The sequence below is a fragment of the Nelumbo lutea genome, chromosome 4 (genome assembly GCF_056320005.1).
Source record: "Nelumbo lutea isolate HS-2025 chromosome 4, American lotus-T2T, whole genome shotgun sequence".
Classification (NCBI taxonomy): Eukaryota; Viridiplantae; Streptophyta; class Magnoliopsida; order Proteales; family Nelumbonaceae; genus Nelumbo; species Nelumbo lutea.
Genome location: NC_142687.1, coordinates 38,000,135 through 38,072,223, shown reverse-complemented (window position 1 = coordinate 38,072,223; position 72,089 = coordinate 38,000,135). Strand labels below are relative to the sequence as shown.

Genomic DNA, 72,089 nt, shown 5'->3' with positions numbered 1-72,089 from the left:
TTAAAATATAAATAAATAACAAATATAGAAAAACTTGGCGCATCTCTAATGCTATATATATATATATATATATAGCTCATATTAAAGAAAAATAAGTGTGATAAACAATAGTTATTCGTATTGATGTTGAAATGAAATATAAATTTAAAACCAATCAAAAATTGAAAATTATTTTATTTTTGTGGTGACGAGTCAACAATTCAACCTTTTGAGTCAAATGTGTCAACCATTAATGTCGGGATTAAATAAAAAATATAAAATATAAAAACACAAAAACATTATGCAATAATACAAAAATTTTGTAAATAACATTTAGGCACCTATCTAATATTTTACATTAATCATATTAAAGAAAAATAAGTATGATAAAAAATAGTTTCTTTATTGGTGTTCGAAACAAAATAGATGGAATCCTCTCCCTTTCATCCCCATGCCCTTCTTAGTGAGTTAGTTTTCATTTGTTTGTATGATGTTGGGGGTCGAGCTACAGTTACCCCCCCCCCCCCATCTTGTGTAGCTCCTCCTATTATTACCAATAAAAGAAATAAAATATAATTTAAAACCAACCAAAAAATGAAATTGTTTTTCGAGTAGAAGGTCAACACTTCAACCTTTCAAGTCATATGCACCAACCATTGATTTCATAATTAAATAATAAAAATACAAAAAAATATGAAAAAGATAGAAACTCTATAGAAAACATTTGGACATATCTCTAATATTTTATGTTAATTATATTAAAAATTAGACACGATAAACAAGAACTATTTATTAAGTTTTTAATTGATAATATAAATAAAATACAAAATTCAAAATTAACCCAGAGGTGAAACCATTTTCGTGTTAGGTGGTAGATCAATTCAGCATTTCAGGCAAAATGTTTCAACTCGTTAAAGTCTAATTAAATAATAAAATTTTAAAAAGATAAAAACATGTAAATATACAAAAAATAGATAAATTATGCAGAAAACATTTCATATCTTTATATTAATGAACCATAACAAGCGTGACAAATAATAATAATTTTTATAGACATGAAAATCTAAAAAATAATTGTAGAAAATTTTGGAAACAAATTATATGCCATCATCATCACAACAATTTGCGAAAAAGCACATATACACATACTAGTGAAATACAAGAAAACATCACATTAATTATTTTTTTACTCAAACACTACTGTGTTCCTATTTTATTGACCATGGCTCCAAATTTGGAACAATGGAAAATGTGAAACTCCAGCTCTCTCTCTCTCTCTTTCTCTCATATGTTTTTCATTTCTTTAATGAAACCTGAAACCATATTATCATTTATGGGGTTGGAAAAGGTGTGGCTTATCCCAAAACACACCACACCAACATAATGCGTTCCAAAACCATGGTTTTAAAATGCACCGTGCATTCTAAAGGCTGTAGTGTGGTGTGTTCAGAATGAGCCATTGTGTTTTAGAGTGTGGTGTGTTATTAATGGAACATGTTAATGTGTGACAAATTTACATCATAAATTGATATCAATATCATTAATCAAATATCAATGCATATTTATATTGTGTATATTAGTCATGGGAAAATCTATGATATGAGACTCTGAATTAGTATTTATTAATTAGTTGGTTGGATGGGACAATTATTATTTATTAATTGGTTGGATGGGACTAAGGATTAAGGTATTGATATGATACTCCCGATACGGGGCGTATTGTTTCCGTATCCATGATCATAGATACAAGATACACTATGACTAGATATATATCCTATAAGTCATGAGTTTCATTACGATACGTCTCTATATTGGGCTATATCGCACTGTATTGATGGATATGGTCTGATATTCACCGATATAGAGGTGTATCCATGTCTAGTTTGACAAAATTGTACATTGAGTACTTTTGGATTGTTTTTCATCTTTAATACAAGTTAAAAAATAGTATTATGAAAACTAAAATAAATAATTTAAGATTTAATTTTCCCAAAAAATTAATACAAACTAAAAATTATAAAAATAATATATTTCATCTACCTTAGATGATTTACATATTTTATTTTATACATAATTATATGTTAAAAATGAAAACATAGTTATTATTTGAAAAAATAGAGTTGTTATATAAATATACTAAATAAATAAATTTTCCAAACAAAACTAATGAAAAACAGAAAATTATAATTATAAAAACTGAAACGAATAATTTAAGATTTATTTTTCTCAAAAAATTAATAAAAACTGAAAATTAAATATAATTTATTTTATCTACCTTAAATGATTTATTTGTTTTATTTTACAATTATGTGTAAAATAAAAACATTATATGTTAAAAATGAAAACATATTTATTATTTAAAAATAGTTGTAGTTTAAATAAAATACTAAATTAATAAATATTCCCAAAACTAATAAAAATTAAAAATTATAATTATAAAATTGAAAGAATGATAATTATTTTACAATGTTTGAATGTTCTAGAGTCCCTGTATTGTTTATTATAATATTTCTCTTCATATAACCTATTGAATTATGAATTTTTCATGTGTTTATATCTTATTCATAGATAATTCAGGTTTTGGTTTAGTATGATTAATGTATTTATGTGATTTGTATGCATTTCACTAGTGTATCCAAGTGTTTCTATATCTTCCGTTCGTACCCATGTGTTTCTAAAATGTATTCGTATCTGTATCTATATATGTATCCGAGTTATCCAATACAATACCCGATGGTCTGATACCGATACTTTGATCATTGGATGGGACAATTAAGCCTAAAAAACGGAAAAGTCCATAATATGAGAAAGACGGTATCAAAAGAGTTTTGACCGATCAAAACCCACCCTTAAATTTTGATAAATAAAATATGATTGGCAAAGATTTCATATATTTACTCGGGAGTGTGGCCTTCACCATGAGCCCCTGCATACAACGTAATTAAAGCCCGACTCAGCCCAACAAACGAAAAACGTACAAGGGGACATCAACCTTGTTTCCATGATGAGAAACAATAACATAATATATACATTGGGAAATTATGATTCGAATTAGAAATTCCCTGATCCAATATTATGGATTAGGGTGAATTCATATTTCATCCGATTGAAAACAGATTGAATTTGCGCTGTCTTAATTAGGGGTACAACTTGGGGCTTGGGTTGAGAATTTGTCAAAATTTAAATGGGTCTGGCCCAAAAGCCATGGCTTGTACTCCTCAAACGGGGTGCATGACTCGCACCCCTAGCCTTAATCAATCTGGATCAGATTCATGTTTGAATTTAATTGAAACAGTAAAGTCAAATTCACTGGTTTAAAAATTCTCAATGTCATAGTGGATACAGTCTATTTTGAAATAAATCTTAAGGGGGCATTCTTTTTCTGGATTTTGAGAGGGAGAAAGTTGATTAATCTAATTTTGATTTTCATTGACCAAGAAATCCATGTTCTTTTTTAGATTTATGTGGGGATTAAGGAAAATTTATTTTTTTGAGTGGGGATTAAGGAAAGTTTATTTTCCTAGGTACCACTTACCCAGGTAAGTGATACCTATCTCCTAGGTGGGTAAATAAGTTTCTCACTTGGAGGGAAAGTTGTCAATACTAAATGAGACAAAAAAGCCCCATTTAATACTTGATTTTTATGGCTAAAATGATCATTGCCTTATTTACATGAAAAATAAAAGAAGATAGGTAAATGCTTTTATCAAGATAAATAACTTACCAAAAAACAAACGGAGCCTAAAGATAAATTACAAATTATCCACCCTATCGATTTTCATCATTTTTAAACGTCATTCTTTCTTCCATATGAATCTCGATAAGGAATTTTAGTAAATTAATTTCTTTGTCAATCCTGTAAACAGGGAGAAAGCAAAGTATTAAAATTTGAAAGTACAAGATAGTAATCAATTTTCTGAAAATTCCACACTGTTGGTTCACATGTTTTGTGGAAAATAATTGCGAATACGGTCTTGAGAAAACCTAAATTCTAATTCCATGGATTATATATTAGTAGTGTATTTTAATTATAAAAGCAGGTATATTTTGTTCTTTATGGTCCCCATTGAAGAGGTTGGCCTTTTTCAGCTAGTCGATTTTGAGGAGCTACATCCATTGAAGGTCCTCATCAAGTAAACCTGGATTGTGAACTCATCAATGTTGATTTGATTCATTTGAATACGACTGTATCAGATCAAACTGTGGTTGTGATCCTACGGTCTCACACCAACATTATCAAACTGAAAAACTGTGGTGGCAGGACCACATTAGGATGGGTTACATGGAAAAGCCCACTTTGATCTGATCCTATCGGATCAGGTGTCGGGTTTGGTGGTCCTGACCCGTATAGAGTTTCATTGATGTAAATTATGAGTCCAAGTGGGGTGGGCTGGGCCAGGTTTTAGCTCAACCTAGGTTCAGCCCTAAGGCCCATATCTGATGTCAACTTTCAATTATTCAATTGGAGCTCAGTCTGTACTAAAAATTAATATATGCAAATATGTATATATGTATGGTTTATTAAAAAACTTATGTAAATATCCATATATACATATAATTGGACTAGGCTTGGGTTATTGAGAAAAGGTTGGATTGGGTTCGGACTACCTAAGGGTTAGACCTGAGCCCAGCCCAAAACTTTAAAAAAATCTAAATTCTGGGCCAGGCCCAGCCCAAGGACCAAAAATGTAAGTGCAGCCTATGTAAAATTGTGGGCTGAACTGATTTGGGCTTAGATTGGATCCGCCTAAGTTCATTCTTAAGGCAAACCCACACTTAGGGGTGCAAATGGATCGGATATCCAATCCAATCCAATCCGGGATCCGATCCTATTTGGCCGGATTCAGATCACCCCTATCCGATCCGATACATTATATATTTATAAATATATATAATACACACACACACACACACACACACATATATATATATATATGCTAATTTATTTATTTATAAATACATTTTTATAAAATTGTTATATTATTTATATTTTTATAAAAAATATGTATATATATGATGGAAATAATTAAAAAATACCTGTATTTTTTGTTTTTACTTTATTTAATTTAGTATATTTTATTTTTCTTTTAATAATTTATTAATTTTTAAAGAAAATAAGTCAGATCGGATCAGATCCTATGATCCGACTCACCGATATGATTCAAATTCAAGTCAAATCTCATTAGATCCTATTGAATCTTTGGATCCAACATGAATAATATTAAATCAAATTTGAATATATCCTGATTCAAATCCAATCCATTTCCATCCTTACCTACATTAAACACCTTCTTTCTATTCTAATCCAATCCATTTCCATCCTTACCTACATTAAACACCCTTCTTTCTTTCCTAGGGGTGCAAGTTGGCACTTGATTTAAAGAAATTACATTATATGAGACTCAGGCTCTAGGCCAGAAGGTAGGGCCCATTCAAATTGTAATAAATTTAACCCGAGCCCATTCAAGTTGTGCTGATGTTTGGCTTAAGGAAGTTCACATCTGCTGATTGCTGCAGTTTCTGTCTTTCCGATCCAAATTTGAGCTCCGTGAAATGCAAAAACGACACCAGCTTTTGAAAGAAAAGATTTTTTATTCAAACGCTGTTTTATTGACCAGCTCCAAATTTGGAGCAACAGCGGTCACAGGCCACAGCAAATGTAAAACTTTATCTCTTATATATATGTTTTTCTTTTCTTTAAGGGAAACCTGAAACCATATTATCATAGATCTTAATGGATGCACAAACTGAAAGTTGGATAGTCCGATTTGAAAGATTTCAATTATTTCGGGTTCGGGTTACAGATACCCACCAAACATAATAACAGGTGACATGATGTGTGACGTGTCAGTTCAGAATCGGTTGTGAGTTGTGACCTTATACGATTAGGTCGGGTTGAAATTGAACCAAACCTGTAAAAAAACCCGACCCACTGGCATCCCTACAAGGTCTAAAAGCGAGGTCCAACAGGCCCCACAGTATGAGATGATACAAACTTTCAATTTATTCCACTTCAAAATTCCATTCAACAGTCCTCAAGAGTTTACTCAAAGTGTGAACGGGGTCATTCCCCTACTTGGGGAATGTATGGAATTGACTCAAAAGGAACGCGTTAATGCACATCCACCTTGTCCTTACGTTACGTTAGGGTTCAAGTTTTATCCGTTTTTGAAAATTAGTATGTTATTCGAGAACAATTTAAGAAGGGATATGATACTGAATATATGGAATCGTGAACAAGATTTATGTAGTCGACCCATATAGTTGAGATAAGATTTGATTAACGATGTTTATATGAGTGGTTGGTTTGTTTTTTGCAATATATTAGACCGGATCTAGTAGGCACAACATAAATAAAAACGTTAAGTGAACATTTGATAAGTATTTGCCTAGATAAATGCACTTATCTCCATAGAATTATCTTCATGAAAAATGAATGGTCCCTTTGCACTGTATCCTTGTTTAATACGGTAAAATAAGAACCACTAAATAAAGCAATAGAAAAGGCTTTGAGTGCATTCACACTGGTTGTTTAGGTATGTTGACCAATTCAAAGTTCAAACTCTATAGGAGATATCTCTCTAGCTTGCTCTTTGCTTTAACATGTAGAACTGTTCCAACTTCCTTAATTAAGTGAGATCAGCATCATTGGACCTTTGCCACCAGACCATGTGCTTCTTGAGTAGGTATGTGAGATTCTTGTGTCACACTTTTCCATTTTTCTTTTTCTCATGTTTGGTGAGGAAGTCCAGTTTCATGACATTTATGAGACATGCAGTCAAGTCTTGAACAATATAATTCAATTCAACCATTTAGTCTGGCTGCGACTGGTTTGATAGAAAATAAGAGAGAAACAGAGTTGAGGGAAAATTATTAACAAATTTAATTTTGTGAAATTCCTGGAGAATTTCCCCCAACTTTCTATTTCTATGTTATTTTCTATCAAATCAAACATTACCTGAGGGAGAGTTACAGCACGACTATGACAAACAGAAGACAATACTCAATTGTGTGGAAATCTTTTGTTGGAGAGAGACACTATGAATGCGTGGATTCATCTTTTCTTTTTCAGCAGTTAATTATGATTAGAAAAATAAATTTAGTAAAAGCTACCTCCAACGTAACGTAGGGTACATCCCATATCACAGGACAAGGGTTGAAAATTAATTCACAATATTTTGAAAATTAATTCCAAGAAGTGGGGAGTTAATTGTTGATGAGAAAGCCATAGATTTGAAGTTCTGGAACTACAAACTAATACAGGAGAATCCTTTTACTGGTTTTTGTGTTCTAGAATTAACCAGTTGAAAACACAAACACCCCATAATGTAAACCAACTTTTTATAACTGAAAAATGACTTTATATATATATATATATATATATATATATATATATATATATATATATAAATGGCACCCTTCTTGCAAATCCATTTTAAACAATTGATCTCATTTCTCTTGATCTTGCTTTAAATTTTAAATTATGAGGGATAGTAGTCACATTACAAGATTGTGATGTTGAGATTGGGGGAATGCAGAGGGTTCACTATCCAATCTCATTTCTTTCCTCATAACTTGACTTCATCTGTAGGACAATTTGAAGGAATTTAGAAAAGATCAACAATTTAAACTCTGCACGAAAATAGTCAAACCAATCAAAGCCACTTGATGTCATTCATGTGTGCACGGTCCTTCAAACTGCCTCAGATTGGCATCATGTCATTTATCATACAAAGGGGTCTGTCTCATTAGAGTCATTAATAAAATTGATTTTGAGGGAGACATGTGCTGTGCTATATATAAAATGGAAGGAAGATGATACGCACAAGGTATCTTGATGACTTGGGTGTTGTGTGATTGATTGGCGCCATTTTTCTTTTTCCCTAATAATCGTTAAGGAAGGAATACGATCAGATAAGGATATTATTATTAGTACCCTTGGGTCTAGTCTTACTTTAGTACTTGAATTTTAAAACGTGTTCATATTAGTATTTGAACTTTCAAAATGTTCCAGTTTAATATAAAATCGTAAACCTTAATTAAGTGGCATGTAAAAGGATGTAAATATCCTTTGGGTATCATCTAATTTTCTTTATCAATCATTCAAACGCTCAAATTCAAATGTCTTTTAAGTTGTTCATCATTACTTTGATTCAATCTTGATTTTTGAGGAAGGATATGATAATTAAACAGTATATTATTTTGAAAGATAATTTTGATATTTTTAAAGTTTTAAGTCATACATATCATCATGTGATACAAATAACTGCAAGCTGCTAACGACAGGAACTAAACTAGGATGTTTTAGAAGTTCATATGCTAAATTGACATATTTTAATATTCGAATATCAAAATGAGACTACACCCAAAAGTACTGGGTACTAATCTGAACTTTACCCTTATTTTAATATCAAATAATGAGTGTAGTTTGCAAGTTTTTATCATATAAAGTTCCATCAATTTGACCAGAGATGGATGTACTTATATATAATTTTGTTTAGTAATCATGGTTAAAATTAAGCTGCAAAGAAATGTAGATTATAACCCAAAACTCACGGTTAATTAATTAATACTGCTATGTATTGTTACTGGATTTCAAGCTAATACAGGGTGGGGTATGGGTGACAATTGCTTTTCAACACACCCATATCATAACACTATCTTTGCTTGCATTTAATTTATATAGGTGGGCAAAGATTCATGTCACATAAGGATTCTTTTGTCATACACATGGATTATAATAACAATAATGTAGTAGTATTTTACAAAGGGGACTGATTTGACTATTTGAGTGCATCCCATTTTTTTTTTTATAAACTGGCTAGTGAAAAGACAAAAGAAGCCCTTATAATGATAAAAGTAAAAACATGAAGATATTCGTTTATTCATTTATGTTAAACATGATATATGATATAGCACTATCACCATCTATGATAAAACTTAATTAATAAAGCTTTTGGATTTCTTCAAACAAACAGTAATGCTACATAGAGAAAGGAGTCGTTGCATGTCAAGATGTAAAATCTTCTACCAGTCACAAAGGGGGGTTTATGTGGTCTATCCCATGGTTTTTAAAACCGGATCGGATCGTACCGTCAGATCGGAAAAATCGGGAATTGGTTATTTGACCGATTCCGTTTTTCTCTAAATCCGCTTTTCCCCCAAAATCATTAATTTTAGTCAAAAAACTGTTGAATCGGTCGGTTAATCGTTTGAACGATTTTGACTGTTTTTCAAAATTTTAAATTTTTTTATTTTTATTTTTTGTCAGAATGGGCCGACCGTTCGAACAGGTAACTGGACCCCTGACCGGTTCGGTTTTAAAAACCATGGTCTATCCCATGGTTTCCAAAACTGGACCGGACCGGATGGTCGGGCCGAAAAAACCGGGAATTGATCACCTGATCGGTTTCGTTTTTCCCCAAACCCACTTTTTCCCCCAAAATCGTTGATTTTGGTCAGCAAACTGCTGAACCGGCCAGTTAACCGTTCGAATGGTTTTGGTCGTTTTTCAAATTTTTTATTTTTTTTATCTTTTGTCAAAACAGGCCAGCCGTTTGGATTGACCGATCGGACCGTTCGAACTGGTAACCAGACCCCGACCGATTCAGTTTTAAAAACCATGGTCTATCCTGAAGTTAGTGGTGTCCTTGATGACATTGAACAATACTCTTTTAGGCTGTGTTTGGTTTGAAAGAAAAGTAGGAAAAGGATCACATCATTTATTAGTAGGGTCTAACTGGTCCAACCATTGTACTCTTGCAAATTAAAGCCAAGGCCATTCTAAAACTGATAGGCCTTAAAAGTTAGTATATAATAATGAAGAATGTGATCTCGTGTCTAAGTACTAGAAAAGAAGGGGCTTTAGGGTAAGGGTGTCAATGGACCGATTTTGAACTGGACCCCAATCCAGTTCAAAATTAATTTGGACGGATTGGGTTGGATTAAGCCAATATCTAATCCATTAATATAAGATAAAAAAATATATGTGTTTGACTTAAAACCAATCTAAACCAAAATGAATTTGATCAGATTGGATAGTTTAGACATTGAATTGAATCGATGCAAAACATTCATTGAATTGGATTGTACCTGATTCACGTATAATAAAATTATATTAAATTAGATTGGATTGAACCAAATCCAGTGCAATTGACACCCCTAATATAGGGTAATCTCCATAGGGGAACCTCCATTGCAGGCCAATAAGAGAGTATTTCAGTAACCACATTCAATTTGGCAATAGAGAAAAAGTGTGGTGCATTAATGCCTAACCTCATATTTTCACCAACACAACCTTGGCAACAGTTTTCTCAAGATTCTAGGTAGAGCTGAACCTAGAATTGAAGCAGCTAAATTGATTTCGTACTTCAATAATCAATATAGTATTGACATTATTAATTTTTTTGGTTTCTTTTGAGATTATTAAAAGAGAAATACACATTATTGTTGAATATTGTTTTACAAGGTTATATTGGTAGCACTTGGAGCCGTATATCTGGAATATTTACTTGTTTATTTACATTCATCTGAGATATTTCCAATACACGACTGTAATATGCTGTGAAATTAGTGTGTGGCATGGTTTATGAAAAACAAACCCGTGGGTCTGTTGACCTTACCAAAAGAATACATACTTGTGCTGGTCATAAATTTCTAAAAATTAATAATAATGTTTTGAGAATTATACAAATATGAACTGAATAATCTGTCAAAAAAATCTAGATGACTTAATTATCATGTGGCAGTTGGGTATCAAATTCAAAAGCAGTTGACATATTCCTTGTTTCACCAGCTAAATATTGAAACAAGCATCAGCCCAACTCCTTGCTCAGCGGGCAAAGAAAGCCTTATTTCTATGATTGTTTTAATTAATTAAAGCCAAACTTTTCAAAAGTTAATCAGATTTCATGTTTAGTTTGGTAGAAAATAAGAGAGAAACATAAAACGTGAGGAATGTTCTTTAAGAAAGTTGTGAAATTCTTTTCAATTTGTTTTTTTTATTTCTCTCTTGTTTTTTATCAAAGTAAACAGAGCCTTGGAAAAAACGTTTCCACGGTGTAGAAAAGTGAACATAGATAATATATTCAGAGTTTTATTTTGGAAAAATAGTTCAATCATTCTAACAGTTATAGAAAAAAAATAGCAGAATCATCCAATGGACAGGAGACCCTTAATTTGAATTTGCCGCCGGAGCTCACCATTCCATGCGCTCGTCTGACCAGCCTTATAATATTCAAAATTTCACCGAGTGGTAACAGTCATCCAAAGCTTTTAGTCTTCAACATCAAAAACCTCCCAAACAGTACTTGTTCAAGATAGATGAAAGGGTTTAATTATGAACTTATTAAATAATCCTTATTAAAAGAGGTGGCAAGAAGACATATTTCCGTGTGAAAGATTTCGTAGTTGATATTCTTAAAATAATAACAATAACCAGCGGAGGGGCCCTTAGGGACTGGAATGGAATTGTTGGAATTGCTATATGCTTATTGTTGATATGTAAATTTTGGGCCCAATATGAAATAGAATTGAATAATGAAATTTGGGCTTAAGAAAGATTTGGATGGGACCCAATGTGAATTATAATTACAAAATGGGCCCTCTAATGTATTCCCACAAAAAGAATTGAGTGGAGAAATACCATTAAATCCAAATCCAAGAGTGTATTAGGTAGGACCCACAAATTGAATAAGAGCAATAAATATCTATCACCAAGAGGCTTGAATTTTGAGACAAAGCCCATCATTAATGGCAATTAGAAAGACTTACTTAAATAGATCTCAAATCAATTAGAGAGATTTTCTCTAATCAATTTTAATGGGGCCCAATTGATCGACAACCATTAACAATTTGGTTAAAATGAAAATTTTGTTGGCTGATTCGAGGAGGATTAGCTTAATTCAATTAATGGATTTCCTTCCTTATGTGGTCCCTAATTTCTTGACGAGTGGCAAACTTCTTCCAATCAACCTTGTTTATACAAAGATCACCAATTTGGTAATTGGAGATCTCAAACCAGCAAACTTTCCAAAATAATACAAATTATAATTAAGAGAATCCCAATTAAATGGCAATCAAACTTAAATGAAAATCTATAAAAAAAGTAAGATGGTTGGCCATAGATATGAAGAGGGATAGCTTGACCGAACTAATAAAATCTTGGGGTTAAACTCTTCCTAATTAGCTATTTCAGCAAGTTTCGCCAATCAATCTTGATTGGATTACACCAAAATTGGTGGAGGAAATCTTGCCAACAGCTATTTAAAGCTTATCTTGTGGGTTCCCCCCAAATTAAACGCTTGATTCAAATCTGAATTGGGTGGATTTTTCACTATAAAAGAGGATGGGGTGTAAACACCAAATTTTTGCTCGGTCCCCATTCTAACCCACTTCTCATACTCCAAATGCCCAATCTCTTTAGAACATGCCAAAACCCTATGAAGCCAAATTTTAATTCAAATACCATTAAATCAATCCATAAGATTCCCTTTCAATGGTCCTAATTATGCCACATAATCATACCCGTTACCCGATCAGACCCCATCACATGAAATAAAACATTCAAATAACCAATCACACCAAATTTCAGCCATAAATTCTTTGATCTCACCATTCATCCATCAGAGATTCCATTCTAACACATTTCAAACTAAGGTACTTCTTGAACAAAAAACCTATGACCCACACATCTTTGACATGACCAAACCCTCTCCACAACCTTGTAATTCAAATCCATGCCACTCCACCAATTGAAAACCTAAAACTTCCTCATTTACCCATCCATCAAGCCAAGATTCTATTTTGAACCCCCTTATCAGCCGAAAGACCCATGACATAAATTCCCAAAATTCCAACACCATTAAAATTATCAGACACTCTCGTTAGACCCCAAATACCCTAAGATACCCACCACCCAAATTTCAGATCCAAAAGTTATATTTTGCCATTCGTACGTAAATATTTCAAATCAACCATTCTCATTGTGCATTACTCTCAAAATCTTAGATATCCCTCACGAAAGCTCCCCCAAGACGCTCAAATCTTCCTAAAACCTCTATCAGACCTCTGATTGACCACCTGCCAAATTTCAAACCTTAAAATAACCATTTTGCCCTTCATCCAAAAAGACTCCAAACTGACGATCCTCATTGGCTACACTCTCAAAGTTTCAGATCTCTATCATAACAACTCCCCCGATACACACAAATCTTCATAAACCTCCATCAGACCCCTAATCAATCATCTGCCAACTTTCAAGCCTTAACAGACCATTTGCCCTTCATAAAAAAGATTCCCAAAACCTCCATCAACTTCTTGATCAACCATCCATCCAACTTTAGACCTCAGAATGTCTATTTTGCCTTTTATCCAAAAAGATTCCAAACCGACGATCCTCATTGGCTACCACACTTAAAATTCTAAATCTCCATCACAACAGTTCTCCCCGAGACACACAAGTCTTCTTAAAACCTCCACCAAACCCTGATCGACCATCCATCCAATTTCATACTTCAAAATACCCATTTTTCCCTTTATACACAAAGATTCCAAATCAACGATCCTCATTAGCCACCACTCTCCTAATCCAAGATCTTCATTGAGATACTTCATCCAAGACCCTGAGACCTCCACCAACTTCCCGATCAACCATCCACCCAACATCAGTCATCAAAATACCCATTTTGCCCTCCATCTAGAAAGATTCCTAATCGACGATCCTCATTGGTCTTCATTCTCCAAATCTAAGATCTTCATTGAGACACATCATCTCGGACCTTCAAAACCTGCCAAACCCCATCAAAGCCTCTTGATTCATGATCCATCATATTTCAGACCCTAAAATAACCATTTTACCCTTGGCTTAAAAAGATTCTAAATGAACCATCCTCATCGCTCGATACGCCCCAAATTTAAGCTCCATCATCACATATCATCTAACACCTCTAAACCCCATCAAAACCTCCCAATTGATGATCCATCACATTTTAGACCCTAAAATGACCATTTTACCCTTGGTTTAACAAGATTCCAAATGAACCATCCTCATCGCCCCGTACGCCCCAAATTCAAGATCCATCACAATACATCATTTGACACCTCTAAACCTCACCAAAGCCTCTTGATCGATGATCCATCACATTTTAGACCCTAAAATAACCATTTTACCCTTAACTTAAAAAGATTCCAAATGGACCCATCCTCTTCGCCTAATACGCCCCAAATTCAAGATCCATCATCACACATCATCTAACACCTCCAAGCTCCATCAAAACCTCTCGATCATTGATCCATTAAACATAAGCCTTAAAATTACCATTTTACCCCTCATCTATAAAGATTCCAAATCGAGGGCTCTCATTGGCAATTACTCTCCTATTTGAAGATTGGCATTCCGGTACACCCTCTGATACACCTAGATCACATCATCAGCTTCCTAGGCACCTGGATAAACCCTCCTTCATCATTAGACATGGAATTACCATTTTACCCTTCTAATAAAAAAAAATCATGATTTGACAGCCCATATTGCTCGATACACTCCAAATTATGATTTCTCACTCTGACACACCCCTTGAGGCCATTAAACCCCATCATTTCCCTTTTTAGACACCTTAAAACCCCCTTCGAAAAACTTGCCCTCTCATTGTAAAAACCCCTTTTTTTGTTTTTTCACTCAAGTCCCTTCACATTTCTGGAAATCACCCCAAAGCCCTCACTAAACCTAGAATCAATCCTACCCTTAAATTTGAGCCCCCGTTGCTTCTCCACCATAGGATCGGCCTAACCATCATTTAGCACCTCAAAACCTTAGCCATCATCCTTAAAAATTCGGCTAAGCCATTTTCAATTCAAAAATTGAATTTAAATTTGAAAACTCCCTCCATTCTAAGCATTTAAGGGAAGGAGACAAGGAGGAGAAAATCAAGGGAAGTTGTCTCATTGCCTTAAATTCGATCAAAAGGCAAGAGATTAATAAAGAACAAATTTAGGAAGCCACCATCCCTTGTATTGGGATCGAACCATCCTAACCTTCCATCTCTTTTGAAAATCAAGCTCGAAACCCTAATCTTTCACACTTAAACCCTAACCAAAACTCTCCAAATTCAGTCCAAGTTTAACCAAACCCTAAACTAAACCCAATTCAGTTCTAGTGGAACTAAACCACCCCCCAAACCAAACTACCAAAGAAAACAAAAAAAAAATCAAAGAAAAAGAGGCCATAAGACCCAAACACCCAACAACCAAAAACCCCAACCTCCTCCTTTCTCTCCACCACAAAACTGATCACCATCCTCTATCTTCACCCAAGAAACAAGAGAAGAGGAAGAAAGAGCACCACCATTTAGTCACACAGCCAAGGGAGAAGAAGAAGAAGAGGGAACAAGGAAGAAGTAAGAGGAAGAAGACAGAACCCCCTCCCATTTGGCCAAAGGAAGCAAGGAAGATGAAGAAGGCAGGAAGAGAAAGCCCTAATCCATTTCGGCCAAGTCAAGGAAGAAAGGAAAAAACAAATCCCCTATTACATCCAATCAAATTTGGACTGTCATTGTTTTAGCATTTTAGCACCATCAATTTCAGCTCATCCCATCCATCACTAATTATTTGTCAAAAGGCCACAAAGAGGTGAGCTTCTCATCTCATTCTTTTTTTTTTTTACATTTTTTTTTGAACTTTGTTGGTGTCCTAGGCATTCTCTAATTTTAGCATGTAACCCTTTTCATCTAAGTGACATTATGTAATTATTTTGAAAAGTTTTCGTGGTGGTTAGATGTAGGAATCATTAAAACATTTTGTCAATCACTCTAAACGAATATGCCTTGTCTTATAGTGTTTATTTTGGGCTGAATTTGAATTTGTTTCAATGCTAAAACCTATTCTCTTTCATGGCTTTTCGATTTGATTTAGTCTAGGTTAATTTTTTCTTCTTGAACTTTTTTATATTGGGAATAACAATTGGAAGGGATTTTCATAGGGGATTGAATCACTTGTGGCTTTCTCTTTCCCATTTGCTTTGTAGGAGTGAGGGAAACCTTGGATAAAGAAGGAGAGTGGCATGTAGTTGCCAACTCCTTTGCTCCTTTAAGGGTTTCCCATACCCGAATTAAGAATGGAATGGTTAAGTCATTTGAGAGAAGAATCCTCTATGATAATCCCCATCTTTCATGCATAAAATTATTAGCATTTTGTAGATTTAATTCTTTCTAGATTATTTATTTATTTTTTTTCTTTTCACTAAATTAGGGGAATTGTATTACTTATCAATTGTGGGAGAGGGGTGCCTAATACCTTCCCTCTCTCCCCTAAAAAGTACCTAAATTAGCTTTATTTTTTGGTGTGAGTCATTTCTTGTTGTTTTCTTGAACATGGGAGCCTCATCACTTCTATGTTCTTTGCTTTGATGGGTGGCAGCTCCAATCCATTTTCAGCCATGAATTGAACTTCAAACTCAATATGGATGTTCATAGGGGGCTTTCTTGTTCAGATGGTCTTCTTCCAATTTGGCTCCCCCCTTTCAACCACCACTTCCGTTCGTCTCCGTCCGTCTTCGACCGCTTCCTTTGCTTTTGAAAAAGAAGGAGAAGAAATGGGCTGCACTAAGATCAAGGAAGAAAGAAGAAAGGCTCCAACTCTTCAACTGTCGAAGCACCGATGTTGCTACAACATCAACTCGTGAAGTTCCGATCTTCAAACTCCCGTGATCCAAAAGACTTCCGTCAATTCTACAAGCGAGGACATTGCTTTTAGCTGTTCACGTTCTAATCATTGATTGAGTGTGAGTAAATCTTCGTTAACACAAGGTTAGGCATTACTTGCTTCTCATAATTGCAAGTTCTAGTCGCGATTTCGGATTTTGTCCAAGACAAGAGAATCAGAGGGTTTGCTTTGCAAAAAAAAGGAGTTTGTATCCTACTTAAATTTCTGCCAAAATAAAATAAAATTCCTTTGAATTTGTCTGCATTAATTTTCGTGCTCCAAATTTAGCACGAAATTTGTATTGACACTTACATTAAAAAAGATAATGGTTTTTTAATAAGAAATTTGCAATTATAAGTATTTAAGTCTTGAAACTCATATAAAGACTTAAAAGCGATCATCATGTGCTTGTTTTTTAAATATTACTTCAGCAAAACATCTCATATAAAAGAATATGATCATATAGTGATAGTTCTGATTTCTACTTCATTGTTGTCCTTTGTTTCACATCGAGAACTCCTAGTTGACCCATACGGTAGGACCGTTTAGCCCGAGGACTATCTAAGCAACCGATCTTGTTTTATCCCAAACCTGGTCCTAGCTAAAACTCATTGAATCAATCAATGACCTATTGACCCTATTGGTCATGACGTTGACCTGTTCAACGGTTTTTTGGATATTTTTTATTTTTTATTTTTTGTTGTTAGAATGGGCCATCCATTCAAACCGAACGGTTGAACCGTTGACCTAGAAATCGGTGGTTAGAATGGTTCCGTTTCCGGGTGGTTTTCTCTAGATGTCAATAATTAGATGAAATAACTTTAGTCATAGTCATGGGAAGGGTGGAAATTGCGAGAGATTCCAAAACCTTGAAATATAAATCCAAAGTGATCTTAAACACAAAAAAAAAAATTGGTAGTAAATCCCCCAAATTGGAAAAATCAAGGAAAAAAATAGAAAATTGAGTCTAAAGTTCCACTTTGAGATGGAGCTAAACGTACATGCAATCAAAGATAGAGACAAAGCTGATCATCTTGTAAGAAAGAAAAAAAAAACCAAAAACAAAAATGGAACATACCGCTCACGCTCGAATAAAGCCCACAGTAGAAGAAACCTTTGAATAGTGAAAATCCAAAAGCACAAAAAAGCGTGGTTTTCAAACCGTCGTTTGACCCAGGCAGATGGACATTTCGGCCCAGGAACTGTTGACCCCAATCTCGGCCCCTAGCCAAAAAAAACGTTGAATCGGTCAACGACCCATTGACCTGAGCGGTCGAACCGTCGACCCATTCAATTTTTTGGCCATTTTTATTTTTATTTTTATTTTTTGTTGTCAGAACGGGTCATTCATTCGAATTGGATGGTTGAACCATCAACCCAAAAATCGGTGGCCAAAATGGTTCTATTTTTGGGTTGTATGAGTCAAGCACTCAAATGACATTACATGTATGATACTGTTTAATGGACCTCAAGCACTCAATTTTTTCCTAGTAATTTATGTTGTCAAAATGGGTTGTTCGTTTGAATTAGACAGTCGAACTGTCAGCCTAAAAACCGGTAGTCAAAATGGTTTTATAATTTTTTGGTTATAATTTTTATTGTCAAAATAGACTGTTTGAACCAAACTATTATTATTATAATAATAATAATAATAATAATAATAATAATAATAATTAATTTGGAGTCTTGGACGTCTGCAACTCTGTATTCAACCCGTATATTGGAATAATGTAAATAGAAATTTTTTATATGAACCCCGCAAATCCACAATCACCCTTGCTCTGCCTTGCAAGTTAACACTCGAAAGGGGAAAAAAACTTTTATGATGTCTTGAAAGAAATTAAGGTCAAAACGAAGTGTGTCAAGTGAAGTGACGTTGTGTGAAACGGAAAATGGCTTCAGGGTTTTCTAGGCGGAATTACTGAATTAACGTAACTCAGAGAAAGGAGAGAGAGAGAAAACTAAAAAAATTAGAAGTTGGTCAAACAGATAGCTCAGAAAGAGAGTGAGGGAAACCTTGAACCTTCCCACGAAGCTTCTTCTTCTTCTCTCTCTTTTGGAACTTACCATAAAAAATATGAAACCGAAATACTCGATTTTGACATTCTCTCATCACCACTTCTTTTCTAGGAACAATATCCTCGTATTTGTCGTCGTCTCTGCAGCCAGCAACCAGGCTTCAACAGAGAGACCGAGAGAAGGGAGAGATGAGTGGTGGGGGGATTGTGGAGAAGGCCCTGAGTAGTTTAGGGAGAGGGTTCGATGTAACATCGGATTTTCGACTCAAGTACTGTAAAGGAAAGAGAAGATTGGTTCTTCTTAATGAAGCAGAGAAGAGAGAAGTTGCTATACCGGGATTTGGAGTCTACAGAGACGTCTCTGTCGACATAAAATGCGATAAAGGCGACCGGACAAGGTATCAGTCCGACGTCCTTGAGTTCAATCAGGTAATGTTACCTTTCTTCTTCTTCTTCTTCTTCCTTTGCTTTCATGGTTTTTAACGTGTTTCCTTGATATGTATCTTAATTTTGTGTTCTGGGCTGCCAATTAGAATTTCTATCTTCTTTGATAATCAACTTGTTTCTCCATTGGAATAAGTTACGACGCTGATTCTTATTATTCTCTTTCATACTTTCATATATAATTTTTCTGGGTCCATTTAGAACCTGCAGAAAAAAAAAAAAAAAGAAGCAATAATAAACAGTCAAGCCAAAACCCAATTTCAAGTCACTAGGAAATTCAGATTTCAGAACATTCTCTCTCTCTCTCCCCCCCCCCCCCCCTAACGGGGCGGTGGGTGGGCGTTAATGTCAGCAATGCAAGGGAATTGGGGTAGGACTTGATTTTATTTAATATTTATGAGTGCAATAACTCTGTCTGGCTTTCAGTTCTCAGAATCTCATAGTTGGGCCAAGTTGAGATCCGCTGCACTTTATTGCACTGCACTTGTCGTTCACTTCCAATCTTCCATCGGTCTGAGACCATGGAAGTGCAAGAAAAATTTCAGCAGATACAGCCTGCAGGAACTTTGTTGACTAAAATACCCTTTCCTATAAGACATTCCTCTGGGCGGCTTGAACAGCATCTCACCGAGAACATGCTCTGGTCGATTCATGAAGGTCATACAATCCATGACACAGCTCCTAGTTATGTTGCCACGTGGGCGGTTTGTAAATAATACAGCACCAAACACTGTATATCTATGTTCATGTTAGGTTGGTATCTGCATTTAAGTAGGCATCAGGGATTGGAATATTTTTGGGAGAATAATCCATGCCCTTAGCGATAGAATTTGTAGGTTTAATGTAAGGTCGGGATAGATGTCAATTCGGAATTGATGCCAGTGGGCGTGGATGTATAGAGTGTGGGTATCGATGCATTTGAATGTTTATAGTCCCATAGTGTAAATTAGAAATCTGTATTTTTCGGTATTTTTTTTTCATACTCATGTGCTGCCATAAATTTATAATTTTTTCTTCTTTTTCAACAAATATTAAAAAAATGGAAAAATCAAGTAGAATCATGGATATCATTTTCAAGTATTGCCCAGGGGCTAGCACGGCCTACTTGGAGTCTCTATCCATAATCTACGGTGGTGATTAGGTGGGACCCATTCGACACAAGCAGCAATTCTACACGCTTCTCTTTCCATCTTTGGTGAATTGGTGGCCGCAATGTTGGGCTGCTTTACAAGAGACCCGTGTTCTAGCAGCAAGTCTGTCCCATGTTTGTAATTCTCTGTTTGGGAGGAGTGCAAATATATAAATTTGCGGTTTGTGATACACATCGTTTATATTCCTAATACACGGAGATGTGCTGTGGGTGTGGGGAGCTGATTTGATCTCCCGTTTATATTTACTTGGCATTCTTTCCAACGGGTATAAACATTAGTATGGGCTTGCTATCCATTCGGGTCATGCTGACATTGTCTATTATTGCTGGTTTAGGGTGAATAGCCAATCAAATTTTATTTATCAAAAACTGAATTTTGATTAATCAAAACTCTTCGGGTACCATGTCTTTACCCATCATAAATTTTCCCTTAACATGTATCACTGTATAATATAGTTACTTATTCTCTTTTTCTTTTGTTTTACTTTTCAATAGGCATGAAAATAAATTGGATTGCACCAAATCTTATCCTATCATATTCACACACGCACACACACTCTCTTTTGCGTGTGAACTTGGGTTAAAAAGTAAATAAATAAAGTGGACCAGCGGTCATTGTCTTCAAAGGCTACTAATTTAATTTATTGAAAATTTTGCATGTATTTTTGCAGCATATAATGAATTTGGTTTTGATTGACTTTGCAAAAACAATGTATGATAACTAGTAAAACAAAAGCAGATTGATACAACTACTGTTCTATGCAATGCAATGAAATGTTCAGTATAAATTCTGATTCATTCTTGCTCTTGGTTTTACTTGACTATAGGTTCTACTTTATTTCATTTACAGTCAAATTCAAAAAAAAAAAAATCAGAATTTGCATCTAAGTCATTTTGAACTTCCATACTTTTGCACCACTGCAAATGATGAGTAGAAGGCTAAGTTATAACAAACTAATGCAGATGTCGGAGTGGTTCAATCAGAAGAGTTCATTGCCGGGGAAGATCCCCTCAGGGCTATTCAATTCCATGTTTGGGTTTAACAGCAACTCGTGGGCAAGAGATGCAGCTGCAACTAAATGCTTGGCTCTTGATTGTTACTACATCATCCTCTTCAACCTCCACATCGACCGTTATCCTCTTATCCTCTGCGACGAAGTCCGAAAAGCAGTTCCGTCTAGCTGGGATCCCAGTGCCCTTGCAAGGTAATCCAAACCATGCATACTGTTTTGTAGGGGCGCAATTCGAGTTGGTTCAACTCAGTATTTTACACTGTTTCAGGTTCGGGCCTTTCGATTGGATCCATTCAAATTTTCACAAAAGTCCAATCCGAGCCCGCCCAAATTGCACCGCTACCGTTTTGGCTAACCATCTGAACCAAGCTTTGGTCTGGCTGGTTGAACCTAACACTTATATGGGACTTTCAGTTTCCTATGCTTAATGGATAAGGTGGTTTGCTTCTCAACCCAAACCGCGCATTGCTGGCTAGGGTATTATTTATTGGAGGCAGTCTGGTGGTCCAAGGAGAAGAGTGAAGGCGGGCCCACTTGGCCCAGTACTACAGGCGTCTCCACATGTCATAGTGCCAATCAATTAGGGATGTCAATGGACCGGTTTTGGGTTGGACTCTATCCAAATCAAAATCAATTTGGACAGACTGAATGTATCAATAAGACATATTGATCATGAATTGGATCAATCCAGAATTAATGGTCCAAAGTATGTATTGGATTGGATTTGACTTAGTCCATTCATAATGGATTTTTGTTCAGATTGAATCAATATTTGATCCATTGATAAAACATAAGAGTACAGGTGTCAATGGATCAGGTTTGAATTTGAACGAATCTAAACTAAAACCAATTTGAACAGACTAGACAGTCTAGATATTGAATTAGACTAGTCCAAAATGGCCCACAATATTTATTGGATTGGATTGGATCCCATCCATCTGTAATAGACTAATAATGGACTAGATCAGACTGGACCAAATCTGATCCAATCGACACCCCCTAGTGCCAACTACTTGACATGTGTATGTGCCTGCAAACACAAACAGGCCATTTAGGGTTGCCGTGAGAGGAGAGGGGACCAGATCATATTGGTACTATGTCAAGCCCATAATCCCTGGCTAGCTAGGTGGAGTCATTTACTTCCAAACTAACCCGGATTTATAAAAGGAACTAGCTACACTGACCATTGACCACGTCAAAATGACCATATTTAGACTTTTGAGTGTCAATTTTTTGGTAGATGAATGGGAACAGTTGGAACAACTAATCCCAACCTCTACCTCTCCATTGTCAACTCTCCACCAGAAAGCTTGTTCCTTTATTTGACCAAATGATCTACTTGGATCAAGGTTGCGGTAGCTTTCCGTTCAGTCAACACAATCAACGGCGTCAGTTATCTTTCTTCAAAATCAAGCAAACAAAGTGCCAAAATTGCACATGCACTGTAATATAGTATTGGGTTGGTTACTCCGGGTGAACCGGGTATCTGATTAATTTCTGTAATGTGTATGCAGGTTCATAGAGAACTATGGGACCCACGTAATAGTAGGGTTGGGTATTGGGGGTCTTGATGTGGTTCTTGTTAGACAGGACCAAAGCTCCAACTTGGAGCCAGCAGAGATCAAGAAACACTTGGAAAGCCTCGGAGATCAACTGTTTACAGGAGCTTGCACCCTCCCACTTCATAGCAGATCCAAGGACCATAACAAGAAGAAGGTCCGAACACTCTCTTTTTAGTCTCTTTGCTTGATTATGAATCAACAATTCTTGTTTAATTAATCATCTAGATTGATATCATTTTTTGCTCTTGATTTGTAGGCTCCGGAGGCATTCAATGTATTCGACCCGAAACCCGTATTCGTGGACAGCTTCTCCTCTGTCACAAGCAAAGATGTAGGCATTCTCTTCCTTTTTCCTTTTTTTAATTTTTTGAACGGATCTGCGAGGGACCCATCAACCCATATGGGAGAAAGATCCATTTTTGTTCATTTAGATGAAGTAAAATTGATAGAAAACCATGAAATTTCAGGGTATTTCGGTTATTTGTTCAAAGAGGGGAGGGGAACCGTCGGTGCAAAGCCACTGTGAGTGGCTGTTGACTGTTCCGTCGACGCCGGACGCCGTGGTCTTCAGCTTCATACCCATCACTTCTCTGCTCCAAGGTGTTCCGGGCAAAGGTTTCTTGTCTCATGCAATCAACCTCTACCTTCGCTGTAAGTTTCCATCTACATTTCTTGCCCTTGAAGGAAACAAAGGCAAAAAACACAAGGGTTTCAAATAGATAAATGAAGAAAATCGAAGAACAGAAACTGTATAGTGATTGCATTAAAAGGAAATATAATCCAATTTGGATATCAGAAATATAATATTTTATTGATGGTGTGTTGTAAGTCAAAGAAACGTTTAGAGCAAGTTATCGTCGACCTTAAGTAGAAAACCCGTATGTTCTGAACTCTATATTTTAGTGCCATAAAATATTAATTCCACCATTGCTTCATTATTTTAATGGAATGAAATGACTATTTACAGAAATTTGGTTGGACACTGGACCCGGTTAAACCCATTTGACTCAGCTTTTAGGCTGAACTAACCTGCTATTAAAGCATTTTTTTATTTTTTATTTTTATTTTGAAATAAGAGGAGGAAACCAGATTGATCAGTCAATGCAATCCCATGTCAAAACACTGGCCTTTTCTTTTTTTCATTTTAATTTTTTTTTTGGGGGGAGAGGTATTAAGAGATTTGACTGGTTTGGTATGTCTCTAACAATGAATGGATCTCTATATCCATTTCTTATATATGCAAAGGCAAAATTATGGTGTAGAAATTTGACTATAAAGCAAAATATGTGAATCAATAGTTAATATATTTTATGAAATATCAATCAATGAATATCTTTAATATGATTGATTGAAAGCAATCACATTTATGTATAATCCGTCTTGATTAAAATATTCCCTCTAATTCCACTGCCACTACAATTGATTATTGACCCAACTTTTGGCTTTTGCCATTTTCAAGCCTCTGATAGTCTTCTCTTCTTATTATGTTTTTTTAATGTACAGATAAGCCTCCAATATCTGACTTGCAATACTTTCTCGACTTCCAATATCACAAGATGTGGGCGCCCATTCACAATGACTTTCCACTGGGGCCCATGACAAACAGGGCCATTCCAACCCCATCTCTTCATTTCAATTTAATGGGCCCAAAGCTCTATGTGAACCCAATTCAGGTACAAACAATGTACACAACCAAATCACTAGTAGGTTTTATTTCTGCTTCACACTATTGGATTGGATCTAAACCAAAGTATTTTGTTTATCAGGTTACGGTTGGAGAGAGACCAGTAACTGGGATGCGGTTGTATCTCGAAGGAATGAAATGCAACAGGTAAGCATGGCCTGGTCCATAGTCCATACTATACACTTGCTCCACTAATGCACTAAGTAATTGATTCGCATGGTCTTGTTTTGGGGCTATAACCCATCCACCAGATGGGCCCATCTGCCTGTTGGCTGAAACGTGGACCAATCTGGACCATACAATCAGTAGAGTAGATGGAGCACTTGTTAGATGAATCTTATACTGACAACTAACAACTATTTTATATCTCCATGGGACGATCTTAACCATCAATGAAGCTTGCATATGGGACCATAGCCCATACACTCCTAAAAGCCCATAACCAATCAATCACCTATAGGCTATAGAAAGGTTTAATGGGCTGCATGGGCCGAAAATCAGCTTGATGGATATTGCACCTATGCTTTCTCTGCCTAAGGTGTATTTGGACGACCCCAATAAGGCCCAATTTTGTAAAACAGTTTTAGAGTTCATAGAAGGATTTGTTGTAGTGTACTTGGAGTTAACCAGAAACATTCCTTGTTCAGGTTGGCCATACATCTAGAGCACTTATCAAGCACGCCGGTCATTCTCCAAAACAAGATAGAAGATATGCTGAGATGGCGAGGTTCCGACGAGATCGGCGATGAACGGTATTTTGAAGCTGTACAATGGAAGAAGTTTTCCCACATTTGCACGGCGCCAGTAAAATACGACCCCGAATGGGCTCCTGGCAGAGACATTGCATTCATAGTCACAGGAGCTCAGCTTCATGTGAAGAAGCATGAATCCAAGAGTGTACTCCACCTTCGCCTTTCGTTCTCCAAGGTGCTGCATTCCGGCATTGCTAGATCAATTTGGGCCCAAGGCCCATCAGAGCTCTCTCAGAAGTCAGGCTTCTTTTCTGCAATTAGCACATCAATTTCAGGCAACCCAGATAAAGAGATGCCCAAACAGGTAGTCGTTGACTCTGCTGTGTTTCCGACTGGTCCTCCGGTGCCGGTGCATACTCAGAAACTATTGAAATTTGTAGACTTGTCGGAGTTGTGCAAGGGGGCAAAAGATAGTCCAGGACATTGGCTAGTTACTGGAGCAAAGCTGGATTTGGGGAATGGAAAGATATGCCTACAGGTTAAGTTCTCTCTTTTGAGTTACTTCTCTTGAAAGAGGACTGGAAAAGGGAGGGAAATGGTTAATTGTGAATATAAAAATTTATTTCAATTTTACATTCTTTTTAAAATGTTAATTTATATTTTCATATCTGAACTCTGAAGCCTGTCCAAATTAAATGTAAAACTTGGCTACTCCAAGGTAGCTACTATTTAATTAATTTTATGTAAAAATGAGTGGGTTTAACCAGGATCGAACCTGCTGAAATTGGGTTTTGATTTGTTAAAGTTATTAGCTGTTGACTTAGTCTTTAGAGTTTGTTTCAGTTTGTTGCTATTCTTTACGAATAAGTTGTTTGTTTTCTAGTCAGCTACCACGTTAATAGGCATGTAAAACATGGTTGTTTTTCTTTTCTTGTTTCTTTTGTAAGGTTATTTATAGCCATATCAGTTGTTTCAATGGAATAACAAGAAGCATTCTCTCAACACTTGTTTATTTCAAACATATTATACAAAGAGTTGTAACAAGTGGTATCAGAGCCATATCTCAGTGGTCTGATTGAGCTCCGAAGCAACAGTCTTCTATTTTGTTAGTAACGAGAGAATGGCAACTGAGAGTGGTTTTGTGCAACCAGCAATCCCGAAATTCGACGGGCATTATGATCACTGGTGTATGCTCATGGAGAACTTTATGCGATCGAAAGAATACTGGAGTATAATCGAAGATGGGATTCCAGCAGTAGTAGAGGGGGCTCAACTTAGTGAAGCACAAAAGAAGGCAATTGATGATGCAAGGTTAAAGGATATGAAGGCAAAAAATTATCTCTTCCAGGCCATAGATAGATCAATTCTTGAAACTATCTTGAACAAGGAGACGGCCAAAAGCATTTGGGACTCCTTAAAGCAAAAGTACCAAGGGACAACACGAGTACAACGAGCACAACGACAAGCTCTTCAAAAGGAGTTTGAGATGCTGAATATGAAGGTGGGAGAATCTGTGAACGAGTATTTTGCTCGTACTCTTGCTATAGTCAACAAGCTGAGAGCCAACAAAGGAAAGATAGACGATGTAGTAGTCATCGAGAAGATATTAAGATCCATGACATCTAAGTTTGATTATGTGGTGCGTTCTATTGAAGAATCAAATGACTTAGATGCTCTTACCATTGATGAATTACAAAGTAGCCTTTTAGTACATGAGCAACTTATGAAAACTCATGTTGTGGAAGAGCAAGCCTTGAAGGTTACTTTAGTACATAAGCTTGGGCAATTTCAGTATGAATGTCCAAAGAAGGAATTTGACACAAAAGCAAACTATGTGGAAAATAATGAAGAAATGTTGTTGATAGCGTATGTGAATGATAAAGAAGGCAGCAAAGAAGAGTTATGGTTCTTAGACTCTGGATGTAGCAAACACATGTGCGACAAATAGGAACTTTTTTCAGATTTTGAAGAAAACTTCAGGGAAGAGGTAAAATTGGGAGATGATTCAAGCATGAATGTGATGGAAAAAGGTACTATACGAATGTTGGTGAATGGTTTTATACAGATTATTACTAGCATATTTTATGTTCCTGGATTAAAAAACAACTTGCTAAGCATTGGTCAACTAGCTGAGAAGGGACTTGCGATCCTCATACAACAAGGGGCATGCAAAATCTACCATCTTGAGAGAGGGCTGATTATGGAGATTGTAATGCCTTCAAATCAAATGTTCAAGATGTTTGCTGTCACACAATTAAAGGAGGAAGCTTGCTTCAGTTCCTTCACGGAAGATCCAGCTTGACTTTGGCACTACAGATATGGTCACTTAAGCTTCAATAGTTTGAAAACTCTTCAAGAAAAGGGAATGGTTAGAGGGTTGCCGTGTCTTGAGATCTCTTCAAACGTATGTAAAGACTGTTTGGTGGAAAAACAACAGAGAGATCCATTTCCTTGAAAAAGCACATGGAGAGTTTCTTAGATTCTTGAACTCATGCATGCTGATATTTGTGGACCAATCAGCCCCATGTCCAACAGTAATAGAAGGTACATGATCAGTTTTATTGATGATTATAGTCGTAAAGTTTGGGTTTATTTTTTGGTTGAGAAATCAGAAGCATTTAATACTTTCAAAAATTATAAGACTCGAGTGGAAAAAGAGACTGGTTTGGCTATAAAATGTCTCCGAACTGATCGTGGGGGTGAGTTCACATCACTCGAATTCATTAATTTTTGCATTGAGAATGGTATTCGAAGGGAACTAACAGCCGCATATACTCCTCAACAAAGCGGTGTCACGGAGAGAAAGAACCAAACAATTATGAATATGGTTCGGAGCATGCTTTCAGGAAAGAAGATTCTCAAAACTTTCTGGCCTGAAGCTGTGAATTGGACAGTCCACATCCTCAATAGGAGTCCAACACTTGCGGTGAAGAATAAAACTTCGGAAGAAGCTTGGAGCGGATTCAAACCATCAGTAGATTACTTCAGGGTGTTTGGGTGCGTATCACATGTTCATATCCTTGATTGAAAAGGACAAAGCTAGATGATAAAAGTGTAAGATGTGTTTTTCTTGGAGTTGGTAAGGAGTCAAAAGCATATAATCTGTATGATCCTATTTCTAAAAAAAATATAGTGAGTAGAGATGTGGTTTTTGAAGAAGACAACAATTGGGATTGGGAAAAAAAGTCATAAAGAAGTTATTTTGATTGACTTGAATTGGTGTGATAATGATAGTACAGGTGCTGAAGTTGAAGAAGAAGCTGAAATTTCTGAATATAGCAATATTGAGGAAAGCGGAGTTGGTGGCTTGAATGGCTCAATTAAAGGAAACTCATCCAGCTCAAGTGAAGATTTTTCACTTGAATCTCTTGAGCAAAGGACAAGAAGGCAACCAATTTGGATGAGAGATTATGAAAGTGGATAAAGCTTATCGGAGGAAGAATACATGACAAATTTAGCAATGTTTGCTGCCAATGATCCAATTTCATTCAAAGAGGCACTAAAAGATGCAAAGTGGAGAACAACAATGAATGTGGAAATTGAAGCTATAGAGAAAAATGATACATGGGAATTGACAAACTTGCCTACTAGAGCAAAGAAAGTTGGGGTGAAATGGGTGTACAAGACAAAACTCAATGAAAGTGATGAGGTGGAGAAATACAAAGCTCATTTGGTCGCGAAGGGATACACCCAAAAACATGGTGTGGACTACATTGAAGTCTTTGCACCTGTAGCACGTTTGGAAACAATTCAGTTGGTGATTTCTCTTGCAACTCAAAAGGTGTGGATCATTTTTCAATTAGATGTGAAGTCAGCCTTTCTTCAGGAGAACTTAATGAAGAAGTTTTCATCGAACAACCTCTTGGTTATGAGAAAAAAGGTGCTAAACAGAAAGTTTACAAATTGAAAAAAGCTCTATATGGACAAACAAGCACCACAAGCTTGGTATAGTCGAATAGAGTCATATTTTTCAAAGGTAGGTTTCCAGCGATGTCCTTATGAACATACTTTGTTCATCAAAGTGAGAGAATGAGGTAAAATTCTGATTGTTTGTCTCTATGTTGATGACTTGATTTTTATTGGAAATGATGAGCATATTTTTGTTGCATTTAAAAATTCTATGATGCATGAGTTCAACATGATAGGCCTTGGAAAAATGAGATATTTTCTTGGTTTAGAGGTATTGTAAAGTCAGAAAGGGCTTTTTATTTGTCAAAGGAGGTATGCACAGGAGGTATTAGAGAGGTTTGATAGGGATAAATGCAATTCAGTTCATAATCCCATTGTTCCAGGTTGTAAGCTCATGGGAGATGAGAATGGAGTAAAGGTGGACAACAATCAATACAAGCAAATAATTGGCAGCCTAATGTATCTGACCGCAACCCAACTTGATATCATGTTTGTGGTAAGTCTCTTGAGTAGGTTTATGGAGCATCCCACAGAGCTTCATCTTCAAGCTACCAAACGGGTGTTGAGATATTTGAAAGGGACATCGGATTTTGGAATATTTTATAGCAAGGGAGGAGATGATAATGCTAATTGCTTATACAAATAGTGACTATGTTGGAGATTTAGATGACGGAAAGAGTATTTCAGGTTATGTGTTCCTATTAAATTCAGGAGCTGTTTCGTGGTCATCTAAGAAACAACCTATAGTTACTTTATCTACCACTGAAGCCAAGTTTGTTGCAGTAGCTTCATGTGCTTGTCAAGCGGTATGGTTAAGGAGAATTTTGAAGAGTTTTAATCACATTCAAAATGATGGCACAAGAATTTTTTTTTGTGATAGCAGCTTAGCTATTGAGCTCTCGAAGAATCCTGTATTACATGGTCGAAGAAAGCATATAGATATCAGATTTCATTTTCTTCGTGAGCTCACTAAAGATGGAGTTGTGAAGTTGGTCCATTATCATACCCAAGAACAGATTGCAGATATTATGACCAAACCATTGAAGCATGATCAGTTTATGAAACTTAGAGATTTGCTTAGGGTTTGTACTGATCCAAATATAAACTAAATAGAATCAGTATTCAGTTTAAGGGATGATGTTAAAGTTATTAGTTGTTGACTTAGTCTTTAGAGTTTGTTTCAGTTTGTTGCTATTCTTTAGGAATAAGTTGTTTGTTTCCTAGTTAGCTACCATATTAATAGGCATGTGAAATGTGGTTGTTTTTCTTTTTCAGTTTCTTTTGTAAGGCTATTTATAGCCATATCAATTGTTTCAATGGAATAACAAGAAGCATTCTCTCAACACTTGTTTATTTCAAACAGATTATACAGAGAGTTGTAACATGTCTGGCGGAAAAAAAAAATCTGTAATGCACAATCTGGTTCAACAATAGTTCACATATTATTTTTTTTATTGTTCTTGTGATCATCATATTAGTTTTCTGCCAGTTGGGTAAGCAAAAGCTATAAATTTCAAGCAAGATGTGTTAATATTCAACTAGGGTTGTAATCGGGTTGGATTAGGATTAATTTCAGCCACATTCAAATTCGGTCCAATTTTTGAAAACTGAATTTTAAGTTCTGATCAGAAATCCAATTGGATTTGGGGGTCTTGGATCGGCTTTAAATCAATCTGTGTTCACTTTATTGTCATTATATAAAGGATGCAGGTTATGAAATACGTATCCGATGCATTTATGTGAATGGATTATTCGAATCCAAAATGATCAAAATTGAAGAATATGGTTTTAGACTTTTGGAGTTCATCGATAGTGTAGGTTGTTGAGTTAGAGGTGTAAAATGGGCCATGCTGGCGGTCATGCCTGTGGCCCGTGCAAAGTGTGGGCCATGTCATGGTGGCCCATGGACCATCTTGGGTCATGCTGCCCTCCTAGAGATAATTTGGGGGTTGGCCCGACATGGCACATAGCCCAAGCCCGTGCGGGCTTGGGCTAGGTGGGCTGCAAGCTGTGCCATGGGCCTGGGTCGTATCATGCTGGGCCACATACTAGGCCTTAAGTGTGGGCCGAACTAGGCTAGGCTAGTTTTTGTTTTTTGTTTATTTGATATTTTTTTTATTTATTTGCTAAGTAAACTAAAATATTTAAGGGTCGTGCTGGGATAGGCTAGGCCCTGAGCGTGGGCCGAACTAGGCCCAACTAGTTTTTGTTTCTTTTGTTTTTTGACATTTTTTTTTAACTTTTTTATCTCTTTGCTAAGTAAAACTAAAATATTTAACTTTCCTCTGGGAACTATTTGAAAAAAATAAGAAATCTAACAAAGAAGTGGGCATTGACAAGGCAACAGGAGAGATTGATGATTTCTTTATGGATTTTTGTGATTTTGTGGAAGCTGTGATTGCATGAAATCATAGAATGTTTTTTTTTTTCGTTTTCTGAGAATTTGTCCTTGTTGGACATGTAAAATATGGGAGAAGTGAAGGATAATGAAAATAGGGTTAGGAATTAAAGGTGTCCAACAATGTTTGAAGTAGAAATGTGTTTATCTTGTACCATGATTTTGATGAACCAAGTGCGTGTAGAATCGAACGGTTGAAGTCTCTGGCACCTTTACCTGCATGCAAAAGAGAATGAGAGGAGCTTCACAGTATCGGACCCGAGACACCAACCTCTCAAACAATATGTGAGAGAGAGTAGCTTAATCTTATTAGAGCCAAGACTGAGATGATGATTTTCCTTTCTCAGTAAAGGGCTTTTTCTCATTGTATGGAAGCACTTGGGAGAGATCCCTTAAATAGTTGCTCCTCCAACGTTAAGTTCCTTGACATTAGGAACACTAGTTATCAGAATAACCAATTGAGATAAGCACTATCATTTATGCTCCACCAGATTTGAGACAAATGTCTCAACTTGACCAAGGATCTAACCACTTGGTCACCCAATCTAGACTGGGTCAAATGGACGTCCATTGACCCAATAAGAGCTGGAATATGGATCCAAATTATCCAACAACATTGGTATCTCCATGCATGAAAATGTTTTTAAATAAGCAATCAAATAAATTTGTTTTTATAGAAAATAAATAAATAGGTAATTATTTAAAAATAAATGATTGTGTGTGAGAGTGTTGCATGGAGATGACCATCAACTATCAACCATCAACATGTGGCTTGTCACATGGCCATTGGATATTCCAACATGTTGAGGATTAAACGAGGGCCTATGGCCACTCCACCATCATCTCCCACTTGGCCAATTAGGTCCGAGATGAATGGGTGCCGACCAATCCCATTGCTTCAACATGCCTTACATAATCTGTAATTGCAATGGGTTTAGTCAAAGGGTCAGCAATCATATCTGTTTGTTGAAATAGAGTTGTCGAATGAGAGAAGAAGACGAAGAAGAAGAAGAAAAGAAATGAGATGGGCGATAGAATAATGCTCAGCCAGCCCTAATCTATTATATATAAGGATATTACATAATGTTACATAAATAGACAAGAATGCCCCTGATTAGTGATGGGACACCTAGTCAAAATAAACACTAAATAAGATTAGGCCCAGTAACTAAGGCCCAATAACTAATGACTTAAGACCCAACAAAGATAAACATACAAGTTAAGACAGCCGAACCAACACTCCCCCTCAAGCTAAGCATGGATGTCAATCATGTTTAGCTTGCCAAGTAAGTCCATGAATTTCACTGTAGCTAGCCCTTTAGTCAGAACATTTGCAATCTGCATCTCGGAGGGAGTATAAGGAATGCAGAGTTCTCCTGAGACAATTCTTTCTCTAACAAAGTGACGGTCTATCTCAATATGTTTCGTTCTATCATGTTGCACTGGGTTATTTGCAATGTTGATAGCTGCCTTGTTGTCACAGTATAACCTGAGAGGACACTCAATCTTTATTCCAAGTTCACCAAGCAGGATCTTCAGCCATAAGAGTTCCGCAACACCATGAGCCATAGCTCGGTACTCAACCTCTACACTAGATCTAGCAACCACATTTTGTTTTTTACTCCTCCATGTAACTAAATTTCCTCCAACAAATGTACAGTACCCAGATGTCTCTAACAAAGAGACATTTGAAGTGCACCCACTGTGGAGGGGAAAGGCATGTGAAAGAGACCTATTGGGTTCTCCATCCGCATCTGAAGCTAGCTGCATTGAGGAAAGATAAGAAGCATCTGAAGGGTCAATATGCAAGTGTGAATTTGGCTACGGGTCAAAGTGATGATGGTTCAAAACACTCATCTACAGTTACTTCCTCATCCATGGGACAGACTTCTAATTCCCCTCGAACTGGGTCCTTGGGTTTTACTGCCAATGAGGTAGAGGTACTTAGCCGGGCCCTAGCCCGTCTAAGGACCAATTCTCTTCCATCCTCCTCCCTTGCCAGATCAGGTATTGTCTCTACCTTTAGTGCAACTAGTTCTATTGATCCTGCATCTTGGATTATTGATTCTAGTGCAACTGACCACATGACACACATGTCTTCTCTATTTTCTTCCTATCATTTAATGTCTGGCCAAGATAAAATGAGGGCTACTGATGGTTCTCTCTCTACCATCTCTGGGAAGGGAGTGGTTGACCTAAGCAAGGACCTCTCACTAAAATCTGTCTTGCATGTTCTCAATCTTTCTTCAAATCTCTTATCTGTTTCAAAACTTACAAAAAAATTGAATTGTAACATAACCTTTTTTCCTACTCATTGTGTCTTTTAGGACAGATTGACGAAGAGAACGATTGGGAGTGGTCATGAGTATGGAGGTCTCTATTACCTTGATGCAGACATCAGTCCGGCCTTGCAAACATTTGCTACTTGTAGTCAGTCCAATGTGGAGTCAATAGCTATGTTACATCTATGGCATGCTAGGCTAGGTCATTTACCTTTTTCATCATTGGAAGTGTTGTTTCCAGAATTATTCAAAGGTGTTTCAAGTCAAGAGTTAGTTTGTGAAGTCTGTCAACTATCAAAGCATGTAGAACTGTTTATTCAACTTCAAGTAATGAAATTCGAGCTTCTTTTGACTTAGTCCACTAATGTTTCGGGCCCCTCTCCCATTATTTCTATTGATGGCTTTCGATACTTTATCAGTTTTATTGATCACTATTCTCGATGCACATAAATCTACTTATTAAAAGCACGAGAAGAAGTGTCGCGGGTAACCATGACATTTTGCAAAATGATTGAAACACAATTTGGTACGAAGGTCAAACAGTTCAGGTCAGATAATGCTGCACAATACTTTGAAAGGTCCTTGAATATGTTTATGGAGGATGCTAGAATGATTCATCAGTCATCTTGTGCTAGTACTCCCCAATAGAATGGGGTTGCTAAGTGCAAGAATAGGTACCTATCGGAGACTGCTCGAGCCTTACTATTTCAGCACAAAGTTCCAAAAAGCTATTGGTCTCAAGCAATCCTTACTGCATCATATTTGATAAATCGAATGCCATCCAAGGTATTGGGGATGAAAACTCCTTTCTCTGTTCTTTGCCCTCATCTTCCTGACTTTTCTCTTCCACCGAAAGTCTTTGGTTGTGTATGCTTTATACATGTCAAGGATCCGAAGAAGACCAAATTGGATCCTAGGGCTACAAAGGGAATCTTTTTGGGGTACTCACCTACTCAAAAGGGATACAAGTGTTATGATCCAGTCACCAAGAAAAAATATGTCACAAAGGATGTGGTATTCTTTGAGTCTCAATTCTATTTTCACTCTTCCTAGAATCCTCTTTAGGGGGAGACTAGTGGGATGGAAAATGATTCTTTTGTTCCCCCATTCTTTGTACCTCTCTCTACCTCAGGCCTTCCATCTTCTCCTCCTCCTGATTGACCTAGTTGTGGTATCCCGGGTGAATTTAGTGAGGCTCCCATTGTACCAGCTACTACTAGTGATGTTGCAAATATTACTGAAGACTCCAGTAGGCTGCAAAGAGATATCAGAATCACCTACAACAGAAGGAAGAAGGGTCCTCTAACTCATGACAGCGACCAATTGGACTCGGATCAACCTGTCTAAAAAACTCAAGGTAATCCTATCAGTTTCTCTAACTTAGATCTTCCTATTGCCCTTCGTAAATCTACTTGTTCTTGTACTATCAGATACCCCATTGCTGATTTTGTGTCTCACTCACACTTGTCTCCTCGTTATTGTTCTTTTATGTCTGCTCTATCTTTTGTGCATGTTCCTACCAGGTATACTGAGGCAGTATCTAAACCAAAATGGAAAGAGGCTATGGATGAACAAATGAAAGCCTTAATGAAAGCAAGGACTTGGGAATTAGTGGATCTACCAGAAGGGAAAGGCATTGTTGGATGCAAGTGGGTGTTCACTGTGAAGCATAGGGAGGACGGGTCCATTGAGAGGTACAAGGCTAGACTGGTAGTAAAAGGGTTTACTCAAAAAGAAGGGATTGAATACAAAGAAACCTTTGCTCCGGTGGCAAAACTCAACACAATCCGAGTTCTATTATCATTAGCTGCAAATTTCTCATGGGAGCTACATTATTTGGACGTGAAGAATGCTTTCTTGAATGGCGACCTGTATGAAGAGGTGTTCATGGATCCTCCACCAGGTTATGTTTTTTAGCAAGAAGGTATGTAGACTGAGAAAGGCCCTGTACGGCCTTAAGCAATCTCCTCGAACTTGGTTTGAGAAGCTATATGGAGTCATGAAGAAAGGGGGTTACACTCAAAGTGGGGTAGATCATACCCTTTTCATAAGGAAGAGAAATGGCAAACTTATGGCACTTATTGTCTATGTGGATGATATGGTAATTACAGGGGATAATCAGGAAGATAATCAGGAAGAGATTAAAAGACTAAAGGAGTTTTTGGTTGCTGAATTTGAGATCAAAGATCTGGGCCAACTAAGATACTTTCTTGGGATTGAAGTTGCAAGATCCAAAGAGGGCATCTATATATGTCAGCGGAAATACATCCTTGATCTTCTTCAAGAAACATGCATGATGAGGGTGTAGGCCAGCCGATACTCCAATAGAACATAATCATGGTCTACAGGTGTCAGTAGGAGAGGACTACCTTGATAAGGAAAGATACCAAAAGCTAGTGGGGAAGTTGATTTACCTGTCCCTTATTCGCCCTAACATTGCTTATGTTGTACATGTTGTCAGTCATTTCATGCACACTCCTAAAATCCCTCACATGAAAGCCATGGAAAGGATCCTCAAATATTTAAAGTCTTGCCTGGGAAAGGGATTCTGTTCAGGAAAAACAGTAAAATTGAAGTTGAAGGATATACTGATGCAAATTGGGTTGGGTCTGTTGGGGATAGGAAGTCTATTTCTGGGTACTGTACATTTGTTAGAGGAAATTTAGTTACATGGAGGAGTAAAAAATAGAATGTGGTTGCTAGATCTAGTGCAGAGGCCGAGTACCGAGCTATGGCTCATGGTGTTGTTGAACTCCTATGGCTGAAGATCCTGCTTGGTGAACTTGGAATAAATATTGAGTGCCCTCTCAGGTTGTACTGTGACAACAAGGCAGCCATCAACGTTGCAAATAACCCAGTGCAACATGATAGAACGAAACATATTGAGATAGACCGTCACTTTGTTAGACAAAGAATTGTCTCAGGAGAACTCTGCATTCCTTATACTCCCTCCGAGATGCAGATTGCAGATGTTCTGACTAAAGGGCTAGCTACAGTGAAATTCATGGACTTACTTGGCAAGAAAAACATGATTGACATCCATGCTTAGCTTGAGGGGGAGTGTTGGTTCGGCTGTCTTAACTTGTATGTTTATCTTTGTTGGGTCTTAAGTCATTAGTTATTGGGCCTTAGTTACTGGGCCTAATCTTATTTAGTGTTTATTTTGACTATGTGTCCCATCACTAATCAGGGGTATTCTTGTCTATTTATGTAACATTATGTAATGTCCTTATATATAATAGAATAGGGCTGGCTAAGCATTATTCTGCCGCCCATCTCATTTCTTTTCTTCTCACCTCTTCATTCCTCACAAGGTAGTAAACATGATGTAAGTCTGGCATTTCATCCCTTCCTAGAATTTGGGATCTTATGCTCTCATATATAGGATCTAGGCCAGCCAGAAACTTAAATGCTCTACCCTCTTCAATTTGTTTGTCATGCTTTTCTTTGTCTCCGGAACTCTCCCAATCAATAATAAGGTGGTGATCTAACTCTTCCCATAGTCCTTCTAGTGTAGCAAAATATGTTGCAACACTCATATCTCCTTGCCTCAAGGCAGCAATGTCTTGATTCAGTCTGTAAACTCTGGCATTATTCTTTTTCTGCCCATAGGTTTTAGAAACCTTTTCCCATATCTTGGCAGCCGTGGAAAAATGTTGAACAGTCCTAGCTACTCTTGGAGTCATTGAGGCAAGTAGCCAGGACATAACTGTAGCATACTCTTTGCGCCAAGCTGCATATTCAGCACTCCCCACTTCTGGTTCCTTCTTCTGCCCGTCCAAGTAACCAGTGAGTTCACGGGATGTGATGAAAAGCATGGCTGAGACAGACCAATCCCTGAAGTTGTACTCATCCAACAACACACTTGTGATCTGTAGGCTGTGCAGATTTGGATTCTCCAGATTAGGAGACCTCCCACAAACCCTAACATCTCTAGAAGACACTTCCCCGGATATGGAAGACATCTTCACTTACTTGTAAATGTCAAGACTGTAAACGCAATATATAGAGAACTGTTTCACACTTACGGAACTTGCTGCACTGTAAACCCAGTCCTGAGAACCAGACATAGAGTTGAAACACCGAGTACTACACTGCACACTATGCCCTAATTACTGCTGTCATAGATTATACTCTGTTGTGCTCCCTTCTGCTGTGTTCTAAATACTACTGCTACAGCCTACAACTTGTTGTGTTGGCTTCTACTATGTGCTAAGCACTGCTATCGTAGGTTATAACCTCACCCACGAACAGTTCTAGGACTGCTGAGATCAGTCCTTCCGCCTAGATCTGTTCTACACAGATCTATCTTAGCCAAATGGCTACATTCTGCTGTACTGCATCTATTAGGGCATCAGCCTCTGGGTCTAACTCCCCTTGGGCCCTACAACCAAGGGAAACCCTAGATGTAGGTCTAGCTGTGTTCTACGACCAACCCTATGGTTTCTTTGCAGCAACCAACAAGAAAGATGGGAGAGTTACCTGTGAGTAGAAGAATATGCGGCTACTATAACCAGTCGAAAGATCAGTGCTCTGATACCATGTTTGCTGAAATAGGGCTGTCGAATGAGAGAAGAAGATGAAGAAGAAGAAGAAAAGAAATGAGATGGGCGGCAGAATAATGCTCAGCCAGCCCTAATCTATTATATATAAGGACATTACATAATGTTACATAAATAGACAAGAATGCCCATGATTAGTGATGGGACACCTAGTCAAAATAAACACTAAATAAGATTAGGCCCAGTAACTAAGGCCCAATAACTAATGACTTAAGACTCAACAAAGATAAACATACAAATTAAGACAGTCGAACCAACAATATCTTTTGTAGGCACATATTCTACCAAGATCTCATTCCGTTGGTAGACATCATATAAATACCGGTAATGGAGATCTATGTGTTTCCCTTTAGGGTCGATCTCACCATTTTTAATTGTCTTAATGGCAGATTGGTTGTCATTGAAGATCTTCACAACTCCTATTGGTACATCAGGAATTTGGAGTTCTTCCAAGAATTTTCTTATCCAAATTGCTTCAGATGCCGCAGAGCTACAAAAGATGAACTCAACTTCCATGGTGAATTTGGCTACATAGCTTTGTTTCTTGCTTGTCCATGAGACAACACTCCCTCCTAGGAGGAATAAGTGCCCGATTATGGATTTTCTATCATCTAGGTCACCTGCAAAATCAGCATCACAATAACCCAGTAACTCTAGTTCATTTGCATAATAGGTTAATTTGAAGTGCTTTGTTAACTTCAAGTATTTAAATATTCTTTTAACAGTCTTCCAATGTATTTTACCTGGGTTACTTTGATATCTATTGACAAGACCTACTGCATATGAGATATCTGGTCTTGTGCAAAGCATGTCATACACCAAGCTACCAATAGCTTGAGCATAGGGTCTATATTTCATTTTCTCTATTTCTTCATCATTAGTGGGTGCCATATCTTTACTTAATTTGGTTCCTTTACAAATTGGAGTTTCAACTCCATTACAATCTTTCATATTAAATTTCTTTAGGATTTTCTCTAGGTAATGCTCTTGTGAAAGAGTTAAGGTCTTAGTGTTCCTATCTCTCTCTATTTTAATTCCAAGTACATAGCTCGCATCACCCATGTCTTTCATTTCAAAGTTGGTTTCAACCAATCTTTGGTGTCATTAATCATGGATACATTATTTCTAGTAATAAGAATATCATCTACATATAAAGAAAGAACAACAAAACTGCTCCCACTATTCAAAGAGTAAACACAATGATCAAATGGATTAGGTATAAATCCAAGTTTAGAAATTGCTTCATGGAAGGTATGGTACCACATCCTAGAGGACTGTTTTAAACCATATAATGATTTCTTTAATTGATACACCTTATTTTCTTGTCCCTCTATTTCATAACCTTTGGGTTGAGTCATGTATATTTCTTCATTCAACTTCCCATTGAGAAAAATTGTTTTGACATTTAATTGACATAACTCTAAGTCCAAAAAGGCAACTAAGGGCATTAGGATTCTAATAGAGGTAAACTTGGCAACTGGAGAGTAAGTCTCCTCATAATCAATCCCTTCTACTTGGGTGTATCCTTTTGCTACTAATCTTGCCTTATATTTTTCTATAGATTCATCAACATTGAGTTATCTCTTTAATATCCATTTACACCCTATAGGTTTTCTATTCTTGGGTAAATCAACTAATTCTCAAACCTGATTTTTTTTTATTGAGTCTAACTCATCTTGTATAGTTTCACACCACTTTTCTTTATCAGGTGCATCCATAGCATCTTCAAAGTCAATTGAATCATCAAGAGACTCTTCATTCAAGTAGGTATAATAATCTTTTAATCTTGATGAAGGGTATCTTTCTCTTTGAATTCTACCTAAAGTGTCATTATTAGGTGAAGCTTGTCTATCAGGTGTAGTCTTAGCTTTTATAATTTCTTTGTTTAATTCAAATAAACTGGGTAAATGTTTATTATCCTCAATTTGATCTTCTAGAAAAACAGCATCCCTACTCTCTATTAATTCAACTGTTCCATCAGATTTATGATTAACAAACCTATACTCTTTGCTATTATCACTGTACCCTATAAAAGTACATCTTAGACTCTTGTTATCTAACTTGCTTCTTTGCTGATTTGGAACTCTTACATAGGCACTAGCCCCCCAAATTTTGATGTCAGTCAGGTCTGGTTTTCTACCAGTCCACATTTCATGGGGTGTTGAGCTATTAATTTTAGTTGGAACCTTATTTAGGATATACACAGCAGTACCTAAGGCCTTTCCCCAAAAGTGTGTTCCTAGACTTGAGTGAGATAACATTAATCTCACCATATCCAACAAAGTCTTATTTCTTCTTTCAGCCACTCCATTCTGTTGTGGCATGAAGGACATGGTTAATTGGTGTATGATTCCACTTTTGTATACAAAAGTCACTAAATAGGTTAAAGATATATTCTCTACCTCTATCACTCCTAAGAGTTTTTATTTTTCTACCAAATTGGTTTTCTATAAGTGTTTTATACTCTTTAAATTTTTCTAAGACTTCTCATTTTCTTTTAATCAGATACACAAAACCAAATCTGGAGAAATCATTTATAAAAGTTACAAAATATTCCATACCCCTATGTGTTTTTACATCAAAAGGGCCACAAACATTAGAGTGTATTATAGCCAATAATTCCTCTGATTTCTTTCCCTTCTTAAAAGGGATCCTAGTCATTTTTCCACTAAAGCATGGTTCACAATAATTAAAATTCATTTCTATTTTGGGAGTTAAGCCATTGGTGCTCATTCTCATCATTTTATCTTTGTTTATGTAACAAAGTCTCATATGCCATATGTATGCATTTTCATTTACATGATAAGCACAATCATAACTAGAAAGAGCATCAACTTTATTAATAGTTAAATGATACAATCAATCAGACTTATTCCCAAGCATTAGAACTCTACCATGCTTTCCTATGGTCACCTTTCCTCCCCTGAAACGTACATCAAAACCCTTTTCATCTAACAAAGGAACAGACAATAAGTTTCTCCTAAAATTAGGTGCATACAATACATCATTAAGGATTAAATTTGTGTTCTCATTTATGGGGATCTTCACTTTTTCAGTTCTAAGCACATCAGTGTAGGTGTTGTTTCCCATGAAAATTCTGTGTTCTCCTGTCTTCATTTCTTTCAATTCCAAGAACATCTCTTTAGTCTTACAAATATGCTTAGAGGAGCCAGAATCTATGCACCAATCAGAAAGAACAAAACCAGTAAAATAGGATTCTGAGACTACACACACTATGTCTTTCTTTTCAGTTTTTCCTTTTTCATTATTTGATTTATTCTTCTTGCATTCTAGGCAATTATATTTTGTATAGCCTTGTTTTGCACAATTAAAATAATGCTTACCCTTAGTCTTCTTGAATCCTTTTGAGAATTTAAAATTCTTGTTAAATTTCTTCCCATTAGCATTTTTGAAAAACTTGCCCTTAGGCTTTTCGACCATTTGGGAAGTTTCAGTTGGTTTGGGAGTAACCATTAAAGATGAAGGTTGGGATTTCTTCCTCTTCCTTTCAACCTCCAATCCTAACAAGGTAGGTAAGTTTTTTATGTTAACTTCTCTTCCAGATAGGTTCAAAGTTGTCACTACTGAATTCCAAGAAGATGGGAGGCTATTGAGAATGGTGGAGACCTGAATTTTATTAGGAATAGGGTTCCTAGTGACTGCCAATTCCTTGGCAATCACATGATCTACTACAGAATCCTCTTCTCTCATTTCACAGCCATAATATTTTTTCAATTAACAATTGAACATAAGTTTCAATTATTTTTCCATATGTTTCTTTAATGGCTTCAAACATGTCTTTAGCATTATTGTGCTCTTCAAACACAACTTCTATGTCAAGCTCCATAAAGGTTAATAAACAATTTCTTGCATTCCTATTATCCCTTTCCCATTTTTTATATTCACGAATTATAGTCAAAGAATCATCATCATTAGGTTTAGCAGGAATACGTTTATCTAAAACATAATCAACATTTTCTTCATCAAGTATCCTTCTAATCCTATGTTTTCGGAGAGCATAATTGGCGCCATTCAGTTTCTCAGTTTTAATGAGTTCTTAGGATAAGGCAGTAGCAGACATGATTAAAAAAAAATAGCAACAGTATTCCAGATATAAACAAATCAAGTGCAAATATCAGTTGCTGTAATTTACAGGATTGTCATTCAATTTCAGAGGCAAAAAATAAGCGAATAAAGTAAATGCAAATGGAGTAATTAGCTGTTCACGCAAAACGTATTAATTTCTCCAACTCCCATTGTTCCCTTTTTTTTTTAATTCAGCAGCAGCATTGGTATACGGAAATGATGCTCAAAACTTCAAATCTCGACGCTCAGCCGACGAACAATGATGGATGAATGGAGTTCTTACTCGTAACCCTTCTATCGACGAGAAAGAGAGGGCGTTCCTGCTCTGTGAAGGTCGCGAGTTCGGTCAAGATCTTGTAGATGGATAAAAAAAAGGATGAAGTTTCAACAATTCTTCGAGCAACAGGTTCGCTTGAGAGAGTTTGGAACAAGAGTCTGCTGCCAAAAAATGTCACTAGAGCGAACAGGTGCTTTGGAGGTTGCAGTAGCGCAGGGACGAAGCCTAGGGTTCTGGAGTTGCCGTAGCCACTAGAGATGGGCAGTCGAATAGGGGACTCATAGTCACCCAATGACGCTTTCGAACAGGGTTTTCGAAGATGAAACCCCTGTTGTCATGAAGATTGCACAGATGGGAGGAGACGAGTCGATGGTAGAGAGGCAGAGAGGCAAAGAGGAAACTCTCGAAGTGAGTTTTGTTTTCTCTCTCCTCTCCTTTGGATCTAAAAAAGGCGAGATACGATTTGGTGAGGTGCGCCTATGTTTCGAACATTATACCAGTCAAACATTGCTCTAATACCAATGATGAACCAAGTGTGTGTAGAATCGAACGGCTGAAGTCTCTAGCGCCTTTACCTACATGCAAAAGAGAATGAGAGGAGTTTCATAGTATTGGACCTGAGATACCAACCTCTCAAACAATATGTGAGAGAGAGTAGCTTAATCTGATTAGAGCCAAGACTGAGAGGGTGATTTTCCTTTCTCAGTAAAGGGCTTCTTCTCATTGTATGGAAGCACTTGGGAGAGATCCCTTAAATATTTGCTCCTCCAATGTTAATTTCCTTGACATTAGGAACAATAGTTATCAAAATAACCAATTGAGATAAGCATTACCATTTATGCTCCACCAGATTTGAGACAAGTGTCTCAACTTGACCAAGGATCTAACCACTTGGTCACCCAGTCTAGGTTGGGTCAAATGGACATCCATTGACCCAATAATAGCTGGAATATGGATCCAAATTATCCAACAACATTGGTATCTCCATGTATGAAAATGTTTTTAAATAAGCAATCAAATAAATTTGTTTTCATGGAATAAATAGGTAATTATTTAAAAATAAATGATTGTGTGTGAGAGTGTTGCATGGAGATGACCATCAACTATCAACCATCAACATATGGCTTGTCACATGGCCATCGGATATTCCAACATGTTGAGGAATAAACGAGGGCCTATGGCCACTCCACCATCAGATTTGGTCTTACACAGTAAAATGAACAAGTCTAAGTAGAAACTTTTGAATCAATAATATATTTATTCCACATATCTGTGTCGGCCTTATAACCTACTTTGTAGTTTGTATATGGAGATTTTCCTGGTGATATTAGGGATTAAAAGCTCATGTATTTCAATCCAAAAAATTTTCCTGGTGATATTGGTTTGCTAAATTAACCGCAACCTTGAAGACATATGGGTTTCAGTAATCAGGTTCAGATTACTCCCTATTCACCTTTCATCGAGACAGGGTACATGTGCTTGTCCTCGTATATGTGGACGACATTATCGTGTTAGGTAATGATCATATGGCAATTCAAGTCTTCAAGAAATATTTGAGTGACTGCTTCCATATTAAAGATTTGGGACCATTGAAGTATATTTTGGGCATTGAAGTTTTCCGAAAATCAACAGAAATTTTTCTGTCTCAACAAAACTATGCTCTGGATATTATCGTTGAAGTTGGATTACTTGGTGCAAAACCTGCTCCTTTTCCTATGGAGCAGAATCACAATCTGGCCTTGACAGATGGGCCTCTCTTATCTGATCCTGAGCGATACAGGCGCTTGATAGGTAGGCTGATTTATCTCTCAGCAACTCGTCCTGAGTTGTCTTATTGTGTGCACGTTCTGTCCCAATTCATGTAGCAACCGCAAGAAAGACATTGGAGGCTGCATCGCGAGTGGTGCGCTACTTGAAAGGAAATCCTGGTCAAGGAATTCTCTTGCGTTCAGATTGTGACTTGCAATTATATGCATGGTGTGATTCAGACTGGGCGAGCTGTCCTTTGTCCCAACGTTCCCTGTCTGGGTGGTTTATTCTACTTGGGAAATCGCTGATTTCCTAGAAAACTAAGAAACAAAACATTGTGGCTCGTTCTTCAGTGGAAGCAGAGTATCGACCTATGACCATGGCCACGTGTGAATTAAAATAGCTGAAGGGATTGTTATTGGCCCTTGGAGTGACGCATTCGAACCCAATGCGATTATATTGTGATAGTCAGGCAGCCTTGCATATTGCAACAAACTCAGTGTTTCATGAGCGTACGAAACATATTGAAGTTGATTGCCATTTTGTTCGTGATGAGATTCAAAATGATTGCATTCGCCCTGCTTATGTATCGACTACCGTTCAGCTGGCAGATATTTTTGTAGTTGGGCATTCACAATCTGCATGCTCCAACTTGAGGGGGGGTGTTAGGATTGAATTGGGAGTCTCCGGGATTAGGAGACTCCGCTGAGTTAGGATCAGATTAGGAGTTCGTTTTGAGTTTGAGTTCCTATAAATTTAGGAGATTCGATGTTCGATGGCTGTGTATGACTGTGTATATATATCTAGATCTTCAATGAATGAAAATAAGAAAAACAAACCAGAAAAGCTCTGGTTTTACAATTTCTTTTGTATATATATTTATTTATTTATTTAAAATTATGTATTGAAGAGAAGTGATCAGATCTGCGCCTCTTTTAGAAACTAGACAAGAAGTCCAATTCATGTGTCCAAAAATGAGATTTTTGATCCATATAAGACCCCTGCTTTATCAGCATTCAGATGTTCCTCTATGCAGCCATCCATTAAAAGAGCAGATTGAGGAATTGGAACTCTCCATCTCAAATTCTGTGCTACAGAGCATTTAGTTTTGTATGACTGCTAAATATCCATACCCATCTGAACATATCATGGCAAAAAATTGCTCAACCCATTGAAAGGAAACGAACATAACTGGAGAAGATCCTTACTAGAACAGAGTTCTTGGTACAGAGGTTATCAACTAATAGTCTACCAGAAACCAACCAGATACAGATACAGAAAAAAAAAGACTTGGAAGGATTTGACTTGTCTGAAACTTGGAAAGAAAGAAATGGAAGGATTTTTCCTACCCAAGAAAAGAAAAAAAAAAGGAAAAGACTTGGAAGGATTTGACTTGTCTGAAACTTGGAAAGAAAGAAATGGAAGGATTTTTCCTACCCAAGATAGCCATCTAAATTGATCAATTAATTGACCAAGATCCAGAAGGATTTTTCCTACCCAAGAAAAAAAAAAAAAAAAAAAGGAAAAGACTTGGAAGGATTTGACTTGTCTGAAACTTGGAAAGAAAGAAATGGAAGGATTTTTCCTACCCAAGATAGCCATCTAAATTGATCAATTAATTGACCAAGATCTAGAAGGATTTTTCCTACCCAAGAAAAGAAAAAGAAAAAAAAAGGAAAAGACTTGGAAGGATTTGACTTGTCTGAAACTTGGAAAGAAAGAAATGGAAGGATTTTTCCTACCCAAGTTAGCCATTTAAATTGATCAATTAATTGACCAAGATCCAGAAGGATTTTTCCTACCCAAGAAAAGAAAAAAAAAAAAGGAAAAGACTTGGAAGGATTTGACTTGTCTGAAACTTGGAAAGAAAGAAATGGAAGGATTTTTCCTACCCAAGATAGCCATCTAAATTGATCAATTAATTGACCAAGATCCAGAAGGATTTTTCCTACCCAAGAAAAGAAAAAAAAAAAAAAAGGAAAAGACTTGGAAGGATTTGACTTGTCTGAAACTTGGAAAGAAAGAAATGGAAGGATTTTTCCTACCCAAGATAGCCATCTAAATTGATCAATTAATTGACCAAGATCCAGAAGGATTTTTCCTACCCAAGAAAAGAAAAAAAAAAAAAAAGGAAAAGACTTGGAAGGATTTGACTTGTCTGAAACTTGGAAAGAAAGAAATGGAAGGATTTTTCCTACCCAAGATAGCCATCTAAATTGATCAATTAATTGACCAAGATCCAGAAGGATTTTTCCTATCCAAGAAAAGAAAAAAAAAAAAAAGGAAAAGACTTGGAAGGATTTGACTTGTCTGAAACTTGGAAAGAAAGAAATGGAAGGATTTTTCCTACCCAAGAAAAGAAAAAAAAAAAAAGGAAAAGACTTGGAAGGATTTGACTTGTCTGAAACTTGGAAAGAAAGAAATGGAAGGATTTTTCCTACCCAAGATAGCCATCTAAATTGATCAATTAATTGACCAAGATCCAGAAGGATTTTTCCTACCCAAGAAAAGAAAAAAAAAAAAAAAGGAAAAGACTTTGAAGGATTTGACTTGTCTGAAACTTGGAAAGAAAGAAATGGAAGGATTTTTCCTACCCAAGATAGCCATCTAAATTGATCAATTAATTGACCAAGATCCAGAAGGATTTTTCCTACCCAAGAAAAGAAAAAAAAAAAAAGGAAAAGACTTGGAAGGATTTGACTTGTCTGAAACTTGGAAAGAAAGAAATGGAAGGATTTTTCCTACCCAAGATAGCCATCTAAATTGATCAATTAATTGACCAAGATCCAGAAGGATTTTTCCTACCCAAGAAAAGAAAAAAAAAAAAGAAAAGACTTGGAAGGATTTGACTTGTCTGAAACTTGGAAAGAAAGAAATGGAGATATATAAATTGCAGGCATGGAGAGGATTAGAGCTCAGCAAAGATGAGGTTGTTGTTGGTTCTTTTGCGCTTATGTTTTATTGTTCTTTTGTTGTCTCTTGTGTATCAGAGGTACATAAACAATTTATTTTTGGTGAAATCTGTTATTTTTGTATGAAGCCTACAAAGACTGAATTTAACACATCTTCTATCGCTTTTGACAGGGTGCTCATTCGACAACAATATCCGCCTGGTGCTGGTGGAGGAAAACCAACACCAATTCCCCCAGCACCAGACCCTCCGATTCCTTGATGAGAAGAAATGGGCATTCTATGATTTCTTTATGGATTTTTGTGGTTTTGTGGAAGCTGTGATTGTATGAAATCATAGAATGTTTTTTTTTTTCGTTTTCTGAAAATTTGTCCTTGTTGGACATGTAAAATATGGGAGAAGTGAAGGATAATGAAAATAGGGTTAGGAATTAAAGGTGTCCAACAATGTTTGAAGTAGAAATTTGTTTATCTTGCACCATGATTTGGTCTTACAGTAAAATGAACAAGTCTAAGTAGAAACTTTTGAATCAATAATATATTTATTCCACATATCTGTGTCAGCTTAATAACCTACTTTGTAGTTTGTATATGGAGATTTTCCTGGTGATATTAGGGATTAAAAGCTCATGTATTTCAATCAAAAAAATTTTCATCAAAAGGAGCTTATGCTAGACATGTAGCAAGAGTTTCAACAATGTTACTTCATGGTTAACACAGTAATCACGCAATTTGGTGATGCTAAAATGAGTTCAATATCACTTCCATTACACTTGAACCAACTATAATTCTCTAATTAATGAAACAAATAAACCAACTTCACCAATAAGGCAATAAACGTAGTTTCCTTGTGTTGATGCAGAGACAGCTTAAGTTTGTTTAAAGAAGGTATGACAGGTGAGTGAGTACCGAGTATATCTAAGCAGTGTAACATTCTGTTTTGTTTCAAGACCCACATCGGTAAGATAGGAAAGAAACAAATAAGTGAGGGGGGTATAAGTACGAACAACGAGGGAGGAAAAAGCATACTTACCTGGGCGGGGTTAATGGGTGATCAAGAAGGCCCTTGGCCTAGGTTGGCGACCTTCATTGCACTGAAAGCAGGGGTGTCACCCTAACATCTCCTCAAGTTGGAGAGTGTACGTCATAATTTGTGATAGCGGGGTACGCGTTCGCGCGGCCCCTATCCCAATTCTCCATTCTTAAATTTTTGCTGGATTTTATATGCATTTAATTTTTTGTAAGCTTGATAATATTAATTAAAACTTTGCTTTCTCCTAACCCAGATTTCCTTCTCTGGGCTCTATCTCTGGAATCTATGCTCAGTAAACAAACATCTATTTTACCTGACTACAACCCCAGTTGGTCTAAGTTAATGTTGATGCAACATTCTCTTCTCATTCAATTGATGTAGGAATAATATCTGTAAAAATCATCAGGGTAATCATGTTGCCAGAATAGTTCTTAGTCTTAGGCTGCCTCCTCCATCTCAGCCAGTCAGTCTGGTTGGTGAAGTTTGGGCTCTGTTTTGAAGGTCACCTTCACTGTTATTATTCTTGAAGGAGACGCATTGAAGCCTATCCATTTTCTGTTGGAGGAGCCTCGTGCGGCTCCACCTTGATTGCTACATTGCTTCATATGTTGCTGACTGCAGGAAGCATCAATTCCTTCCATTTCATAGCATCTCGGTTTCTCATGTCATCAATTCCTTTCATTGCCTCATCTGGGCTGACTCTCTGCGGAATTCTATTGCCTCCATAATTGACGCTGATAAATACAATCAGTCGGTTGTAATCGAGGGACTCGCCTAACTTTGCTCTTAATGGATGACGGACTTGTGAGTGCATTGACGGTAAATTTGAACAGTAATTGTGACTGAATCCCATATCGGAATAAAAAGGAGAATTCTATTCACGTTGAACTCTATATGATACTCATTTAGCGTTAAGGCCCATTCACGCAGCCGCACGGCGAGCACATAGCGAACTATTCTTTCGCCTTTTACTAAAGAATACCGTGTTCTCGCTGTATTCAGCGGCATGCGCCTATTTTTGGAGGGCTCTTCCATTTGTTGGGAGGCTCCAACAATTTATTAATTTAAAGGTTTTCCTTAGTAACGCCTAGAATCTGAGGTGATGTAATTGCTTTCGGTCGGCCACGTACCAATGTTTTGTGATGTAAAATTTTTTGGTAAAGTACCTTGTTATTTGACCTGGTGGTGGCGTGCTTTAATGATGATTTACTTGGCGAATTCCTTGGGGGCGAACTGCCTGGTGGTGAACTCCTTGGTGGCGAATTGCCTTGGTGGCGAACTCCCTACTAGGCGGCCGATGCCTTAGAGAATGTTGGATCTCCCTGGTGCGGCGCAATCCGACTGCCCTCAGCATGAGGTGGTCTTCTTTCCTTTGTAGGCTGCGGGAGATGAGGGACCTGCGAGAACTTCAACTTTTCCTCCTCTTTGTAGGTGGCGGGAGCTGAGAGACCTGCGAGAACTCCATCTTTTCCTCCTCTTTGTAGGTGGCGGGAGTTAAGGGACCTTTGAGAACTCCATCTTTTCCTCATCGTAGGTGGCGGGAGCTGAGGGACCTCCGAGAACTCCATCTCTTCCTCCTCCTTGTAGGTGGGGGGAGCTGAGGGACTTTCGAGAACTGCATCTTTTCCTCCTCTTCGTAGGCGGCGGGAGCTGAAGGACCTGCGAGAACTGAATCAGAGGTCCCGGGGGTACTTTCCCGGTGGGGGCTCTCCGATGCTTAAGTTAGCACTCTTATTGTAGAGAGCTTTGAAGATAATATGAGAGAGCTAGAGAGTAGGGTTACTTCCCTTTCTTTTTCATCCCCTTCCCCTTTGGGGGGTGAGGTCTTTATATACCGGAGTCCTCACGGGTTAGGTGGGTGAAAAGCCTCCAAACGATAAGACTCGTCGCATCCTGTCAGAACCGGGGTACGGTGGTGAACTCCTCGAGGTCGTCAGGCTGGCGCTTGTGTCAGGCGGCCAGGTCGGCGCCTGGGCCGGGTTGTCAGAGGGGTGCCTGCGTCAGTCGGCGGGTCAGTGTCTAGGCCAGGTCGTCAGGTCGGCGCCTGTGTCAGTCGGCGGGTCAGTGTCTAGATCAGGTCATCAAGCTGGCGCCTGTGTCAGTCGGCGGGTCAGTGTCTAGATTAGGTCGTCAAGCTGGCACCTTGGCCGGATCATGCGCTAGGCTGGTCCAGGTCGGCCATGTCGCGCAGGCTGCACGCAGTTCGCAGGTCACGCAGGCGCGCGTCAGGCCGCGCGCAGGTCGCGCTAGGCCGGCCAGACTGGTGTCCGGGTGGGTCATCAACTTCGTAAGTTTGTTGGCTGGGTGTTTTCCTAGTTGTCACGAAGTGCCACGTGTCACAATTTTACTAGAGGGCCAAATCTGCCCTCATCATGAGGGATTTTGATATTCCACCATTATGATCTCTCAGAGACTCTCAACTCAACATTTCATTCTCATTTACTTGTCTAGTTATTCGGAAGTTCAAAACTTCTCGACATCTTCGATGAGCTTCTCCTAAAACTTTTATCTGCAGTCTATAAAGATTGATTTCTGTTTTAGTGAGCCATTTCGAAAACTGAAACGAAACACCACGGGCGATCCAAACTTAAAATGCTCTTTGCATTTTCCTTTAATCAATTCTTTTAAATATAGTTCTGTTTCTTGGTTGCAACTGTTTTCTTCTGCTAGATTGTATCAGGCATCTTTTTTCTTTATATTTTAATTTTTGTTGCGTAATATTGCAGGACTTTGGTTGCATGAACTGAACTTTCTTTACTAATGGGCATTGTCATTTGGATAGCTTTCTTTCGGATCTTTATGAACTCTTGTTTTCTTTTTTGTAAAGGAAAAAACAGATAGGATTTCTTTTGCAGATTTTTTTTTTTTTATTTTATTTAAAATTGTTTATCGAAAAGAAGTGATTAGATCTGCATCTCTTTTAGAAGCTAGACAAGAAATCCAATTCATATGTATAAAAAGGAAGTTTTTGATCCATATTAAGTCTTTAACACCTCTGTTTTTATCAGAGTTTCAATGTCCATCTAAGCAACCATCCATTAAAAGACAAATAGGCCTCCGTGAGTCATAAATTAGACTAGAAACTAACAATAGGAGATTTTTTATCAAGTCATATGAAAGAGTTATGTAGGTTAAGAACAATAAATTGTAAGACAAATAGGCCTCTGGCTAATATACTGCTGTTATGTGTAGTACAAAGCATATAGTAACCCGTTGAAAGGAAAACACCATAACTCTCTACTCAGATCAGATTTGTTATAGTATCAGAGCTCAAGAGATTTGGAGCCCAAGATTCTCATCAAAGTTTCTGTTCTCATGGAAGCTTTTACAATGTCATTGTCCTTAAGGCTGTGTTTGGTTGCAATGCAAATAAATTTGCAACGATGCAAAACCATGGCAGTGCAAATGATTTGAGTGAAAATTCTGATATATTTTTGTTTCAAATTTTAGCTTATTTTGTTTGACTGTAGTAAAAATGAAGTAAATTAAGATACAAAGTAGAATAAAGTAAAACCCAAAACAAACTTAAACAAAAATTTGCATTATTTTCATTTGCACTCCCATGCAATTGTACTAGTGCAAATAAAATTGCACTTCAACCAAACACAGCCTAAGTTTCTTTGGTCTTGATCCAGTGTCACTGTATTTACCTGCATCCTTCTAATAACCCCAATGCTATTCTACTCTCATTTTTGCTCATACGGGAAAATTACTCCACATGGCAAAGTGATGTGGATCACATTAGAAGCCAAAAACATGTTTTGCTTTGTTGATATGGTCAAGTGCAACAATATGGTTACATCATGGATTCTTAACTCTCTTGCACAAGAGTTCCATTAAAGGGTAGCATATGCATCCTCTACAAGAACAATATGGTTAGATCTTGAAGAGAGGTTCTCCCAAGGATTCATAATCCTAGGCTCTATTAACTGAACTGTGATCTTTCATTATTGCATCAAGGAACCATGGGTTTTAGTAATGTTTTCAGAAATGTCCATTTTAGTATTCTAACAACAGAGCTGATCCTGATCATGGATCATGCTTATGCGATGGTAATACAAGAAGAGCACCACCAAGCCATGGTTTCTTAGAAGGCACCATGATCAATACCTTTGCTGCCTATTTTGTTACAACAAATAAATCTAGTACTCAAAATAATGGAAACTCAACTAGGCCTAAAACCGAAGTGTGAATATTGTAAAAGAATGGGACACTCCAAAGAGAAGTGTTTCAAACTATTTGGATACCCTGAAGGTTGGGATGAAGGTCAATCAACCAAGAGTTCTATGAATGGCAGATCAGGCCATGAAGCTTGTGCTAGGGATGAGTCATCTGGTTCTTAGGAGGTCTCACCTGCATCTCTCACCGTAGACCAATATAATCAGTTGCTGAGGCTGTTAAATAGTGATAGTCATGATCCATTAGCCACTTTGAAGGAGTATTTGGATTTTGGAGAGTGAGGCTTTTGACCACATGATTCTTTTCAAAGCCCCATTTACTTATTTGAACCTTTAATAGTTCCTTTTTCTGGTAGATTAACCAATAGTTCCTTAAGATGATTGGCAAGGGATGTATGCTTGGCAGAGTTTATTGCTTCAAGTTTGATACGTCAGTAGCTGCTTCAACCATATTGCATATAGGTAGAGACGACTATAATATGTGGCAGAACAAGCTTAGTCATGATCCTACTCATCAATTACATTAAGCTTATCTAGAAAAACTTTTGCCATCACTTTGATAAATGTTGATATATGAGGTCCTTATCATACCGTCTCTCATTCTGGTGCAAAATATTTCTTGATGATTGTGGATGACTAAGTATGTGTACTTGGCTATACTTGATGAAATTTAATTCGGAAACATTATCATTGTTGTTTTATTTTATAATGGGATGGACTTAGTTCAAATGTAATGTTATAATTGTAAAGAATTTCTATTTGATTCCATTCAATTGTTCATTGCACAAAACGGGATTATGTATCAAATGTCTTGTGTTGATTCTCAGTAGAATGGAAGAGTTGAGAGGAAACACATGCACCTACTACTTGGATGGCCTCCTACGTATAACCATTTGTACACCTTTGGGTGCTTATGCTATGTATAGGAGCAGCCACTGCCCATAAGAAAGTTTGCAACCTTGAAACTCATCGGATATTCATCTCAAGAAAAGTAACCTTTTATGAACACATTTTTCTATATGCCAAGGTTTTCTTAGACCAGTCCCACAACCCGAATATTGTGGTTAATCTCCCTCAAATTGAACATTAGGTTTAGTCATCTGCTCATGTTTCTTTAGATCAACCCATTGAACCTGTGGCAAACAATGCTAGCACAAGGCATTGATTCCAATTTCATACTCTCTCTCTCTCTCAGACACAGACACACACACACATATTGAGATTGCTGGTCCATCTCGTCCTTAACATTCTAGAAGACCATATGCCTGCCTTAAGGACTAGGTTTTCTAATTACCATATTCCATAACTACTGTTTTAGTCTCATCTTAGTCTATTGAACCCAATTATTACCCAAAAGAAGCTTGTGATCTCAATTAGAAAACTGCTTTGCTTAAAGAAATACAAAGCAATTGAAAGAAACAAAACATTGTCTGTATTAGACCTTCCTATGGGGAGAAGCTTGTTGGAGCTAAGTGGGTGTACAAGTTAAAATATTGTGTTGATGGTATCAAAGCAGAGCGCTACAAAGCGTGTTTAGTAGCCAAAGGATACATTTAGATAGAGGGCTATGATTATCATGATACTTATGACCCCATGGAAAAATTAGTAGCACTCCATTGCTTGTTGGCACTAATGACATCATTGGGTTTGGAGCTTCACTAAATAGATGTACATGTCCCAACTCAAGGATGGAACCCATGGATCGTCCCAGATGTTAATACTACTTTTGTCTCCAACTCTCCAAAAGAATACCTTTTTAAGAATCTCTAAACCAAATAACATACTCCTCCATCCTCATGAAGCTCTTGCCCGCGGGGTGGCATGAAGGATGGAGGACGAAGAGAGGTATTTACCTTTCAAAGTAGCACTCCACAAACTCTATTTATAATGGAGTAGGCTCCATGCTTGTTTTGCTAAAAGAGTCTGATTAAATAAGTCCATTCTCCAAAAATCGAGGCCTTATTTAACTTGGATTTGCACAATTTTAACCAAGAGATCCATTGTGTTTTTTTATTTCCATCCTTCCAGCCCCAAAAGAAGTTTGTATTAAGGTTGTCCAGCTTACTACAGAGAGATTTAGGAAATCTAAAATGAGTCAAGTAAGTTTGAATAGTAAAAGAAACTGCCTTAATGAGGGTTTTCCTTCCAGCAGGAGAGAGCTAGAAAGAGCACTGCCATCCCCCCATTTTGGCTGCCACCCTGTCCTTAAGAAAGTAGAATGATTCTATCTTCTGTTTCCCCACACTAGTGAGAAGGCTCAGATACTTACCAACTCCTATAGTCTTTAAGATACCTAGGTAGCGTGACATTAGGTGACAAAGTTTGAAAAGAGTATTTGCACTAAAGTATATGCTTGATTTATTGAGGTTTATCTAGACTTTTCACTATAATCTCTAATAATATCTTTCAGGCTTCCACAGTTTGTTAAGCCAACTTTTAAAAAGAGGAGGACATCATTAACAAAAAACAAGGAGATAGGGTAGGGCTAGTTCGAGATAGCTTCCAGCATTTTAGTCTTCCACTGTTAACTTCCTCTATTGTAAATGCAGAGAGGGCCTGAGAACAAATAATAAAGAGGTATGGCGATATGGAATCACCCTAGAGGATCCCTTTAGACGCTTGAAAAGAGCCACATTGTATAACATTTATTAAGAGCGAGAACTAGGTAGATGAGAGGTAGCTATGAATAATCTTCTTCCAATGTTTCGAAAAGCCCATTCTCTCTAAGACTGCCAATATGAAGTTCCATTCTAGGAAGCCATATGCTTTCTGAATATCCTGCTTGATTTTTATGTAGTAGTCTTTTCCTCTCTAACCTCATGCGCGAGCACAACATTTTTAGAAATAGACTTGTCCTTAATAAAAGCATTTTGGTGTTGGTCTACTAGCTCATTTAACCATGGCTTTAGACGGTTCACTAGAGATTTAGAGAAGACCTTGTAAGCTATGTTTGTTAAACTAATAGGACAATACTGGCCTATCTCACATGGGTTGGTGATCTTTGGTATCAACACAATAAACGTTTTATTCATCTCCAGAGGCACTTCCGTATTGTTGAAGCACTCCTTGATAGCCTTTGTTAAATCCCCGCCTACTATGCTTCATAACCTCTGATATAACAGGGATGGATAGCCATTAAGCTAAGTGCTTTGGTATCTCTAATTTCAAACACGGCTTGTCTGATCTCCTCATCCTCTAGAGGGGCATCCAAGCTTTCATAAGTTTCCTCAGGCAAACTAGAATTAATTTTGGTAATTAGTTCAAGGGTGATGGTGGATTCTCTGATTTTAATAAATGGTGAATATGGTCAGAAGTCACCTAAGCGATGCGCACGTCCTGGGTGATCCACTCCCCATTATAATCTCTAATTCAGCAAATTTTATTTTGGTTGCGCCATTGTAGCACAATCTTGTGGAAGAATTTGGCATTGAGGTCACCTTCCTTGAGCCATTCGATTCTTGACTTCTAATGCTAATGAATCTCTTCCCTTCGAAGTTCTGTTAATAAGTTGGAGTGCAGGACCTTATGCTCTTGGCAATTTTTAGGTGTTGGTGGTATGAGAAAGCTTGTGCTTGATAGTTCTACTCTGCATTCTAATGTGGCCAAAATGATGGGTGTTCCATCTTTAGAGTTTTCTCTTGCATCTTCTTAACTTAATCATCATCTTCCTCGGTGCACAAATATTATTGGCAATGACTTTGTTCCAGGTCTCCTCAATGATCCTACTGCACTCTGGGTGATCTACCCACATAGCCTCGAAATGAAAGGGGCGAAGACCACTCCATTTCTGTGGATGGGTGTCGAGGACCATTGGGCTATGATTCGATCTAATAGCCAGCTCGTTAATAACCAAGGCAATTGGTTCTCCAATCCTTAGAGACAAAGACTGTCGAATCATTCCCTGAAATTGTCACAACCTTCCCACCTATTGTCCCAAGTGTATGATGATCCATGACAACCCAAGTCCAGGAGCCCACAAATATTTACAGCTCGTCTAAACAACCTTATGCTTTTACTTTCAGAAAGCCGACCTCCCTGTTTTTCAAAATTCCAAAGAACTTTATTGAAGTCTCCAGTTACAATACATGGAAGGTTAAATGGCTGAGTTAGAATCCAATATGACCTAAGGCGGGAAGGTAATATAGATTGCATAGAACCAAATGTGACCTATGGTAATACCATCCATATTCTTGTGGTACACAGAAAGCCCAAATGACACCTAGTTGGTTTGAAGTTGGGGTCATGCTAAGAGAAATTCTGGAGCATTAAGGCTATGATATCTTTGGTAGACTAGCTATTCTGTGTTCTTATGTCTAGTAGTTTAGGTGGTTCGGGAATCCATACTTAGTCATATTCTGTTCCAATCATCTGTCGTCTGTTCATAGTCGGTTGCTCTTGTTCCAATCATCTTTTGAAGCCAAAAATGATCATGCCTCACACCACCAATTCAACCTCTCTATTGGTCCTTACTGGACTTCACTCCCAGTTGGTCCAAGTAAATGTTGATGCGGCAGTCTTTTCTCGTTCAATTGGAGTAGGATTTATATCTGTAGAACCATTAGGGTAATTATGTAGCCAGAAAATCTTTTGGGCTGCCTCCATCTCGGTCACTGCTTGAAGTTTGGGCTCTGTTTTGATGGTTTGGAATTTGCTCCATTTTTACACGCACCTTGACTGTTATTATTCTTGAAGGAGACATATTGAAGCCTATCCATTTCTTGTTGGAGGAGCCTAGTGCTGCTCCCCCTTGTTACATTGCTTCATACGTTTCTAAATGCAGGAAGCGTTCCCTTCCATTTCATAGCATCTCGGTTTCTCATTTTAGACATGAAGGTTATCAGGTAACTCATGCTTTGGCTAAGATTGGATCCTACTGAATCCTTGTCTAGTTTCTACAGAAAAAGAAATCCTATTTGTTTTTCAGTTGCGCTCATGCTCATGAAGATCCAAAAATAATCCAAAAGCCTCACACAATCTAGCAAACGATAACAGTTGCAGCCCAGCTAACCAAAATAATGAAAAAATGACACCATCTGACCTGAGATGAATTTTGGAACTCAAAATTAGAGAACTGAAATTAAAGAAGAATAGGAAGACAACAAAGGGAACGAGTCAAAGGTGTTCTATCTCTATAGAGGATAATCATGGAAATATGCAGTTACCAAATAACATCTAGTAGAAGGCTTATAACCGACAAAAGTAAACTACCCAATGAAAGTCACCAAAAAGCTAGAATTCTCATTGTCAAACTCGATGAAAACTCAGCCAATTCATCTTCTGTGGGCTAGAGCTGCTATTGTTCAGTCTGTCGATTGCATTAAAAACTCAAACCAAAACCAAATTTGATAAGGGACAAATCATTAAGAGAAAAGTACAGAACTTGAATGCCAGTAGACTACACATGGCTCTTGAATTGGAAACTGTCACATGGAAAGATCGTTCTTGGTCTACCAAATCCACTCTTGCATGTGAATATTGCGTAAACATGACCTTAGACCAGTGGTGTTCTTTTTTCTTTTAGTTTTTAAAATGTCTCTCACCCACTAAAACAGAAATTAATCTTTAACTGTAGAAAACAATGAGGGGCAACTCTTCCAAGAATATTTAATTTTTCCTTCAACTTCTAAATTCTAACAAAACCCATTAAAAACCAAATCCTTCTACAACAGACAGTCATTATCCCATCTCTCTCAATTATCAGTTACCCTTCAAATATGGATTCTAAAGAGTTCTTTTTAGGGAGAATGACCAATCAGCCCAGGGTCAAAATAATTTGTAGGCTCAAATTACTGTCGGGGTAAGTGTCAGATCGAAATTGATGTTAATTCACGGGCAGGTATTGATGCATAGAGTGTGGGTTGTGATGCTTTTGAATGTTTTTAGTTCTGCAGTGTAAATCAGAAATCTACATTGGAGCTCCAATATGGCCAGCCTGGCGTTATTTAGGATTTCTCTTTTCTCATCCGCCATGCCGTAGATCTCTGCTTTTGAGTTCTCACTTTTCGGAGACGAATTTCTATGTAACTACACGGACTGTCCACTGCTGCTGTTTCAGGTTTCCACTGTTTCGTTCGCGGGTATAGTATGTAAATTTTTTTAAAAAAGTTGTTTTTTTTAAGATTAAAGGCAAAAAGTTGCCTTTATCTGGGTAGAAATCCTTCTTTTCATTGCACATCGAAACATTTGATCGATTGAGAAGTCCTGCACTTGAAACAAATACATTGAAATGCATGAGATGTAGAGTAGAGAGAAGTCGGATGTCGAAATCCCAAAGTCTAAAGGATAGATTTAAAAAAGGGTAAATTTTTTAAACTACCGGTTTAACTAATTAATTATCTTTACCCTTATTGTTTGAAAATTGACTAACCCTTAACTGTTAAATATGGATGGAAAAGATAAAATACCCGTTATACCCCTATGCGAAATTATATTTTTATCCCTGCTTTTAACTTAATTCAATATCCCTCTCAGACAGGCTCCCATCGTCATCGTCACCGACGGCGGTCACTGCAAATACTGAACAGCGGAGGTCCGGTGGAAGTCGACTCCGACCGACGACGAACGGCGCTGGAACCACCACGGACTTCCGCCGGAGGTCGGTGAATTTTTTTCTCCTCTGTTCTTCGTTCAAAGTCGTTTCTTCCTATGTATCTAATCTCTCTCTCTGAAACGTCCCAGATCTACACACGGGTGTGACAGAGGAAGAAGTGCTCCCGATCCCAGTATTCTATAAATCTTGTCTCCAGCTCATAGAAGCTGTTGACCACTATACCCTGGCTTTCGGAAGCCGCTATGCCTTCCTCTACGATAAATCCGTAATGGGGACCGCTGGGCTCAGCCATGTCAAAGGGATGAGTGAAATCGTTCTCAGTGAATTTGAGCCAAGGGAATTAGGAATGGTAAAGGGCTCGTCGTCTGATTTGACATTTGCGATGAATCGATTATCAATCACGACATGGAAGATGCTCGCGGCGAAGTTGTTCATCCCAATAGAATATCGCTCTGGGTATTCCGAACTTGGACGCAAACTTTTTGGTCCAGGAAAGGAAGCCGTTAGAGATGATGCAACTGACGCTTGGAAGACTTTGGAGCACTTGTTCAAAGTCTGGCTGCATCAATCTGGTGGCTTTAGCAAACGGGACGAAGAGACTCATAGACGGAAGCCGATCGGTGCTGTAGATCTGGGACGTTTCAGAGAGAGAGAGATTAGATACAAAGGAAGAAACGACTTGAACGAAGAACAGAGGAGAAAAAAAACTCACCGACCTCCGGCGGAAGTCCATGGTAGTTCCAGTGCCGTTCGTCGTCGGTTGGAGTCGATCTCCCTATTTTCTTCTTCCTCCGTCCCCCTCTGGGACTTGACTTTAAAAAAGGTTTTCTTCTTCCTCCGTCAATTAGATACAGAGGAAGAAACGACTTTGAACGAATAACAGAGAAACTCACTGACCTCCGGCGGAAGTCCGTGGTGGCTTCAGCATCGTTCGTCGTCGGCTTACGCTGTTCGGTATTTGTAGCGACCGCCGTCGGTGAAGATGGCGATGGCAGCCTGTTTAAGAGGAATTGAGAGAATTTCACCTGTCAATTCTAAGAAATTTATAAAATTTATCCTTTAAAAAAACATTGAAACCATATGAATTGTTAGGGTCTTCCAGAAAATAGAAAAAACCCTCCAAAAATAAGCGTATGCCGCTGAATGCGGCGAACACACGGTATTCTTTAGTAAAAGGCGAAAGAATAGTTCGCTCTGTGTTCACCGCGCGGCTGCGTGAAGACGAACGAAAGCTAAACAGAATCTTATATAGAGTTCATGGTGAGTGGAATTCTTCTCTTCCTTCCGATATGGGATTCAGTGACAATAACTATGAAACCGTGGGCTCGTGGCCCATGGGCTTACAGTTGTGTTTTAGGGACTGGCTGGAATGATGTGGTTGGACTTTAGGGCTGTGAGCTAAATAGCAAATGCACAAATGTCGATTGTCGATCAAGAGGTCCAATTGATAGGTGTCCTCCAATTGCCAGAAAGACTATGTACCGTCTTTTCATGGTTTTATGTTTTAATGCATATAGTGATGGCACCTCTGAGTAACAAAACATTAAAGGTTTGTTCATATGCTCACATAAATATGTGTTTACTCCACAAATCTGTCAGTCATATTATTGGGGATTAAAAGTTCATGTATTTCCATCCAGAAATTTTTCAACAGAAAGAGCTTGAGTTGATGTAGAGCAAGTTTTAGTTTGTTCAGATAATAAATTCTACATTGAATGGGGTAAAATGAATACAATGTTAACCTTTGGCATCTTTATTTATTTTATTATTTGTACAAAATGGACACTCTTAGATTCAAACTGATTTTACCATTATACTAAGTAATGGATTTAGGTAAATTTTATATCACATCTAGTTCTAAAAATTTCTAGTGCATATTTTTTTCTACTATGGGCCGTCGAGTTTACAAGGTCCTTGAAAATTTTGTGGAGTTGTATATGGATTCCAGAATTTGTTCTAAAAAGCCTAATATGAACAAATTAGGAACTTACTAAATGGATTTATTGATTATATTAAGTCTTATTTTCATCGATGGGTGCACCGGTTAATATTGTTAGAGAATAAAAACCTATTCAGGATCCTCACCTAACAGCATAAGCTTTTAGGTTGAATGGTTGTTGAGATGGTATCAGAATCTATCTGACCAAGTTGTCTAATGATTTATTCTTGTCGCCCTCATTATAATTAATTAAATTTTAGTGCAAGGTATTGGGTGGGCCTGTGCTTATCTGCGCAATGACCTTTCGCGTGAGGGGGCATGTTAGAGAATAAAAGCCTATTCAAGAAACTCACCTAACAGCTTACCCGAGAAATATCAAGAATTTGGTTTTAAAAATGGATCAAAAGAGAATGCTTCATTTCTTTGTACGTGTTTTCTGAGAAAGACCCTCCTGTATTTTTAAATTTCAACACTTTTCCCCTGATTAGTTAACAGTGAAAGTGGATTTACCAATCTGCTCATTCGAGATTTATTGGGTTAATAGCACCAATGACAAGCATCATGAAAATACTCATCATAAAGCATGGTATTTGAAGATCAACCACTTGTTTAAGGCGTTGAAGATGAACAACTTGTTCAATGGTATTTTAATACTTACAATATTTAATGATATTTTTAATAATTAACAGTATTTTTAATAATATAGTTATTAATTAGCAGTATCTATTAAAAATGGTATTAATAATTATAGTATTTTAATAATAGCATTATTAATTAACAATATTATTAAAAATAATGTATTTATGAATTAACAAAATATTTAATAATTACAGTATTTTAATAAATACTGTTAATTGTTATTATAGTTTATTTACATAAATTATGAAATTGGCTTAGTTTTGGACATTCTTATTATAGCTTTTTTCTTTTGTCAAATTGATTGGAGCATTATTTTGATTCTTTTAATTTATTGACGAGTCTTAATTGTTTCACTATTAGTTAACATATCGAATCGAATTTGGATATCATTTTTTAATCGGATTCAAATTCAGATATTGCCTGTTCTAATTCGAATTCGATCCATTTACACCCCTAGTTACAAGTACTTCATTTATCAGTATAGCCATCCATCCTAGTTCCCCTAGTCTTTTCATTGATTTTGTTAAATATAACAGTATTTTATTATGACAAAGGAGGTTTAAGTCCTTTCACATAGGGGAGTACGTATTTATCTTAAACATTTTACCCTTTTTTTTATTATTATTATTATTACTATTATTGTGATGTAGTTAACTTGGAAGGGGATCCCAGGTCAATGGGAACTATATCCATCGACTTTACCAGTTGACACCTTCCAATATTGGTTCCATTATTAATTTACTTTGCTCATCCACTCTATAGACAGGTGATGTATAACAGAGCCAATAAAGACTTATAGAAATGCTTTAAAAAAAAAAAGATGTTGGAAAGTAAGATACCGATTACCATGATCATAAAACTGGGAAATCATGTTTATGAAAACTTGATTCAAGAAACAATTGCCTTCTCATATTCAGATCATAAACCGATCTTGCTGAGGGAGTTTGTAATGCTGAAAAAGTCTTAAACCTTTTAGATTTGAGAGTATGTGGTTAGACCAACAAGCTTTAAATTAATGAAGAAATAGAAATTTTTTAAAGGAGGATTTAAAGAAATGGAGCACTCAAATTTTCAGTTATGTTGTGAAAAAAGAAAGATGGAGGTCTGGCAGAATGGTTAGGCTGGATAGATTGGAGGAGGAAGATAATTTATTTTAGGCAGGGAGGACGGAGAAGGAGAGGCTGAAAGTAAAGTTAGAAAATTTAATTCGTTGTGAGGAAATTTCTTGGAAGTAGAAGACAAGGGTTCAAGGGGACAGAAATATAAAGTTTTTCCAAGCTAAGCCATGGTGAGGGGGAGAAGAAAAAGGAATGTGATTATGAGATTGGAAGGGGAAGATGTGCTTATTGGCAATCAATAGGAGATTGCTGAAGAAATTAGGAGTTTCTATGAGATTTTGTACAAAGCCTTGTCAAATAGAAAATGTTGTTTAGGGGACATAGAGTTAGGGAAATTGGAAGAAGGGGTTTGGAAGTGGTTGGAGAGAGAGGTTTGGGATGCAATTAAGAAAATGAAAGGAGATAAAGCTCCGGAGGTGGTTTCTACAAAATGTGTTGGGCCATAATGTTTTCTACAGAATGTAGGAAGGGTTTGGTTTATTAATCTCGAGTGGTGTTTTCAGTTGGAGCTCTGTCCTGCCATTTGCTCAGCATCTCATTCACTTTGGGTCTGCATGGTAGATTTTAGCTCAAACCCTGTTTTGCATTGCATGGTAAATAGACATGCATCTTTTGTGCTAAATGTGTTCCAATAAGATAAAAGAACAATAAAAATGACATGGAATTCAAAATGGAATCAAAATCTTATGAATGAACTCTGTTTGAAAAGAAAAGAAAATTATATTTGACACAAGACAGGCTTGGGTCCTCACAAAGATTTTCCAAATGACCATTTATTCAATGGTTGAGATGGCAGTCCCAAAATGGACCCTTATAGTCCATTTTATGTTTTATCCTGCTTCCATATGACAAGCTATGTAGTAGTAAATTAATCATTCTATGTAGAGAGAGATCAACGATGAATTTACATCTGAACCCCACAGAGGGCACCCCACAAACGTATCACATGCGCATCTCAACATGTATTGGAAATATCTTCGTATTATTTGTCACTAGGAGATGTTCTCAATACACGGTTGGGATGTACTGTGGGCCGTAGATGATAATTCCTCAATGACCCTTATTTCCCAAGCATGTTTAAAAGAGAATATTTGGATTATGGCTAAATAACTATTTTCAGCCCATCGCCGTGTAAAAATCAAAATCAACTTTGACATTTCCGTGTAAAAAATAGGTGAAGTAGCAATGGGTTGCATCGTTAGAGACTCTGGAAAACTGTTCATTGAAATCTGATGGCTGAAGGAGGATGGACAATCTATCTAATCCACATGGTAAATGTCTAAAATATATAGCTATAGCTTACAAATAATAGAACCAAGAAATCTCTATTTGTTTAATTAATCATGACCAACGATAGGTCTGGGAGAGAGCAGAGTTGGCACAAAACTATCCATGTGAAACAATGTCAGGTATCTTCTCCATCCTTTAATGAAGTCATATTTCTTGGTGGCTGGAGAGTACACTAAAATGGTATGCCCCCAATTATAATCATCTTCCTCCTCAACATTGGCCATTGCAGAGTATATCTTTAGTAGGAATAGGCTATTGGCTAGCAAAGCCATAACAGAGTACTTATGGTCATGTCTTTGAGGCCATATTGATGCAACTGTATTGGCACAAATTATACACACCTCCATCATGCACAATGCCTCATATGCGAATCCTAGTGCAATCACATTTAATCAATGTCAAACAACCCCTACCTCCGTTAGACTCAGTTTTAGATGAAACCTTGGTAATGATAGAGAGGGAGGGAACTTTATAGTCTTAAACTTTTCATGCCCAATATCAAACATACTGATATAAAATCTTCTAGAAGAACATTCCTTCCGACCAACAACCATGACCAATACCAGGAGGAGTTTTCAATTCTCTCCACGAGCTTTCACCAACAACCATGAACTGATACATGTCTTGAATCATGTCTATCCCTAAACATTGTATTCGAAGAACTTCATACTTCTTCCGGTGGAATTGACACCGAAACCAATTTTGGGAGGAATTATATCCTCGGGATCTGAATTTGAATATAAATCTGATATAGGCAATGATACACATTCTTTCATAATCGGATTGTAAATGTAGGTTATCTCTAATGAGCAAGATGGATAGATGCAAAACAAGCCATCGCAACAACCGCTGATGATGAACTCATTATCCATGTATTATTGCATGAACTCCACCGGAAACTCCCTGTCCTTCTACTAAATCATTATTTGATCTAACAAAAATATACTATCTTTAATGGCATATTTCTCATAAAGGATGATGCACTTGAGCCTGGTGTTTGCTTGTCTCAACTGCAGCTCGTTGAAATGAGGATCCAGAATTGACTTGCACCAGCTTTTACAAACGAGCTTGCATCTGAATATGGACTCGATGGGAAGCCTCGATAAGATCTCCCATATGATTTCTGGGGGAAGATGATAAATAATTGTCTTGCTTCGTTTATTATCTGCTTCTTTAAGCCCTCTCGTTAGGGCCTCTAGGTAGGTCGCTCTCATGACTTTGATTGTGGAACCGCCCGCTGGTCGTCTTGCTTCTTGCTCGTCTGGATCGTCTCTTTATATCCTCGTGTAGTAGAAGACTTGGAGTCATTCTTGGAATTAGTCCGATCCTCAAAATAGAAACTTTCTATTTTGAATTAGGAGAGAAACAATAAGATCTCAAACATATGCTAACCTAGCGTAGCAGAACTTTCTAGCTTTAGAGATGGGCCCACTTTCAAAAATTTGGTTTCAACTGCAATGTAAATGATTTGGGAAGAAGATTTTTAATTGCACTGGGTTTTGGGTTAGAGTCTGGGCATAATTCCCCCCGCCACCATCCAATCCGAACTGGGTATCATCCACAACAATGACTTTCATATAAATTAGTGGGCCCCGTGCGATGTACGGGTTTTGTTTTAAGTGATAGTTACATAATAGAGATAAGAGTTGGCATTGCTTTATATTTTGTTTTTTTTTGTTTAATTAATAATTAGTCATATTTCACATAACACTTTTAATAACTTTTTATAATAAAATAATAATAATAATAATTAATTTTAGCTAGGGTTATTTTTCAAGCTGATGAAACGGATCAAATTGACCAATTTGACCTGAATTGAATAGTTTAGCAATTTCCCAACCTAACCAGGTTTGGTCAATTTCAGTTTGGTCATTTCAACTAAAACCAAACCGATCCAATCATATATTTCTTAGTCTAAAATATTTTATATTATAAATTTAAAAATTTTAAGTAATGTTTTGATAATACCACTGTATTTTTTAACTTTAAATCTTTCTAACCAACCCACCAAACTAATATAACCTAAGTTCACTAGTTTTCACTAATGGTTGGTTAGTTTCGGGTGACCATCACCAATAATTATTGAAAATTTAAAGCAAAAATACAAAATTACTAGAAATGTACTTATAACAAAAATGCAATAAATAACTAATAAAAAGCTTCAATACCTCCAAGTTATTTAATCTATTTTTACTATTTAAATAATATTTAATATTTTCTAATTAATTATATTTTACATTCTTATTGTCCAATATTATTAAATCTATTATAATTAATTTTGTGTTTTTGATAAATTTTGAAAGTAATTACATAATTTTGTTATTTAACCTATTTTCTTAAATAATGTTTAAAATATGATTTATTATTAAATTTGTGATATTTAAAAGTTAGTTATTTATAATATTATTTAGATATTTTTTAAATTATTGATATTTTATATTCTTATTACCAAATATTATAAAATCTATCATAATTACTTTTTTGATCATTTTTAAAGTTAAAACATAATTTTTTATTTAATCTATTTAAAAATTTGTTATTTACGGTAATATATAATTATTTCAAATAATACCATTATTTTTTAAACATTAATTATTTATTAAATTTAATAATCCATAAAATTAGAATTTATGAAATCTATTTATTAATTTTGTAAAATTTAAAATTATTATTAATTCAAATATTATGAAATCTATTATGAGTATTTTTGTACTCATAAGAATTATTTAATTTATTATGTAATTCATTATTTTGACTATTTAAAATTTAGTTATGTTAAATATTTCATTATTAAACTATTAATTATTTAAATTTTATTTTTTTAAAATTTATTACATAATATTATATATATTTTATTTTAAATATTGAAATATTAATTTTTTATTTTAATTTTTATTATTCGAATAACATTTAAATAATTATTTTATTTTATTTTATTTTTTAAATATTATTTAGTTATTAAACTGAATATCCATAAAGCTATAATTTATATTGTTATTACATAATTTCATTATAAATTTCATACAAATACAAAATTATTAATAATATGAATATTATTAAATCTATTATAACTATTTTTTGTGTTTTTAATAAATATTTTAAATATATTACATAATTTCATTATAATAATTAAATAAGTGTTAAACTTTTAAATGAAAGTTTCTTTAGATAGATATAGATGAAAAGTGGGGAGAAGATAAATGGTAATTAGAGATGGTTAGAGATAATTTAGGAGAAAGTGGGTGATAGTTAATGGCTCCCTTGGGGTTATGGAACACATAGAGGCCATCTAATGTGGCATAACATTAATTTAGTATATATAGTAGTGGGGACTCATGCTGATGCATGGACTTCCTTAAAATAACTTGAGGCAAACGGAATTAAAGTGTAGATTGAGTAGGCCTAACCCGAGCCCAACCCAACTCAACCAAAGATTTTGCATAGGTTGGGCTTGAGTTTTCAATCTTCAAGCTGGACTTAAGGAAAAAAAAAACTGAAGTCTAACCTAAATTCAAGTCGAGCTTGGGTTGAGGGCATGGGTAGCCTAAGCCCGATTTGATCAATTTGAGCTTGCCCAATATTTTGTGATATATGTATCTACATATTATCAATATATTCTACCTAGAAATTGTGCCACAAAACTCAACACATCCAATCCTAAACCCAACCCAAGATGTTGGGTCAAAGCTCGAGTTAAGGCCAAGTTGGTAAGAGAAAAATTATTGATCATTTTCAAAAATTACTGATAATTAACTAATATATAACAAAAATAGGATGACAATAATTACCAGTAATTTACTAACCCAAACATGGGTTTAACAACCCAAGGTTAAGCCCGTGCTTACCAACTTAGGCCCAACCCGAGCTTAACCTAAAATCTTGAGCTAGACTTAGGCTTGGGCATATTGAGCTATATAGCCCAATCTATTATAAAATGTTGGCATGAGCTCAAACAGGTTGGATCAAGCTTGAACTACCCAAGGGCTCAACCTAAGCCCAACTTGAGATAAGGTTAGCCTTGTGTTTTTTGGCCTAAACCTAGCTTAAAGTTTGAAAGCTCAACCCCAACTTGTACAAAAGCTTTGGTTGAGCTAGGCCTGGCCAGGCTCGAATTAGGCCCACACAACCCAACCTACAACCCTAGCTCCTTTTGCTACAAATTATTTTAACAAAACTCATGCATCTCATGGGTCCCCACTAGTAATTAATAGCACTAATTTTACTTTGTAGTTATTAACAATAATATTAATTACTAAAAACAATAATATTTTAAGGTAATTTTAATTATTCACGAAAATAGTTATAATGATTTCTAAATTTATAATTAACATTTAAAAATTAGGAATAAATCTATAATTATTGTTAATAATTCTTATTTATGAGTTAATAAATCTTATAATTCTTATTTTATAAAAAAATATTACTGTTGTTAATAGTAATATTCAATAAAATTACTAATTAATAAAACTAATATTATGAATTATTAAAAAAGTAATAAAATAATTAATTTAATTATTCATGTAAATAATTATTAAATTTAAAATTTTAATATTAATAAAAAAATTAATTGTTATTGGTAATTAATTATTTTTTTGGTAATATATCACTAACATTATTTATTAAAAACAGTAATATATTTTGGTATAAAATTTGGTAATTCTGAATTAATGATGAATATATAAATAATATCTTTTTAATTAATCCCAATATTAAAATAGTAATTAAAATAATTTATTTATTTATTCATGAAAATAATTATTAATTTTTAATGTTTAATATAAACAAAATAATTAATTAATTTTGGTAATATATCACTAATATTATTAGTAATCAATCTTAAAAATATTAATAGCATAAAATTATTAATTATTAGAAATAGTAATTTTATTTAGTAATTTTTAATTAGCCATGTAAATAATTAGTTAATTTTGGTATGAGTTATAATAAAATAAAATGAAATTATTAATTATAAACAATTTTTAATGTACCATTCAAAGTAAATGGGTCGTAACTGGGTTGGATTAATGAAAACCGAACCAATACCCGATCGAGTAGTGGAGAGAGTCGTGTCTTAGTTAGAAGTGGGGACTAATTAGGAGTATAAAAAAAGTTAGTAATGAGCAATATTTAAAAAGAATGAGGGGAGGTTTTAGGAATTAGGTGATGACGTTTCTTAAATAATTGGAAAATTGGGTAAAAAATGATGAGAGAATAACAGTGGGGAATGAGAGTTTTAAGGATAATAAATTAGGAGTGTGGAGAGATTTTAGGGGAGAGGGGCTAAAGAGGGAGATTTTAAGAATGTTTTTAGTAAGAAAATTTTAAAGATTGATGACTTGGTGGTTTGGGAGTGTTGGGAAGGGGGAGAGAGAGAATTAAGGAGAGAGCAGCATGGTTGGGAGGTTAAGGGGTTTGGAGCAAGGAGAGGTATGGTGACGTGGACCACCTTGCTTTGTATAGATACATAGATGGATAGATAAATGTGTAAATATTATATTAAAAATATATATATATATATATATTATTTATATTATATATATCAATATATATTTAAAATTATATTTACAGATTAATTGGGGATAAGGGATGCAAGCTATTTTTTTTTCCTGATGGGGATTGGAATAAAAGATAGGAATTAATTTGAAACGTGGGACCGGGTCAGGGAGTATGACCCCTACTCGGGGGTCATCCCCCAAACCCATAAATATGGTTCAAAAAGATATGGTAATTTAATGTAGTATCAAATACTTATGAAAATTATTAAAATTTTAAGATTTATAATTTAACCTTCACTGAATTAAATTACCAAAACTACAATAAATATCAGAATTACTGAAAATATAAAAAAAAAAAGATTTATATTTATTGAAATTAATTTTCCACTAAAAAATAAATTACTGAAAATTTTTAATTATTATCTGATAATACCATTAAGTATTAATAAATTTGACAAAAATTACTGAAAATATAAAAAATAAATTTATATTTATTAAAATAAAATTTTCAATGAAATATTGCCAGTAATTTTTAATTAATAAATTTGTATTTATTAATATATTAATTAATTATCAACTTTTCAGTAATTATTGATTTCAATAATTAATTGTCAAAAAATCTGAAATTAAATAACCAAAATCAGTAATTTTCAGCATGTAATTTTTAGTAATTAAAATTTTCAATTTACCAAAATTATGAAAAAGTATAGTTTAGGTATTGATATTTACTGAATGATATTCAATAATATCAATAATAATTGAAAATATAAAAAATATTCCAATTTAACTAGTTAATTTAACCACTTTAGTTGGAGCGGGACTCTGGTGAAGAAGAGAACACTGCCACGTTCCTACATGGATGGGTTAGGTTTTAGGCAAGTTTCCATTTGTGTGGACTGCGAGAGATTATAGGAAAGTATTTATTTATTTTTTTTAAAGAGAAATTCAGGAGGTGTTGACCAAGTCAAAGATGTAGAGATATTACACCCCATTGTGGCTAAAATATGGGCCACACAATTAGCTGTACGAGGGATAAAGGAGACAAGAGACGAAGTAAAAAAGCAGAAAAATTACTTTCAATCTGGGATGATCGTATGCAACCACCAAGGAGCCTCAATGAGAGAGGTTTTGACAAGGAAAGTAGAATCTTTTGTGCGTCTCCTTGAATGATAATGTGAGAAAGACACAAGTCTTTTGCCTCGTAATCAAGTATAAGACAAATAGAGCGTGCAAAAATAAGAGAGCCATGGTGGTGTCGCAAGATGACACCAATACCAGAATTCCGAGTCCCAACTGCTCCATCAACAATGCTCTTCTTTGTGCTTGGGTAGCCGCTAGTACCAAAAGAAACCTGTTTCATAACCAATTTACACCGAGATTTCCAAAAATGCCACATGATTATCCAACATTGACTGAATGACTCAAGAGACTTAACTCATTTGATGGTGTATTTGGGAATTGAGATCACTAGTATGCCAACCATGAAGTAACAGTTCAATTGTTGCAGCCCTCCAAATGAAATCCCAAATAAGATTTGGGAAAGACCGGTTCCCGGTTTTTCCGGTCTGACTGTCCGGTCCGGTCCGATTTTAAAAACCATATGTAAAACGTTTATGTGGTGTCAACGTCCATGCTAATTTGTCATTTGTATTGGACATGTTTTGTGGCAGTTCAAGTGCAAGTATCTGATGAGTAACTAGAGGAGCAAAACAGCTGGAAATGATATCTTTACTCCATGTCTTATTGTCAAAGTCGACGAGTTCAGCCACTTTACTATTAACATATTCAGATTCGCAATCAGTGTTTTTTGCACCTTTCAATAGATTTGTCCTAGATTCCAACATACTTCGCCAAATATGGGAGTCAGAATTCTTTTTCTGATAATTCCAAAAATTCTGGGAGTATTCAGATACTTGGCTGATAAAATTTGTACCCATAGTGTACCGGGTTCGGTTAGGAAACGCCAAGAAAGTTTCACCAGTAAATCTTTATTTCTCAAGAAATTAAAACATCATGAATCCCTAGGCCTCCAAACTCTGAATTCACCAAGAATTATAAGAAAGGATTAGAGAGAGAGAGAGATTATAGGAAAAGATTTTCTAAGTTAACGGGTCCTTTTCTTAAAATAAAGTTAGTAGGTTTTTTCCTAATTTTAATGGGGCAAAAAAGGAGAGATAGCTATGCTAGATAGTAACTCCATGGGCTTTTAGAGGAAATCTTGCACCCCTCTAGAATTGTTCCGTTTGAATAACTGAACAAGGAGAGAGTTGCTGATGTGACAAACAAAAATGCCATGTATTGGATGGGTTTGTTGGGTCCAACTACCTATAGCTTCATAGCTTTAGATGGGATGAGGCCCATGGGTCCATCCAAAATTGTGTTTCTATGAAATATTGTATTCACCCAAAATCCCACACCACAAACTCATGCTCCC

At 36.4% G+C, this 72,089-nt stretch overlaps 2 protein-coding genes, 2 long non-coding RNA genes, 2 other non-coding genes and 1 pseudogene across 7 annotated transcripts; 5 read left to right on the top strand and 2 right to left on the bottom strand.

Moving 5' to 3' along the window:
* The first annotated feature begins 18,673 nt into the window (after positions 1-18,673).
* LOC148855285 (MAC/Perforin domain-containing protein) lies at positions 18,674-26,242 on the top strand. Its single transcript, XM_088982644.1, has 8 exons — positions 18,674-19,124; positions 21,253-21,494; positions 22,817-23,018; positions 23,121-23,195; positions 23,332-23,515; positions 24,368-24,537; positions 24,631-24,695; positions 25,196-26,242. Exons 1-8 carry the CDS (start codon positions 18,885-18,887, stop codon positions 25,809-25,811), a joined length of 1,794 nt encoding a protein of 597 aa, XP_088838770.1. The 5' UTR covers positions 18,674-18,884; the 3' UTR covers positions 25,812-26,242.
* A 118-nt stretch (positions 26,243-26,360) lies between these two features.
* On the top strand, positions 26,361-27,188 carry LOC148855284 (uncharacterized). The gene has a single exon (XM_088984902.1). It carries the CDS (start codon positions 26,361-26,363, stop codon positions 27,186-27,188), a length of 828 nt encoding a protein of 275 aa, XP_088841028.1.
* Positions 27,189-47,418: 20,230 nt separating this feature from the next.
* On the top strand, positions 47,419-47,965 carry LOC148855283 (uncharacterized). The gene is made up of 2 exons (XR_016113388.1): positions 47,419-47,495; positions 47,588-47,965. It is a non-coding gene; the product is annotated as an uncharacterized LOC148855283 (long non-coding RNA).
* A 473-nt stretch (positions 47,966-48,438) lies between these two features.
* LOC148855282 (U1 spliceosomal RNA) lies at positions 48,439-48,599 on the top strand. The gene has a single exon (XR_016095543.1). It is a non-coding gene; the product is annotated as a U1 spliceosomal RNA (small nuclear RNA).
* A 775-nt stretch (positions 48,600-49,374) lies between these two features.
* LOC148855281 (U5 spliceosomal RNA) lies at positions 49,375-49,494 on the top strand. Its single transcript, XR_016095140.1, has one exon. It is a non-coding gene; the product is annotated as a U5 spliceosomal RNA (small nuclear RNA).
* An 8,725-nt stretch (positions 49,495-58,219) lies between these two features.
* Positions 58,220-60,391, bottom strand: LOC148855279 (uncharacterized). Of its 2 annotated transcripts, none has more exons than XR_016112540.1 (2): positions 59,887-60,391; positions 58,220-59,805 (listed from the first exon to the last, which is right to left on the bottom strand). It is a non-coding gene; the product is annotated as an uncharacterized LOC148855279 (long non-coding RNA). The 2 variants fall into 2 exon arrangements; XR_016112541.1 differs by having other exon boundaries at positions 59,891-60,391.
* On the bottom strand, positions 60,275-60,387 carry LOC148855280 (U5 spliceosomal RNA; annotated as a pseudogene).
* Positions 60,392-72,089: the final 11,698 nt, after the last annotated feature.

What these genes read in the sequence shown, in the direction of transcription:
- LOC148855284 (XM_088984902.1), top strand. Translation starts at nt 26,361, where the DNA reads ATGGCAACTGAGAGTGGTTTTGTGCAACCAGCAATCCCGAAATTCGAC.
- LOC148855285 (XM_088982644.1), top strand. Translation starts at nt 18,885, where the DNA reads ATGAGTGGTGGGGGGATTGTGGAGAAGGCCCTGAGTAGTTTAGGGAGA. An exon ending in AGGACCATAACAAGAAGAAG is followed by an intron (nt 23,019 to 23,120) that starts GTCCGAACACTC and finishes CTTGATTTGTAG; the next exon opens with GCTCCGGAGGCATTCAATGT. An exon ending in TCTATGTGAACCCAATTCAG is followed by an intron (nt 24,538 to 24,630) that starts GTACAAACAATG and finishes TTTGTTTATCAG; the next exon opens with GTTACGGTTGGAGAGAGACC.